Here is a 69,555-nt window from a genome sequence, read left to right on the forward strand (position 1 = left end):
TGTGTGTGTGTGTGTGTGTGTGTGTGTGTGTGTGTGTAAATAAGCCATATATCAGGAGTCAGCAAGGTTTACCTCGCCTGGGCCGGTTCACTCCAGCTGATTTCCGGTGCTATGGAAGCAAGTCGCCACGCTGCACTGTGCCGGTTTAGCAGTGTGCAGGGACTTGCTGAGCAGGCGGCTCAGTTTGGGGTCGCTTGTGGCCCATTGGCCTTAGGTTGCTGACCCCTGCCATATATCCTAAATAAACCGCTGTGCCTCATTTCCAAAGGAAACACTGGTGTCAGGGACAGGAACCCTCGGAATCTCAGCACTGCTGTGGAGATTGGGGTGGCAGAATATATAATATCCACTGAAGTTTCATCTTTAAGTAGATGAAGTTAAAGTTTCCTCTTTAACCATACTACAGTAGTACCTCGGGTTACAGACGCTTCAGGTTACAGACTCCACTAACCCAGAAATAGTACCTCGGGTTAAGAACTTTACCTCAGAATGAGAACAGAAATCGTGCGGCGGCAGCGGGAGGCCCCATTAGCTAAAGTGGTGCTTCAGGTTAAGAACAGTTTCAGGTTAAGAACGGACCTCCGGAACGAATTAAGTACTTAACCAGAGGTACCACTGTATTTACAGTTTTCAGAAGGGGTGGAACTTTCATAGATTGTGATTTTGGCAGCAAACCCTCCTTATGCATTCTTGATGGCTCAGTGTTGCCACCTTGTGTCCATTCTGCAACATGCCGGTTTGGTTGCCCCTCACTTGGTGATATTGAGGGACACATTCCTAGCTCGGATTCAGACAAAGTCTGTTCTGAAATGCTCATTCCCACGGACAACTAAGAGCTCCCCTTTCTCCTATACTTCTGCCACTCCAGTGTTAAATTAGGCCACGGCCTACAATTAATGACAGAATGCAAGTCAATGCCGTTTTATTTGTTCTCTCCTATTCTGCTCTTGTACCTCATTGTTTTGCTTTCTGCTAAACCTCTTGCGTGAGGGATGGAGAATGTGTGGTCCCAGCTAATGGTCAGGAATGATGGGAGTTGGGAGTCCAGTGATGTCTGGATGACCACAAGTCGTTGTTGCCCCCCCCCCCAATCTTAAAGACTGTCATGAGGGCTGGATACTAACCCTCAGGTTAAGCAAGCTGCAAAATGGGAACCTGGCTCAACAGTGGCTCAGAATGTGTGGACAAATAATTGAAAAGGGATCATGCTGCTTCAACTATTTTATTTGTGGTATGAAACTTGGGAGACAACAGCTAAATTTGCTAGACGGTCAAGGATGATGGCAGCTGAAGCCCAACATTTAGGCCACTGGTGTGGTACCTATGGCCCTCCACTAGCCATGCTGGCTGGGGCTGATGGCAGCTGGAGTCCAACACTATCTGAAGCCACAGGTTTGTCCCCTCACAATGATGTTCTTAAAGCATCGCCGTTATTATTGTTATTGTAATTATTATTATCTGACAATAAATACTTCCCACTGCACCACAGAGCCCCCTCATGAGCTTTTTGTAGACATCACCATCGTATCATAATCATTTGTTTAATAAAAGGCCCCTGCTTGTAGCAGGCTTAGAGTCTAAATTAGACAATTCTAGGACACAAGTATGGGGGAGCAGGGAGGGCAAAGACCAATAAATACATTTGTCATCTTACAGTACTGAGAAATTCCTAAAAAACCCCGACACCTTTCTCTGAAACAGGAAGAACATTTACCAGTGAAGAAAAGTTGACTTAACTGCCAGCCTGGGTTCCAGCCCCAATGTATACATTTCAACTATCTCCTCCCACAAGATGGCCGCCTTGTCTCCTGGTCGGAGTGTCCGTTTTGCCTTCCAAACCTCCTCCTTTCCCAAGAGCCCCAGCAGGAAGTTGGAGGTGGAACAGAGAACCAAGGCTTGAAGGTCTGGCCAGTCCACCTGCTGACCAGAAAATAAATGTCGGGCTGAATGAAAAGCGGCTTGAGGACACCTTAACGAGTTTTGGTTTTTGGGATGCCTAAATGGGGGGAAAACAACAACCACAGAGGACACGACTAAGATGGCAACCCATCTCCTCACACCTGTGCTACCTCCCATCTCCTAGCAACCAATCTGCCAATCTCCTCCCTTTCAAGCCACAAGACCTAGCAACCGAGTGGCTGGTCCCTAGCTCCTTAGCAACCAAAGTTCTGAAATCACCCAAGCTGCCCATTTCCTCACTTCCTAGCAACCAACTGCGATCAATGGGACTCTGCAAAACTCATCTGCACCTCTTTCAAATTGGATTTCCCTTCCCTTGAGAAGCTCCTTATCTCACACAGCTTACCCGATAAAGAAACACTGATGTTTTTGCTAACCCAACCCTGAAACTGTTGGGCCTTCTCCCTCCGCCAGCTGCCATGTTTGTGGGCTGCCCTTCCTCAGTCAAATCTCTTGGCCTCCGATTCCACTCATCATCGACCCAACCACCATTCTTTGGCTACCATGGAAACTGGCCGCTTATAACGAGGGCACAGCCAATCTTTACCATTCCCTTCTGACAACCAGTGATTTACTAAGATCTCCGCTGTCTTAAATTATCTGGATAACAACCCAGGATTCCCCATGATCTCAGCCTTTCTTTATAAGAATAAGTCAACAAAATAATCAACTTCATTGAGAACTAATTCTGCTTTCCTTCTTGCTTGTTTGAGAACCTGAATTGTATCTTCCTGAATCACCATCCAATTCACCTTTCTGTAGCAACTGATCGCCCATGGTTACCAAACTACCCAGCTCCGTTGCCCTGGTAACAGATGCATCGCCCTAGAATACCCTTCCAGGAATGGGATCGGGTTTGGTAAGCAAAGTATTAGTGTTGGGAACCCCACTCCCCTAACCCATTTCTCCCCCAACAACGAATTGCCCTCAGCAAAGAGCCCACGGCCAAACTCTTTACCTGGTGGTCAATAAACGCTCTGTGGTAAAATCTTCGGTCACCATGGCGACCGAGCAACCAGTCCCCCATCACCCGTTCTTTCCTCCCAAGGACCGATGTCCTCTTGGCCATCACATCCTGTGGCCGCATGCATTAATCATCTCGCTTTCCAGAAACTGGTTGCCACCAGTATCATTGTGTCTCATACGGACCAGACGCCCACCCTTTATTCAACGCCCCACTGCCACCCCATAATCCTCATGGAGCGCGGGTCGATCCGAGGGGAAGGTGGCAGGGGCAGCATTGAAGGAGTGAGGGAAGGCCCAGGTAATGTTGGCGACCTCTGAGGAGACAGGGTTTGTTCCGAGTCCCCGTCGCTCGGGCTGGGGCTGGGCAGGCGAGCGAAGGCCGTCCAGATTCCACGGGGTCGCGGTTTGTCTCCTGGGGCGGGCGCCGGGTCGCCGTGCACGCGCTGGTGGCGGATGAGCGTGGAGGAGCGGCCAAAGCTCTTGCCACAGCGGGCGCAGCGGTAGGGGCGGGCCCCCGTGTGCGCCCTCTGGTGGACGGTGAGGTAGGAGCTGTCGCCGTAGCGCTTGCCGCAGACGTTGCACTTGAAGGGCTTCTCGCCCGAGTGGATGATCTGGTGGCGGATGAGGTGGGAGCTCTCGGAGAAGGATTTGTCGCACTGCGTGCAGCGGTAGAGCTTGACGCCCGTGTGCGTGCGCTCGTGGCGCACCAAGTCCGAACGCTGAGAGAAGCTCTTGGCGCACGACCGGCACCCGAAGGGCCTCTCCCCCGTGTGCACCCGCTGGTGGCGGATCAGGTGAGAGCTCAGGGTGAAGCTCTTCCCGCAGTCCGTGCAGTCAAAGAAGCGGGTGGGAGGGGCCGCCACGCGGCGGTAGCTGCGGCGACAGGGGCGGCTACCCCAGGGGCGCCTCCCTCGGCCGGATTTGGCCCCTCTCGCCTTGGTGCTGCCGCCCCCCTCCCCGCTGCTGCTGTTGCCGCCCCCCTGCAGGACTTCACAGGCCTCCTCCCAGCCCAGGACCGGGGCGGAAACCACAGGGGGATCCTCGGAGTCGGGGTCCTCCGGCGCAACCGGGGTTTCTTCCTCTTCCCAGTCCTCATTCTCACTGGTTGTTCCCTCATCTGGCGAGAGAGAGAGAGAGAGAGAGAGAGAGAGAGAGAGAGAGAGGGAGTTGAGAAAAGAGAACAAAAGAGTTGTGATTTTTAAACTTCTTCTTATTTGCGGTTTCTGCATTTATTTACTTATTTTTTAAATCCATTTTATATTGCCACAGGCAATAGAAACAGAAACAGAGAGATGATGCTAGGCCTGGGGGGCGTGAGGAGCACCGTAATTGAAAATGGCCCCCCTACCTTGCTAGCATACCCATCAACTGCCCTGGAAAAAAACAGGACTTTCCTGCTTTTTCTCGCAAGAGGACAGCGGCCAAAGTGGCCACCGCGTTTTCTTTTTAAAATATTTTTATTAACAACTTCAACATAACAACTTATCAAAACATATCATATTCATTATTTCCCCCCCCCTTTTTCCCACCCACACCTCAACCCCTCCCCCAGAGACTTCCCTCAGCTCCTCTCTCTGATTTCTCAACACATATTATTCTCTGCATGTTATAAAATTATACAAATCCTTACATTATCTATCTACCATGTTATCAATCAATAAATTGGTGTATGTTTATTCAAAACCTGCCAAGGAGTCCAATTCATTTTGTTATGCTTTTAAGTAATTTGTATAAAGTTCCCATTCCTCCCTGAAGTCACAGTTGTCCTTGTCTCGCAATTTGTGTGTCAATTTAGCCAGTTCTGCATAATTCATCAGTTTCTCTTGCCACTGTTCTTTTGTCGGGATTTCCTCATTCTTCCATCCAATGGCCACCGCGTTTTCATGCAATTTCAGGCTGCGCTTTTTTCGAGCACGATGCCCCGAAAGCACACGTTTTGGGCGGTGTGTCTGGAAAAAAGCACTTTTGTGCGGACACAATCTCACATGGGTCATGTGACACGTGGAGGAGTGAAGACCCGAAAGACAATGTCCTGGATTTGGGCTACAGGTAGGTAGCCGTGTTGGTCTGCCTGCCGTAGTAAAAAATAATAAAAAAATAAAAAAAAAAACATTCCTTCCAGTAGCACCTTAGAGACCAACTAAGTTAGTTCTTGGTATGAGCTTTTGTGTGCATGCACTTCTTCAGATACACTGAAACAGAAGTCACCAGACCCTTATATATAGTGAGAGGATGGGGAGGGGTATTACTCAGAAGGGTGGTGGGAATGGGTGATTGGCTGATAGGTGTGGATTTGGGCATCACTGTGTTGGAAGATATGTGCCAGTCCAGGAATATAGGGAGCTGCCTTGCCCTGTGTCTTACCGTTGGGTCTACCTAGCTCAGTACAATGATTGGCAGCAGCTCTCCAGGAATTCAAGCTGGGTATCTGTCTCTGCCCTACCTAGCAAATGAACCTGGGACTATGTGCACACAGAGTAGGCGCTTCAACCACTGAGCTGCTACCCTGATTCCTCACCTGCCTGGGCATCTGAACTCACAAGGCTTCGGGATGCTAAGTTAAGGCAAAAGCCGAGCACCCTGCTGCTCTTCCCAAATTTGAACCACTTACTGTATTTTTCGCTCCATAAGACACACTTTTTTCCTCCTAAAAAGTAAGGGGAAATGTCTGTGCGTCTTATGGAGCGAATGTGTGGTCGATCGCTGGCTCCCTTTCCGGCCCCGGCCCCTTGCCCAGGTCTCCATAGTTGAATGTTCTGCAGACGGAGGCTGTTTGTTTCCCCAGCGACATGTGACTGGCTGATTCTGTCTGGAAACTGTAGAAACGGCTCCCTTTCCTTTCCTAAAGAAGCTGCAGAACTGTGAGTTGAACCCCATAAAAACAGGATTTTCCCCCTTTGCAAAGTAAGCTCAACAACTTTGAGCTGATCCTCAAAAAAAGGGGCTTTCCCCCTTTTCGCCTCTGAAAACTAGGTGCATCTTATGGTCAGGTGCGTCTTATGGAGTGAAAAATACGGTACAGTGGTGCCTCGCAAGACGAAATTAATTCATTTAGCGAGTTTTTTCGTCTTGTGATTTTTTTCGTTTTGCGAAGCACGGTTTCGGAAAAGTTTTGGAAAAGCTTCAAAAATCACCAAAGTCTTCAAAAACCTCAAAAAAGGCTACCACACCACTGTTGAATGGTTTCTTTAAATGTAAAGGTTCATCATTGTTCCACCCGATGTGTATGTCTTTAAGGGGCCAGAGCAAGGGTCAGAGCAAACTAACGAGACCCAGCTTTACAGCTGTGAAATACAGCAGGTGCTGCTGAGTTGTATTGATTGAGCTGTGTCAGCAATTGGGTGTAGTATATAAGGAGCAGCACCTAGCTCTCCCATTGCCCTGGGGGATGGGTTGGTGGTCGGGTCTGGTTTGGTTGTTAATGTATTTGGTGTAAAAGGAGTTTTTGTTTTTCTTATTAAAACCTTGTTTAAGTTATTTTTGAGTCCTTTTTTTTTTAATGCATGGTCTCCCCAGCAAGCTTTCCGCTGCGCTACCATACTGCAAACAGCCAACAACCGCGTTCTATGAGTTGCTCCTCGAAGTCAAGTCGCAACTGTATTAACGGTGTTAAGAAAAAGGAAACAAACTTGCAAGACGTTTCCGTCTTGCGAAGCAAGCCCATAGGGAAAATCGTCTTGCGAAGCAACTCAAAAAACCAAAAACCCTTTCGTCTTGCGAGTTTTTTGTCTTGCGAGGCATTCGTCTTGCGAGGTACCACTGTACATCCAAGTGACACCACGACACCATGATCCCCGCAGAACCTTCCCAGAGGCTTCTGGCCCCTTCTAGTCTTGCTCCCCTGTTCTGTGACAGTTTTGCCACTTCTCTCACCTGTGTGAGCATCCCTTGCGCTTTCCCTTTCCTCCGGCCGTCGCTCCAGGTCCTGGTTCAGGACTCGCGGCTCGTCCCTTTGCTCCATCCAGGAGATCATGTTGGGTTTAACGATGGGGAATCCTGCCCACGACAGGGTGGGAGAAAACAACAGCAGCAGACAGTGAAATCTGAACACTGCAGTCCCGTCGGGTCTCTTCCAAGCATCTCAAATTGAAACAGGAGGCAGAGAATGGATAGATCAGTGGTCCCCCAAAAAACATTTTCCCCACGGGCCGCTTTGAAATTGCTGAGGGTCTTAATGATTTTCCTGCCCGTCACAGCAATTGTAATGCATTGCACTGGAGGCTGTGGAAGATTTAATTGTGTTTTTATTGCCTCTTTCATTTCTCATATATTGCATCTGACTGTATTTCAATTTGGATTGCGCAGAATGCAAGGCGAACGGCAAGAATAAATAATAAGATGCAATATAGAGAAATGAAAGGAGCACTAAAAATACAATTAAAAAGCAGTATGAATATTTCATGGGCCGGCCCCGCCATTTCATAGCCGCTGCTCCCACTGGGTTCTCCACAGACATGGCGGACCAACTGGATGATGCCTGTGGGCCACTGTAGGTCTGGAAATCCTTGGGGCAGATAGTTATCCCAACCTAAGAGGGTAGGTCTCTTCTTCTTTTTAGTAAGCAAAAGTGATTTTTAGAAAGGAATTCAGTGAAGCACTATGGCAAGCATTTCCAATTTCCCCTCTCCTCCCCACACCTGGTGTTTGGGGGGGGAACGCTCTCCCCCCACCAAAAAAAACACCAAGCCAATTTGTGGGGATGCAAGGAGAGCACAGTTTGCTTTCCCTGGTTTGCTTTCTACTTTAGGCAAAAAGTAGGGTCCAACTCTACAATTCTATGACTCCTATGGTCTTGGAGTCTGTAAAAAGAAGAAGAAGAAGAAGAAGAAGAAGAAGAAGAAGAAGAAGAAGAAGAAGAAGAAGAAGAAAGTTATTCCACTCTTCTTTTTAACATACAATGGTACCTCGGGTTAAGTACTTAATTCGTTCCAGAGGTCCGTTCTTAACCTGAAACTGTTCTTAACCTGAAGCACCACTTTAGCTAATGGGGCCGCCTGCTGCCGCCACAGCACGATTTCTGTTCTCATCCTGAAGCAAAGTTCTTAACCTGAGGTACTATTTCTGGGTTAGCGGAGTCTGTAACCTGAAGTGTCTGTAACCTGAAGCGTATGTAACCCGAGGTACCACTGTGCAGTGGTACCTCGTGTTACGTACCATCCCCCTTACGAATGCTTTGGGTTACACGCTCCACTATCCCGGAAGTAGATGCCCCTTGTTGCAAACTTTGTCCCGGGATGCTAGCGGAAGTCGCGCTCTGGCGGCACGGCAGCAGCAGGAGGCGCCATTAGTGAAAGCACGCCTCATGTTACGAACAGTTTCCGGTTACGAGCGGACCTCCGGAACGGATTAAGTACATAACACGAAGTACCACTGTATATTTTGATATGAAACAGAATGTTACAAAGTACTCATTCCCGGGGAAATCTAGGTTGAAATCTCCACTCAGCCATAAAGCCCATTAGGTAACTTTTGGGGCATTCCTCGCCCTGCTCTCTCTAACCTACATCACAGGGTTGTTGTGAGGAAAAATGCAGGTCACAAAATGCAGTTCCCCCGGTTGCACCAGGAAGTGGTCCGTTGAATTCATTCCGCCATCTCATTCTCGTAGAATCATAGAATTTTAAGAGCTGGAAGAGCCCACAAAGGCCATCTAGCTCAACCCTGTGCAATGCAGGAATCATTTTGCCCAACGTGGAGCTCAAACCCACGACCTGAGATTAAGCTCCTCCCTAACCCCCACACTCTTTATTCTACTTTCTCTGAATAGCCAAAAAGAAAAGTCGCAGAACTGAGGTATACAGATCCAGATTCCTGGTCTATACAACACAAATAACACTATTTATTAAAAGACAAAGAAAAGTGTGTGTGTAGGGGGGGAGGGAGCGAAGGAGTTGCATTGCATGTAGAGATCCCAGGTTCAGTTCTGGGCATCTTCAGTTGGAAAATAATCACCTAGTACAGGTGTCTTAGGTGGTGATGGGGAAGACTTCTCTCTGGCTGAAACCCTGGAGTACAGCCTCCAATCAGCAGAGACGATAGTTCGCTAGATCAACCAATTGTCTGCTTTGATAGAAGACAGCTCCGTATATTCACATACTTTCCGTTGATGCTCACTGAATCCAACACTTCCCTCCCTCACCCATGTGGTTCAAGATGATAACACATTTTATTAAAAACGTGCATCCAAAATAAAACTTGCAAAGTCAATTATAAAAAGCGGTTCTCCTGAATGACAAGTCCCTGTCATTCCCCACTGTTCTAAATTGTATGCAAACACGATCCAAAGATAATAAATACGGTATGTAAATAGAAATGTTCACTTCATAGAACCATAGAATTGAAGAGTTGGGAGGGACCCTGAGAGTCATCTAGACTAACCCCGCTGCAACGCGGGAATCACCGCGAAAGCATCCATGACAGAAGGATCAAAGACAGAAAAAGCAGACTGGGAAGAGAAAGAGGGGAACTGACAGAAAAGCGGGGAAGGAGAAAGAGGAAAAAGATAAGACTTGAAGCTTAGGAGATCTGGGATCAAATTCCTGCTTGGCTAGAAAGCTCACTGCGTGGCCTGGGGCCAGCCACAATCCTTCAGCCTAATCTACCTCACAGGGTTGTTGTTATGATTATAATGTGTGTGTGTGCATGCATGTGCTTGTTCATGCAGGGGAACGGGCTTCTTGTGCCACCCTGAGCATCTTGAGGGAAAGGCAAGACAAAACTGCAAGGGAATACAGTAGTGAAATAAGCCCACTAAGAACAGGGTGTTTGGGGCAGGGCCGTAGCTAAGGGGAGGGAGGGGAGCCTAGCCAGTTTTATATGCCGAGGCGGGGGGAAGCCTCCAGAGGAGCACCGTCGAGGTTCCCAGGGGTGTGCCAAACTGAGTCTTGTGTGCGTGGAGGGGGGCGCAACCGACGTTTTACCCACCCCAACCCAGCGTGCCAATTTCATGGAAAGATTCGCCATGGATAACTGGCAGAGACTTTCAGAAATCAGGAGGCGGACAGGATTGGGTGAGAATGAAGGGATACCTGGATATATATGGAAAGGCGGTGACGGGGAACCAGCCAGAGAAGGAGCAGGAGCTCCCTTCCTTCCCCATTGGCACCAACCTCCGATGGCCATTGTCTCCGCGACAGCAGGTTGCGCCAGCCCTGATGCCCCTCTTGGGGACAGTGCGGGGTGGTCGTGCCAGGCTGCGCTCTGCCGGACTCCGCGGGCATAAGCGGCTGATGATCTTCTCCACACCCCTCGCCTCCCCCCAAACCCGGGTGGAGTTTATTCCCCAGCCGCCTCTTCCCTCCCGTGGCCAGGATCCTGCTCCTTCCTGCTCCCGTCCGCTGGCCACCCGCACCTCTCCGCGCCCAGGGAAGCGCACTCACCCAGCGCGCTCCTCCTCCTCCTCCGGGGCGCACGGCGGGCGCCGATCCCCTGCGCGCTTTCTCCCGGGAGGATGGGGCTGTGCGCTGGGGGGGCGGGGAGTGGAAGGGGGGCGCGACCTCGGGGGCCCAGCCCCTTTCTCCACCCCCTAAGCCGGTAGCAGGAGAGGCGCACAGCCAGGCGCGCGTGTGCGTCTGGGTTGCCTGCAGGAAGTTGCCGCCGCCATGTACCGTCCGTCCAGCTCTCCAGGTTCGCTGCGCTCCCGCTTCTCTCTAGGATGCGGAGGAAATCGCAGCTCGGTGCCTTTAACTCCTCGCGCAGGCGGCTTCCCCGCCCCAAACTCTTCTGCCTCCGATGCTGCACATGACGCCGGCAGCATTGCGAGCCTTCAGCTTTCTTTCAAAAGTCTCGCATGCACGCGCTATTCTGGGATGGGTGTTCCCCACGTTCTCCGCTTTGCATGAGAACCCTGCCGATTTCTTCTTCGTATTAACTTTATTAAGGTTTATGCTTCTCCCTTCTACGATTGGATTGAAGACTTCTACAGTATAAACTCGCAACATATGAACAAGGTGCATACAAACGCAGATTTTTGCCATGGACAAATTCAATGATATGTGGAATCCGTTCTTACAAATAATGTAATATGTTAAGATCTGGTGAAGTACAATAAAAACCTTGTAAAGTAAAAAAAAGAAGATTTATTCTGCATATTAATGAGCTGTTCGAGAGTGGAACGGCCTGCCCCTGGAGGTTAATAATAATAATAATAATAATAATAATAATAATAAATAATTATACTTGTACCCCGCCCATCTGGCTGGGTTTCCCCAGCTATTCTGGATGGCTTACAGCATACAGTATATAAAACATTGTAACATATCCAGCATTTAAAACTTCCATTTAAAACTTGCCTTCAGATGTCTTCTAAAAGTTACAGTTACAGGTAGGTAGCCGTGTTGGTCTGCCGTAGTCGAAACAAAATAAATTAAATAAAATAAAAATCTGAAGAAGTGTGCATGCACATGAAATCTCATACCAATAACAAATTTAGTTGGTCTCTAAGATGCTACTGGAAGGGATTTTTTTATTTTTTATTTTGTTTCTAAAAGTTATGTCGTTCTTGACAACTGAAGAGAGGGTGTTCCACAGGGAGGGCGCAACTATCAAGAAGGTTGTGGACTCTCCTTCCTGGGCGGTTTTTAAGCAGAGGTTGGATGGCTATCTGTCATGGATGCTTCAGTTGAGATTCCTGCATTGCAGGGGGTTGGACTAGATGACCCTCAGGGTCCCTTCCAGCCCTACAATTCTATGATTCTACGATTCTAACATAGCACCACCAGAGTGCTGTGTGGCTTTGTGGGGCAACTAACTGCACTGCAAGCTGAGTTGATGACACCTCGTTCCCATTGGAAGCATTGGCGTTTAAGTCCTTAAGACGAACACGTCCCCTGGATTTTAACTAAACCTAGGTAAAGGTAAAGGGACCCCTGACCATTAGGTCCAGTTGTGGCCAACTCTGGGGTTGTGGCACTCATCTCGCTTTATTGGCCAAGGGAGCCGGCGTACAGTTTCCGGGTCATGTGGCCAGCATGACTAAGCCGCTTCTGGCGAACCAGAGCAGCGCACGGAAACGCCGTTTACCTTCCCGCCGGAGCGGTACCTATTTATCTACTTGCAATTTGACATGCTTTCGAACTGCTAGGTGGGCAGGAGCAGGGACCGAGCAACGGGAGCTCACCCCATCACGGGGATTCGAACCACCGACCTTCTGACCAGCAAGTCCTAGGCTCTGTGGTTTAACCCACAGCGCCACCCACGTCCCTCCACAGCGCCATCCGTGTCTAGGACCTGGGAGACCAGGGTTCAAATCCCCACTTGGCCATGAAGCTCACTGGATGATCTTGGATCGGTTATTGCCTTTCAGCCTAGCCTTCCTCACAGGGTTGTTGTGGGGATTAAATTCGGGAGAGAATTATGTACACTACCCTGAGTTCCTTGGGGGGAAAGTAGGATTATTTATTTATTTAAATTCATTTATATACTGCCCTGTACCTGAAAGTCTCAGGGTCGTTCACATAAAAATATCACAGTATGTAAAATAAAAATAAAAGCAATCACCTGATAACCCCCCCCCCCAAAATGTCATATTTTAAAAGGGTATGGGGATGTTGATCAGGTCAACAAAAGGCCTGGTAAAAAAGGAACACCTAAAGGCGTATAATGAAGGCACTAGGCAAACTTCCCTGGGGAGAGCATTCCACAGATGGGGGGCCACTGCAGAGAAGGCCCGTTCTCATGTTGCCACCCTCCGGACCTTTTGAGGATGTAAAGGTAACACATGAAATAAAATAAATAATCTCTCTCTCTCTCTCCTCTCTCTCTCACACACACACACACACTGATTTAAATTAGTATACCACCCTCCATCCATAAATCTCAGGGTGGTTTGAGGTGGGGAGCAGGGACTTTTTGTGGGAGTTATTAGTCTTGTTTTTAATTATGTATTTTATTGTTTTTTATCTTCCCCTCCCCTTCCCACAAAAGGTTCCTGCTCCCCACCTCAAATTAGGCTGTTAGGACCACTTGTTTGTCATAACTCGAATGCAAATTCATATTTATATAGTCAGGTAATTCCAGCATATAGGCTCCCAGGTTCTAGTAGAGAATGGACTCTGCCCCATGAGCTGTCACCAATTTGTAGCTGATTCTGCCAAAACAAAACACACTCAGGCACTGTCTGGCGCCTCACTTTCTGATGAGACCTTGGTACTCCAACAAAAAAGATATCCTTCAGCCCTGAAGTTTTACCACATCTGACCTTGACAGAATCTAAAATGCGCTTGGCTTGATGTCTGCAAAAGCTGTACAGTCTCAGTCCAAAGATGGTCATTTGACTTTTATTGACATGGCGCCCTCGCTGTGCTTGGCACCTTATAGAGTGTGCAAGAGGGCAGGTCTCTGCCCCGAGAGGCTTGCAATTCAGCTTGGGGCAACGCCAGAGGAAGAGGAGGCAGCAAGAAGAAATGAACAGGCAATGAAGAACAGCAACAGTTGCAAAAATCCATCCCAGCTTAATTTTTTAATAACATTCTGCCTTTAGTCATTTGGTTCAGTGGTGCCACCTGCTGGATATTTACAGCCCCTCCATGTTTGAGAACAAAGTGGGGATGGTTGAGAGCGTGGATATGTGTTTGCAAGTTTTCACTGGACTTCTATAAAATAAAAAATTATAACAGTCCAGATTTCTTATAAATCTATAAAGTGGCGTATCCCTCCTATCTTTAAACAAACAAACAAAAATGTATAAAGGTAAAACTTTAAACGGATAAGCATTTCTTCTAAATGTTTTAAGTTATAACCTTGTTTTTCATCGCCAGATGTTTCTCAGAAATATGCTTCCTCCCCACCTGCTCCCACCACAAGGTTGTTGGAAGTGTGTTGCTGCTGCTCAAGGCCATTTAATAGGAATCCACCAATGGGGGGAAAGGCTGCAAGGATTATTACTGAGCAGTTTAATCTCCCTGCCTCCGCACCCCAGATTTTTTTCCATGGAGATCAGATCATCAAGGCCTTTTAGCCTCAGGAGAGCTCTGTGGGGAAGGTCAGGCTGAGAGAGAGTGAAGAGGCAAAGCTCAGCGCACCAAGGGAGCTGCTGCATGGCCTACTGGTGGTGATTTGAACCCGGGTCCCTCTGGTTTTAAATTTAATTAATCAGCCTAGCTATGGTTGCTATGCCTCCACAGCTGGAGACAAGGAGGCTTCTGAATACCAGTTCCTGGAAATCACAGGAGGGAGAAAGCTCCTGTCCAGCTTGGGTCCTGCCTTGTTGGTTTGCCACAAGCCTCTGGGCGGCCACTGTAGGAACAGGATGGACTAGGTGGCCTTGATCCAGCAGGCTCGTCTTATGTCCCTAAATTCCAATGTTCTTTATTTACAGGATTATTACGCTGCTAGCATTTTAAAGGTTTCGCCCATCCATTATGATATCCTCATTCAGGTAGGGGCTGCATGAGTCCAGAGGGGTATCTGTGTGGGATATTGCCTCTGATCTGATGGCACTTATCCCATACCCTCCAACACTTCTCTGATGAAAATAGGGACGTCCTAGTCCAGGGGCCTGCAACCTTTAAGACAAAAAGAGCCACTTGGACCCGTTTCCAAAGGGGGAAAAAACTGGGAGCCGCAAAACCATTGGGACATTTTAAACAAATATATTTTTTGCACCATAACACTCACTTTTTTCCTCCTAGAAAGTAAGGGGAAATGTCTGTGCGTGTTATGGAGGAAATGCCTACGGGTGGCATGCCTACGGATTTTCCTCCTCTAAAAACTACGTGCGTGTTATGGTCGGGTGCGTGTTATAGAGCGAAAAATACGGTATATCCTGAGCCGCGATCTGACAGCGGGCGGGAAGGTGACGTCGGGACGGTGCGTGACTAACGCACGCACCGCCCCCATGCAACGTCACAGCCAGTACAGCGCCCGCCACAGTGGGGAGTGTCGGGGCGCACAATGCGCCTCCTCCCCTCGCTAGTATCTGCCCCGGAGCCGCGGCAAAGGTGTAAAAGAGCCACATGCGGCTCCGGAGCCGCGGGTTGCAGACCCCTGTCCTAGTCCATAATAATGATAGTGATAACTTTATTATTATTATTTATATCCTGCCCATCTGACTGGGTTGTCCCAGCCACTCTGAGCGGCTTCCAACCAGTATAAAAAAATAATAATAAAACATTAAACTTTAAAAAAAAAACTTCCCTATGTTAGCCTTCAGATGTTGTCTAAATGTTGTATAGTTATTTCCTTGGCTCGGGGGTTACATAACTCCATGGCCCACGGACAGTCTGGGTATCAGTGTGTTTTTGCATGAGTAGAATGTGTGCTTTTATTTAAAATGCATCTCTGGGTTATTTGTGGGGCATAGGAATTCGTTCATCCCCCCCCAAAAAAAAATATAGTCCGGCCCCCCACAAAGTGTGAGGGACAGTGGACCGGCCCTCTGCTGAAAAAGTTTGCTGACCCGAGTCAACTCCATACCTCCCAACACTTCCCCAATGAAAATTGGGACATCCTAAGGGAAAGAGGGACATTCTGGGATCAAATCAGAAACCTGGACAGCTTCTGTAAATCCAGGACTGTCCCTGGAAGATAGGGACACTTGGAGGGTCTGTCATCCCAAGGGCTCGCAGATGGAGAAGGGAGCCCACAAGAAGGCCGAGGGCCCTCTGGCATTCTCCTTCTGTGGCCTTTTGAGACAGAAAGTCTTGGTTGCAGCAATGATGTTCTAATGAGTGTCAGGGGCAAGCCACCATTTAAATTTCCCACAATGCTTCAGACCACTCTGGTACTGGCCCTCGGCGGTCCGTCAGGGTTTCCAAGCGCCCAGCTTATTTAAAAGACTATGCTCACCGGACAAACTGCACATGTAAAGCTGTATGGTGAATAGGGTCAACTAATATGCTTATGTGCCCTACTGAAACCAATAAGGGTATTGCTGTATGTAATGGAACCACTATGGTTGTAACTACAGTCATACCTTGGGTTGAATGCGCTTCGGGTTGAGCGCATTTGAGTTGTGCTCCGCGGCAACCCGGAAGTAACGGAGTGTGTTACTTCCGGGTTTTGCTGCTTGCGCATGCGCAGAAGCGGCGAAAAGCGACACGTGCATGCGCAGCCGTGCCGTCGCTAGTTACGTTTGCTTCTGGATGCGAACGGGGCTCCAGAACAGATCCTGTTCATATCCAGAGGTATCACTGTAATGCCTTATCTCGGTGGGGAGGGGTGTTATGTATTGAAGTTCTCACCCTGGCCACCAGGGGTATTGTGTATACAGTATAGTTTTCACTCAGGTCCACGTCAGTTAATTTAGGCGGGAAACCCTGGGTTGTTGTTACAATGTTGACAGCCGGCTGCCTATAAAAGCAGGCCGGCTGAGCTGTTTGCTGTTCAGTTCAGTTGCAGCTTACTTATAAAGAACCACTTGGAGAAATCTCTGTGTCGTCTGCTATGTCCACCCACAACTTAACAGCTATGTCAGAGACATTGTGGGAAGTCAGCGAGACCAGTCCTCTGGGGATGATCTGAGATCTTTGGACGGGCGTCAGCAGGGGGGCCAACAGCCTGAGGAACATGGGACCCCAACTCCTGCCAGCACAGCCAGTGGTCAGGAGGAATGATGAGCACTGCGGTCAAACCTGGAGGACTACAGGTTGCCTAGCCTTCATGGCAGGAGAAGGAAGATCTTCAGCTGCCGCCATTTCAGAAATGCACTGCTGGGTGCGATTTCTGCACACAGCCCCAAATTGCAGAGGACCACAGGAAGCGACCAGACCATGGGTCCATCTTACTCACTGTTCCCTACACTGACTGGCATCAGCTCTCTGAGGTGTCCGGCAGAGTTCTCTCCCAGCCCTACCTAGGGATTCCAGGGATTGAACCCGGGACTTCAGCTGCTCTACCGCAGAATGATGACTCTGCATTCTGACCCCGGGCTTGATGGTCACCTTGGGGCAGGGAGTGGGGTACTGATGATAGTAGCCGAGAAGCAGGGCCTCTCTTGAGGCGAGCTCTGCTTGGGGTCTCAGCATGGCAGCATGTGGGGCCATCCTTGTCATTTAATGGTATGCGTCACCCGGGAACACTCGACTGTAGTGTGCCTTTCTGTCATTAGTATCTGATACTTCAAAAATCACCGAGAAATGTCAAAATGAGGAGGCTCTCCAAAATTAAGAGGAGGCACCTGCCTACCAAATCATGAATGTGCAAGTGCGGTGGTGAAGATGCAAGGGGGACATGTTTTAATCTCACTCTCTAGCTGTGGCTTTCAAAAATAAATAAACATTTTTAGGTCCCTGCCTCGGGTGTTTGTTTGTATTGTTTTAAAAACCCATCTTGAGTTCTTTCTTTCTTTCTGCCCGACTCTCTTCTTACATTTTCTTCTCACCTTTCCTCCAATGCGCAAGGCGGAAAACATGGTTAGTTGCTGTTTTCATTGTTTTCAAAGCAATTTTTAGCTGTTTGTATTGCATGTGTGAAAAACGCCTGGAGATTTACGATAAAGCCGTTCGTCATTTAATGCGACAACAATTTTAGCTATGTTATTCTGACTCCCAACGCTCTGTTTTTAAATGTATCGAGATATTATGGTTGTAATCCGCCTTGGGGGCCCTTGTTCAGGGCAGAAAGGCAGAATGCAAATGTTTTAATAAATCAGTACAAATATTGGGCAATACTTCAACTTCCTTACATATAAATATTGTTGCCCGCACCCTTATCTCTGAGCAGCGAGGGACTTCAGGGGTTCCTGCACTTACACAGGGTTTGCTTTCCTTTGAGTGAAGTCCATGGAGACTGTGGTGTCTTTAGGATATATGGTTTTATTTACACATATATACAACCTGAGCAAAGGATGAAAGCGCTCACAGCGTTAATACTCAAACAGATCTTGCTTCTCCATTAGGTTTTCATGGAAGCTCCAAAGTCCAGCTTTGGGCGCAGCACAGAGCAAGACATGTCATTGGGTTTTCAGTATCAGCCAAGAAATCTCTCTAGATGGAGAACATCATCTAGCAAGGGGAGGTGGGAACAAGCTCACCTCTTTGTCTCCATGGCAGCTTCTTGGGACATGTAAATGACAGTGCTGTACTTAACTGGACAGCCAAGGCCATTACCTTATCAAAGGAACAGATCTGGCTGCTTTCACCTCATAGATTCTAACTTCACATACACCGGATCAGAGGTTTGGAAGGGACCCAGAGGTATCATGCAGATATCATGCCGTATCTAAGAAGCTACACTTTTGGGAGAGATGCTTCTTGCTGTGTGAGATAAATTTATCGAAGGTTCTTTCTCCACTTCACTGATTATCAGTCTCATATGAACTGATCTGAAATGATTCAAGTCCCAAACAGATTAAAATCACTAAATTTGCTTTTGACCTCCCCTATATGTTGGCTTTCTGCTACCAACTAGAATAATTCCATAGTGGGCAAAATCATGTTCTTTATACATTTGAAATCGTAAACCTGAATCACCTTGTGGGTCATATAATATCAATTTTATGTGGCAAGATCCGTGGGCTTAGGCAGATTCCATACTTGTCCCACATTCACAACTAATTGCTGATTATAAAGTATTGTTTTGAGTACTGTACTTTGAAACCAAATGTCAAATGTGGTATGGATTGGTGCTTTTATTAAAGTTTCTTTAAATTGCAATATTTATAAATTTGTTTCTTTCAACCAGTTGGTTATTTGATTGATATAACTAGCTATACCACTGATATTCTTCCTCTTTCCTTTCATAAGTGAAGTGCAACAGCTTCTATTTTTGGTCTTTTATTATTCCAAAGAAACATAAGTGAAATCATCTGTCATCTCACGATCTGTTGTGCTTGCAGTTCTATAGCTGAAAACTGGAATAAAATATTTGCCTTTGGTAACAAGGTCATTTTAATTGCAGGAGTTCTCCCATAAGTTTTCTACATTTGTTTTAATTGTTTATTTCATTTTAAGGAGGGTAAAAAACAAACCACACGTGAATACCCTTGAGAGAAGAGGAACTCTGTACATGCTCAGAGGTAAAGTACTCAAACGGTGGCAATCCTATGTAGATGAAAAAAAATCTAACGTGGAATGTTGGCATATGGGAATTACTTAATAAAAACAGAACTCAATTAGCTTTGAGCTATATAACACCATCTCCCGCAATTCCGTTCGGCAGTATGCCCCTCCCCTCCTATTCCGCCATATTAGTTGTAGTCCAGGCATTCTCCTTGAGGACTTAGAGGCAAACGATAAAGGCACTGAGAAATACCCAGACACGGGCCTGGAGGATAGAACTACATTCCCATGATGCCTTTCGCCTCAGCGGCCATCTTAAATGGAGTCCAAACACCTCTCGGAGAACTTGGCTTACACAGGCCTGATCCGATGAGTGAGCAAAACTACCGTTCCCATGAGGCATTGGGGACGCAGCCGCCGCAAGCTGCCATCTTAGCTGTAGTCCAAACACCTCTTAGGGGGCTATAGCGACCAACGGACCCAAGGCGTAGAGGCGGGAAATAAAACTACAATCCCCACTCGCCATTGCGCGGAGGCATTGGCCGCCATCCCCATTGTAGTCCAAACTTCCCCCAGGTGCCCATAGAGGCGGATGCGTCTGAGGTGGCGGAGAAAACTACTTCTCCCATGATCTCCCGCGCGGCGAGTGTTCCCTTTTGGCCTTCCCGAGACCGCCATGACGGTTTTGTGTGTGTGTGTTATGCGTTGAGTGAGGTGTGTGTATCAGTATGTGTGAGTGAGTGAATGTGAAAGGGAAGGAGGAAGAGGAGAGGATGAGAGAGGCTGGGGGAGGAGGAGGAGGAGGCTCCACCAGCACCGTGGGGCCTAGCTCTGTCCCTTCCGAGGAGCTGTGGGGGCGACTGAACCCCACTCCCCGACCTGCCCCTTTGGAGGGGGGTGGGTGGGTTTAAAGGCCCTCCCTTATGTGGGGGGAGGGACAGCTGGGCAGCGCAGAGCCCCCTTGAGGAAAAGGGTGGGGTGGGGGGCACCAGGTTCCCACTCCCCCCTTGGATTGCAGGGCGGGGGGGGCTGGCAGTGGGGAGCGCCTAGAGGGCCCCACCCCGTTGCAGGAGCAAGGGTTTTGCAAGGTTAACAACCCCCACCCTTTCATTGCTTCGGAGGGGGGCAGAAAGCTGAGAGATCGCCAAGGCAGGCACTCGGCCTTTTCCATCTGGGCTCTGTGTGTGAGAGTGAGGCCAGAGCTATGTCCCTGATTTAAAGGGAAAGGCTGATCATCATCATCATCTTAAATAACATTTGGGGACAGCTTTCACCTAGCCCCCACCCCCTGCTCTCCAAAGTGCATGGAGATGTTGTTGGAGTAACAAGCCAAGGGGCAAGTCCCCCTTCTCCTCCTCCTCCTCTTCTCCCACCTCCAGTAAGCCCAAGGAGTGGGGAGTGGGCTTAGAGAGGGGAGTGGTCTGCCTACATTTGAAAAGGGGAGGGTGGGTGTTCTGGCAACTAAGGAAAATCTCAGTGGTGGGCAGAAGAGGAGGAGGAGTCAGGAGGAAGCAAGGAGGGTTGGAGGGGGGGGTTACTGGAGGTTGCACCGCGCATAGGCAATGCCCAAGGCTCCATCCAAAATTAGGGGTGCAGGGGGTCCCTGAGTAGATGTGTGCTACAGCGGGAGCTTTCCTTGTTATTTTTTAGATGTTCGGGGGAAGGGAAGCCTCCTCACACATCACCCCCTTGTTTTCTCCCAAGGGCAAGGAAGGAAACCGTGGAGGGTAGAATAGGAGAGAGGGGGTGAGAGGACTGGGGGGAACTGCTGCTATGAATCTGTAATCGCCTCTTTGGGGAGATCGACCCGCCCCTCAGACTCTTCTCCACCCCCCTATTTTTGTGGGGGGGACTGAGGGAGAGACGCACGCACACACAAATCCTTCAACAACTGGCTGGATCTCTTCTCTCTCCCCCCCTCCACTGCCCACCATGACAACAAACCCAGCATCAGAATCGCCATCCGCCCCATGGCCACACAGCAGGTGAGTAGCCCATCTCTCCTTCGCTCCCCGCTCCCAAACCCTTCATGGATTTTAAAGGGGGGGCTGCTCCCCATCTCCAATCTCCTCCCATCCTAAGGCACATTTGGCTGGTGCCTGTCTGTGATATGTGAGTGTTTGTGTAGATATATGTGTGTGTGTGTGTGGTGTGTGTAGCGATTGTAAGACGTACAGCATCTTTTCTCTTTCGGAGGCTGCTGATGGATGAGGAAGAATCTTTGGTGCCTGGATGCGCTTCCCAAAGGTAAGTCCCTCCGCCGCCCCCCATCTCTCTTGGCTTTGCGAAAGAATGCTTTTCAAGGAATAGAGACCCTTGTCCCTTTTTTCCAGAAGCCAACACTTTCTCCCTCCCCCCTCCCCATTCAAAATTTATTCGCTCTCCCTCTCCGACCTCCAACGTGATGCTTTTGAGGAGGACCCCCAGTCGCTTTGCAAAATAACCCCTTTCCCCCCAAATTAGCTGTATATGCAGGGCAGGTCGTGTGAACGCACACAGCATGTGAAAACATCACAACAACTCATATGCAGGGAAGGAGGATTGGGGGGGGGGGAGAGTGCTGTTAAGCTACCAGGCGGGTTGCATGAATGTATCTGTCGGAGGTGGGATCTGGAGCTTCTAAGCCTCCCCCTCCCCCGGCCCCCCCTCAAATGCAAGGTACACTATTGTGCTTTCCTCAGTTTCCCCATTCCTTTCGGGATCTCCTTTGTTGTTTTTGTTTTCTTGGGCATTCTCCCTCTTTCCCACCCTTACGTGCTGTCACCTTGGGCTGGATTGTTTTGAGTGGGGGCGGGGGCGTCGCTATTTATTTATTTTTTTGTACCCAAAAGGAAAGCAGGCGTGCGAGCGAGCGGATACCGGGGTGCATCCTTTTTTTTGGCCGGGTTGCGTTTTTTTTAACTGGGAAGAGGGGTTCCTCTCCTGGGTGGGCAGCAGCATCTGACGGGCACCAGGGGGAAGCGGAGGAGAGGAGCGGAGTGGCTCCGGGGCGCGCGCGCGTGTCCTGCGCCTGTGTGTGTGGATGTGTGTGCGCGGGGGCAAGCGTGGAACCAAAGTTTCTCCTCTCCGATTTCCAGGGGAAGGAATTGCCGGCCGTAAAGCGCTCCTGCCTCCCTCTCTCTCTCTCTCTGTGTTTCTCATGTTTTAAGCCCTGGGGGAGGGAGGGGAGGGGAAGGGAAGCGGAGGAGAGGAGGGGATGGGCCGTGTCTGCCGATTTCAGGGGGCCCTGGATCCGGGATGGCTCCGCTCTCCCGCCTCGAGGAGCTGCGGGATCCGGAGGGATCTGCCGGAGGAGGCTCGCCCCCGAGAGCTGCCTGGACTTAGAGGCTTTTAAAGGGGCGGCGAGAGCGGAGATGTGTCAAGCAGGTTGCAGATGGCGGAGAGGAGCCGAGGGGAGCCAGCAGCCGGCACCGTGCAGGGCCGGGCTGAGGTGTTCGGGATCCCTTGCCAGGACCGGGCCTGTCAGCTCTGAGGCCATGCTGGGGCGTGATGAGGTATCGCAGCCAAGTTCCCATAGACACCACGGCCCTCTCGACTGCCTGCCTGCCTCCCACCTGATCCCACATGCGAGGGGGCGGCTGGCGGGCGGGCGGCCTTAGGAAGTCGGGGGTGCTGCTTGTGGGATGTGTTTGGTGACCATTTTGCAAGGGGGGCACTGTGGTATGTGTGAAGGGGGGGGGGGAGAGAGCGCAGCAAGATCAAGTGGCTTAATTCAGGTTCACCGAGGCCTTCTGCCACCTAACCTGTTCCTCCCCCTTTACCAGCTCATCCCTAATAGCATCCCCCCGCCCTAATTTACAAAATATATATCTATCAAAAGATGAAGTGATGGTGTTTTGCAGTAAAGAACATCAAAAGGTTATGGGCATGCCCAGGTCTGTCCCTCCCCCTCCAGTTTGGGGAACTGAATTGTTCTGCTGTCTAAACAGTAAGTTCATTGCAGGCAGAGGTCATTCAGTGTGGTGCCACCACTTTCTCTTCTCTAATTCCTCCTTGAATCTTTTGGTTTGATGCTTTAGACCTTGCTCCCCAACTGGGACAGATCCTCTCCCCGAAATACGTGTTAACTCCCTTTGATTGTATTTGTCCCCTGTTTCCTTTCCTTCTCCCCGCCGTGAGAATTTAGGGCAAAATTGGACGTTCCTCGCAAAACAGCACTTGCTCAGAAAACACCAGTTCTGCTTCCCTTCCCCCTCCTCTGTGTAATGCCTGGAAGAACTTGCCTCTGCTCTAACAACTCAGTGGCTCTGTCACATCATTCACTGCCAATGGAGGGATGTGGTGACGTCATGGCGCAAGGGAAGTTCAACTGGACATTATGTAGAAAGAGCAGAGAAGTATATCTGAACCAGCTGTGGTTTTGTGGTTTTTAAAACTTTTCTCATAGGCTTTGGGATCTAAGTAGTGATGGTGGAGGAGACAATGGGGTCTCTGAGTTTGGTTCTTCAGTTGCAAGCACCTCAGGTCAGGGACCTGCTTTTTTTTGGTTGCATTACTGTGCCATGTACCTGTTGATGGTGTTATATTAACGATTGCCATCTGCAACAGTTGCTAATGATGCAAATGTAGCCCTTTCCTTTTTGGGTTTCCCTTTCTGCTTCTGATATGAAATCTGTTCTCTGAGTTTCCCATCTCCTCTAGCCAATATCCTCATCCTTTGCCATCTTTCCCCTGTTCCATCTCTCCCTGCTTCAAGAAAGGCCCTGTGAAAATGGTTGCTCTTAGATTAGGCATGTAGTTTTATTTCAGTGGGACTAATAATGTTTTGGGAAGTGCTACCCATAGAAAAGCTTTCTACAGCCTTGCTTTCATTTTCTGTTTATTACTGTGCGATTTCTCTCCTTCTCTGTATCCTAGTAAAGGTAAAGGTACCCCTGCCCGTACGGGCCAGTCTTGACAGACTCTAGGGTTGTCTCACTCTATAGGCCGGGAGCCAGCGCTGTCCGCAGACACTTCCGGGTCACATGGCCAGCGTGAAAAGCTGCATCTGGCGAGCCAGCGCAGCACACGGAACGCCTTTTAACTTCCCGCTAGTAAGCGGTCCCTATTTATCTACTTGCACCCGGGAGTGCTTTCGAACTGCTAGGTTGGCAGGCGCTGGGACCGAGCGACGGGAGCGCACTCCACCGCGGGGATTCAAACCGCCGACCTTTCGATTGGCAAGTCCTAGGCGCTGAGGCTTTTACCCACAGCGCCACCCGCGTCCCTTCTCTGTATCCTACCCCCCCCCAAATCCACTTCCAATCCATATTGATAAGCAGCTCCTTGTACATCACAGTAGTTCTTCCCTTTGTTTTATGAAGGTAGAACTCAAATATCCTATGCCCTTGTATCAATTCCACATCTGAGCCGCCAGCTTGGCAAGCAGGCCTCCAGACTGGGAAATTTCTTTTGAGATACCATGTTGGTTCCCAGGAATTTGACTTGCTCCTCCACCCGCAATCAGTGACTTGTTGGCGTTTCCTTCTTTTCTCTTTTTTTTCTAAACCAGATACTGGCTTCTAGAAGCATGAAATATTTTTCATGCCCTGCCTGCAGTATTTCCTCGTGAAGGTTCACCTTTCAGGATAGCGACATGAAACCTGCAAATGCCTCATTCTAAACCAGAGGTGGGCAACCTATGGCCTTCCAGATGTTGTTGGATACCAACATGGCCAATGGCCAGGGATGATGGGAGTTGTAGTCCAGCAGCATCTGGAGGGCCACAGGACCCCCTTCCTTGTCGTAAACTGCATTAAAGCAGTGCAACCTTGGCAGCCGCATGTTAACAAGCAACACAGAGAAGCGCTCTTTCTTTTTCTTTTTTTTAAAGGTGCTGCCCATAGCTAGGGTGCTTCTGCTGTCCTTCCCATTTGCTGATCTCCCTGTCTCTTTAGGAGGGGGAACTCACCTGTTTTCTTTCAGCCCCTTCTATAAAACAGTAGTTGGGTAAGAACCTGCATCCCAGCACCATGGGCACCTGTAACTAAAGCAGCTATAAATCGCAGTGTCTTTTGTGACTTTGGTGTAAGCAGGCAGAAGAGTGAGAGCAGTGAAGTCCATCCCTTGATTTATCCTAAAAGGTCCCCATTGAGCTGCCGCATTATTAGAATCCAGCTTCTTTTTATTCCGCTACAGCTTTGTCATTAATATTGGGCTTGTAACCTGTACAGGGTTCTCTGTTTCTCAGCACTCTTGCAACTTCCTTGTGAGGTGGTTCAGTGTTGCCCTTATTTTAGAGAGAGAGAGGCCCGTGGTTGAGCCGAAGTGATGCGTCAAAGGATATATGATGAATCTCTGACAGAGGTAGGATCTGAGTCCATCTTTCTTACCATTGCAGTAGCTCGATCAGCAAGGCATTTCCTTGGATGCCCCTTACTCCTCTGCCGACAGAATAAGACTAAGTAGATTTTATCAGCTGGGGACAACTACATTTTTCCAAGTATTTCAGAAGAGTTACCCTTTTTAAAAAATGGACCCTCCAACCGCTGTAAAAAAATAATTAATTGGGCGCTTTTCCTTCAATAACACAAAAAAACCCACTGCAAAGGTTCTTAGATTTGTTCTTCTTTATTGGCTATTGCTGTATAATTGCATTCAGACCCATGCGTATTCTGTGATTGTATTGGGCATGTGCAAAAGTTGACGTTTAGACAGTGCAGTCAGCATCAGGACCGTGTTTCTAGGTTTGAAAGATTGCGGCTCAGTGGGGATGAAGGAGCTGTGCTGGATTTTCAGTGATGGGGTGGAGGGGTAGAGAGAAAATCTTAGGGAAATATTTGCTCTCTGTCATAAGCATAAACAGAATAAATAATGTGGAAAGGGGGGAAACTTCTCAATTTTGCGTCATTTACTCAGGCTGCCATGCAGCTCAGTTTTTATTGGGGATGAAAATGGAAGCTTTGGTGCTGAACCTTTTTGTTTTGGAGCACAAATATGCTCAAGGTTTCTTCTTGCAATTTTTGCCCTCCCTCCTTGATATTTCCCCCTTCCAAACATTGTTGTGGGTTTCTGATATTTTGACTCCTAACCCATTTTTGTGTGATAACTGCTACAGGGGAGGGAAGTTTGTTTTCCTTGAGAACTCTCCGGAGGCTGAGGCAAACCAGAAGAGTCTCTGTTGGATGGGGACCCCTTTTATCGCTTAAATTTACTCCCCATATATCCTGCATTTCTCCCACGATGGACCTGAAGACAGCTTATAAAAAGGTGTTGCTGCACAGTCTGCTTAGTGTTAGCAAGGTTGCTGCTTCATGTACCTGAAGATCATGTCTTGGAACAAGTAACCCAGGGAAGGAAATAAAGAAACTAGAGCCCTAGCTTCCTTTCTGTATTTTTTCATATAGATCAGGGTGCAAACAGACAGAAACAGCAAACCTCATCCCATAACACCAGCTGCTTTGGAAAGAAAGATAAAGAGGATTCAAAAGTGGCTCCTCTGTGGGATTGGGAGCTTGGTCCGGAAATGCAGGTGTCCCAAAGCCCTTTTAAGCACGTAGAATTAATTGTGTGAGAAGGATCGGGCTTGTTGGCTTTGTTTGTTTTTGGATCCTAGTCGTAGTTTTGCAACTATCAATATTGGGTTTTATTAAGTTTGGACAGGATGGTAGAAGATTTAAGACTTTTCAGATGCTGGGAAGCAGAGGTTCTAAAATCGCCAATGAGTTTATTTTCTCTTTTTAAAACTTCTGTTTCTGAACTTTGCTGTGCGGTTATATTCAGCAAAGGCTGATTTGCTCTGCATTCTTGGTGCTGATATTGTAATCTCTCTTGGTTCCTTACTCTGCTGTGCGATGTTTCTGAGAGAGCTGTAGGGTGTTATGTCTGTGTATATGTGTAGTTTGTTCAACAGGAGAACATTTTTAGAAAATTAGTTTTTGTGGCAGTTGGGGCCTGCAATCACATATACATTTTTCTCCCTGCTCCAGTAAAGTGGTTTGCTCCTAAAGGGTGTGAAGTGTTCCTCCCCTCCCAGTTCTGTTTCGGACAAAATCTAAAGCCATCGCCATATACACAGGCTTCCTGTTTATAACAAGAAGCATGTCAAGAGCTCTCTGTCGCGTGTCCGGAGCATTTCCCTGATCTTGGAGAAGAATGAAAATCCTGTGTGTGTGTGTGTGTGTGCGCGCGCACACACACACACACACACACACACACACAGAGCGATAGCACGGAATGAGCTGCTGTAGGTGAAGTTGAGCAATGCAGTCTGTGGCAAAATGAGAGCTGCAAAATGAGGCTCTTGAGTGCTCGCAGCAAAGAACCAGGCCTGACTGAAAAGTTCTGCAAGACGTCCGGGTTTGTCGCGTGACCTGTCCTAGCCTAGATGGCGATGGGATGCACTGCTTTGCTGTTCCACCCTCTGTGGGGCACTAAGGTTCTTCACAGGCTTAGAGTTGTGGGCCTACTGCAGACCCCAAGTTCCCTGAATCTGCCAAACTGCAGGTGCATATTGACGCTGGACCCCTTGTCCCTTCACCCTTCCCAAAGCTGGGAGGGACACCAAGGCGTCCTGATGTAGTGGGTTTCCCCAATTTCACTTTGAATGGGTGCAATATTTCTTGACCTGAACTGTTCATTCCATGATGCCTTGATGATGGGGACGTCTGCTCTCTGCATCTGCCCTGTTGCGCAGGGCTGATCAGCTTTGTCTGCACCCTCCTTTTCATCTGAGCCACATCTTTGCTTGGCCCTTACATGACATCAGATGTAGGGCAGGTGGCCTTGGTGCATCCATCATGACCTTGCAGGCCGCATTGGAAATCTTGGCAGTCTTAGCTAGGCCTGTGAGCAAAGGGTTTCCACCGCTCCAGTTTCTTCTTCCAGCGCATTGCATGTTTAACAGTTTCCTCCCCTTGACGATTATGCCAGGATCTCGGTTCACTTGTTTTTGCGTTTCAGTTTGCCTCTCTCCTCTTCATTCACCTCGGCGGCTGCCACTTTCCTTGCCCACCTGCCTGCCCGCCTTGGAAAGCGGTGGCTCGCTCATCACTTGCGCACCTCTCTCTCTCTTTCTCTCCCCTTGCAGCCCAGAGAGTAGCTGAAGCGGGACGTAGCCAATGTCGTCCAGCAAAGGGGCGGGGGCTGGAGCTCGCCGGCGGCGGACGCGGTGCCGGAAGTGCAAAGCTTGCCTGCGGTCGGAGTGTGGGGAGTGCCACTTCTGCAAGGACATGAAGAAGTTCGGGGGGCCAGGGCGCATGAAGCAGTCCTGCCTCCAGCGGCAGTGCACGGCGGTGAGTGGGGAAGTGGGAGGGAGGGTGGTTTGCAGGGTGGGTTTCTGTCCAGGGTTTGGGGCTGCTGGTCCTCCGACTCCACCGTGGCAAATAGAGGGGCAGTTTGGCGCAGATTGGTAACGGAGGTGCAAAAAAAACCCCCCATTGGTTTCATTAAAGTTTTCACGGAAAAACTAATATGCCCAACGGCAAAGTGGTAAGGCACTGACTATCCAATAGCGGCATTCAAAGCAGCATTCACTATTCGCTCCAAAATGAACTGGACTGCCATGCCTTATGAGAGTCCAGAGTCACCTCTGTTAACTTATAGGAGAGGACACTAAAGTTCAGTAAAGGTATCTTCTTAGATCAGTGATGGCCACACTTGGCCTTCCTGGTGTTTTTGGACCTACAACTCCCATCATCCCTAGCTAACAGGACCAGTGGTCAGGGATGATGGGAATTGTAGTCCCAAAACACCTGGAGGGCCAAGTTTGGTCATCACTGCTCTTAGATGATTCCTCAATGTCTCTTTTGTTGTGTCAATTTCTCTAAAAGAGCCAAAGACCATACCTTTCATCGCCAACCATCCAATGTGGAATATGAACTGTGTTTCCAATTATGTCCATTTTCTAACTTGCCTACCCATGAAAGAAACATGACAAGTGATTTCTGGGTTAATTGCTTGAGATGTGCTGTGATTTTAAATTAGCTAAGAAAATTTGAACGTGATTTTAAATGCGGCATAAGTTTCTGGTCCTTAGGATTGTGAAGGTAAATGCCGTCAAGCCTGCATTGCGGGAGTCTTCATAAACTCTCATGCGCTCCTGGTTCTCTCAAGGGTTGAGGCAGGTCATTAAAAATGCCGGCCGCATCTCTTTTCAAAGTCCTCATTCTTGCCGCATGTTCCTGTCTCTGCGTGTGACTTTGCGTGTGACTCTCAGATATGTCAGACGTGTAGAAAAAAAGTGTGGGGTACAGTTCTAACCGGGGTTTAATAATTCAGGATGCAGGTGGAGGGCTTGGCATGGGGGAATTCTCCATGTTTACAAATATATCTCCGTCTGTGCAAGACCACACTCCTCCCTACATATAGAAAGCTAGTATGTTAGGAAGGGAGACTTGAAAAGTGAAAGTGTCCTGCCTGACATGCTGACTTACTACCTTCTGCATGCAGGATTTGTTGTATTATTATTATTATTATTATTATTATTATTAATTATTTCTACATGGGAGGGCTTTCACATATTCAGTTTGCCTCACATGCTCTCTGATGTGTCAGCACTGTCCCTCGAGCTATTTTACTGCATGTTGGAACCTGCTGAGCATTGCATGTAAAACCAGATCACATCATGTGAGCGAGTGAGGAACTTTGCAAAGGAACTCTCTGCATTTAAACAGCTGCCATGTCAGGCAGAAGAGCTGCAGGTTCTTCTTGCAAGCCGGCTTTTGCTTGCAGGGATGGAATATGTTGTTTGTATATGTGAGCATTCAAAGATGCCTCCGTCTCCCAATCCTGGAATTGTGCAGCCCGGAGTTTATCACATGATTTGGGTTTCTTTTCTTTTTTCGCATGTTTTGGAACTGCTTTCTATAGGCTGCAGGAGACTTGTTTGATTTGAAGCAAAAGTAATCTTTGATCTGTTTAGATCCTGCAAGCCGCAGTTATTCTAGGAGCCTCCCACCCGATCATTTCCCCCCAGTCTCTTAGAAGGTCCCATAGCAATTGCTGAGTGCTGTTGTTTTCCTGAAATATCTGTAGAGTGGCTTGTCTTGTGTTTCAAAGTCTTACATCAGTGATTGCCCCTCTTATGAAAGCTCAGGAACCGAGCACTCTGTGTATGCGTGTGGGGTGTGTGTTCCTTGTGAAAGAATTATAGAATCATAGAATTGCCGGGTTGGAAGGGACCACGAGGGAGCCTTTGAGGCAAAGTAGGAGCCTTTTACCCAACGTGAGTCTCGAATCTGCAACCCTGAGACTAAGAGCCTCATGCTCTATGAACTGAGCTACCCCAGTTCGCATAGAACGCGTTTTAACCAATACTTCTGATGCAAAGTTTAGAGCCGGGCGTTGCATTCAGCGGCGAAAAAATGCAGTGCGTTCCCACGAGCAGTGGCTCACCGGATTGGGAAATATGTTTCTTCAGACATCTTGGTTAGCTGCATGGGAGAGCCGCTGCACGCATCTAATGTACTGTCGATTTGTTGACTTTTCCCGCAGTTCCTCGTTATAACCTGTTTCTGCGGGGTGGGAAGGAGCCTCACATGAGTGAACCCCCATCCCTGCCCCCGACCCTCCACCCCTGCCCCTCACTTCCCACCCCTCTCTCGTTGCAGCCAGTTCTACCTCACACGGCCGTGTGCCTGGTGTGTGGGGAGGCCGGGAAAGAGGACACAGTGGAGGGCGAAGAGGAGAAGTTCAACCTGTCGCTCATGGAGTGCACCATTTGCAACGAGATTGTGCATCCGGGCTGCTTGAAGGTGAGGGAGTGAACGAGAGAGAGAGAGAGAGAGAGAGAGAGAGAGAGAGAGAAACTGGCCCTTGCAAACAACAACAGCAACAACCCCACCTTGGGGCCTAACAGATGCTGTCACCCCTTTTTCTCTTTTGCAGATGGGGAAAGCCGAAGGGGTCATCAACAACGAGATTCCAAACTGTTGGGAATGCCCCAAGTGCAAGAGAGAAGGCAAATCGATGAAAGTACGTCAATGGGTCTGCTGGGCAGTGCGGTGGGGGCAATGGAATAATAATAATAATAATAATAATAATAATAATAATAATAATAATAATAAATTTATTATTTGTACCCCGCCCATCTGGCTGGGTTTCCCCAGCCACTCTGGGCGGCTTCCATAGAAACCAAAGATACAGTAAAATATCACAGATTAAAAACTTCCCTGAACAGGGCTGCCTTAAGATGTCTTCTGAATATCAGGTAGTTATTTATCGATTTGACATCTGCTGGAAGGGCGTTCCACAGGGAGGGCGCCACTACCGAGAAGGCCCTCTGCCTGGTTCCCTGTAGCTTTGCTTCTCGCAATGAGGGAACCGCCAGAAGGCCCTCGGCGCTGGACCTCAGCGTCCGGGCAGAACGATGGGGGTGGAGATGCTCCTTCAGGTACATGGAAGACCTTTGCACGGCCAGCCCAGTGTGGGCTGGGCGGCCATCCGTGCCCTGCCAGGCCAGTCTTGCTTTGGGAGGCTCTGTGTGTATGTGCTGGGGAGGGTGGGCGTAATGGAGCCAGGTTTGTGTGTGTATCCTTTGATTTTGCCCTTTGGGCTCCTTGCCCGAATTAGCTGCTTCCACATCCAGGTTAGGCTCCCTGGTTCTGTGCTTTTCCCTCGCCCCTTCCCACCCAGCGCTGTGGGGAGTGATGGATGGTTGTGGGGCCCTGAGCGCAGGGAATACGCGGCCTGAAATTCTGCATGCCCGTTCCTCAGCTAATCCGCTCCTGCTCAGTATTTCCTGTTGTCATGTGGAAATAAACTCTTTGCGAGGCCTCCTGGCCCACCATCCTCAAAGAGAGCGGAGCTGCTTGTTGCCTTGGTAGAGTCATGCTTCCAGACCTCATGAGGCAAAGGGGGTGCTGAACCACTGGGCCCTCAGATTTCTCCCCAGTGAATCGTCACCTGTATGCAACCGGGTCTCTCCTCCCCAACCAGGGTCTTGTGTATCTAGATATGTATTTATAAAATGGCGTTCCCCCAAAATGGGGTCCTAACAGGTTGCCTGAAGCTTCAAGTGGAGAGATCCACTCAAACCTCCTGAGGAGGAAGTTACGTACAGCAAGGCCCTGTCCCAATTCGGAGCAAGTTTTATTTTTTCAGCTTCCAAATTCCAAAAATGAGGGGTGCTAAAAAGTCGCAACGTGACTTGGGAATTCAAAAGTTATTCTGGTTTAATTACCGTATTTACTCAAATTGCGTCGTGAAAATTAGGGCGTGCATTAGATTTGATGGCGCATTTACATTCGCCAGCAAATACTTTTTTGGCTCCAGGGTTTTGAAAATTGAGGTGTGCATTAGATTCGATGGCACGTTAGATTTGCGTAAATATGGTAATATTTATTTTACTTACCAAACAAAACTAAATTGTGTGTAAATGACATAGAAATCATATACTGTAAATGTATTATATATTAATGTTTTATATATTAGTGTTGTATATAAATACTATTATTATTATTATTATTATTATTTATTTATTTTTATTTAGCATTAGCTGACACATTCAGAAGATAAAATTGAAATTATTTGATTCTCAGAAACAACTTATATGCTTCTTCACCAAACATAGACTTGCCAAGCTAAATGTTATCCAGTCACAAAAATAAATAGCAGATTTGAATTCCTCACGCTCAGAAATGTATTAAGACCCCTCACTGAAATTTAGTTTGGTCCTCTAAATTGACACTCCCTACATGTCCCAGCCAACTGTGTACCTCCAGGAGGCAAAGGAATGTTGTGGTTGACGTTCTGCTGATGATAAATATAAAAGGGCACATTTCCCATTTTGGAAACTGCCCATGAGGAGCAACGTTTTGAAAAGGCTGCCATGCTTTGAGGGGAGAATCTATGTGTGACAGTGGTGATGTCTCCCCTGCCTGCCTTCCACCAGTTCTTTCCTGCGAGTGCCTCAGCACAAAAAGATTTCAAGAAATCAGGGTGGATTTGATTTAAATCACTTGTCAGTAAGACTTGATTTAAATCATTTTCTTACAGAAAGACTCATTCTTGCTGGTATAATCTTAATATTTACAACCAGATGGAGGTTTCGTTTTTGGAATAATAATTTTTCAGAGTACTTTTTACAGTTATATCAAAAATTGCTGATTTGGTTATATTATTAGAAACACTTATACAGATAATTATGAAATTATTGTGAGGTTTAATAAGTTAACTGTTTATATTTGGACAATGTTTTCTGCTGTACTTTATTGGAAGGAGAAAAATAATCATTTCCTTAATAATAATTTAAACAATTTATTTAACTAAAGCAATAACATAGCATACATATACAAGTTTGTTAACTGATGTGATTAAACAATTAAAAAAAAACTTAGAATGAGTTTTAGCACACATGAAAAACTTAAAACAAATGACTATAATTAATTTAAATAGAAAACTATCTTTGGAAAGATTTTTCCTCCAAAAGCACTTCATTTTAAAAACCCGATTTAAATTTTTAAAAATCAGATTTTAAAATTTTTTAAAATGAAAAAACCATTGATTTTTATCCTCCCTGCAAGAAATGCAAGAACCTTATTCTTCCCGCCTTCCTTTTTTATCCTCCTTTGGAGTCCCTGAGCAAAACCAGTGTCTGGCTCTTTCTCTGCCATCTGGAAAACATGTTTACGTTTGTCCACACTCAAGGACAACGTGCCGTGTTTAAAATAAAACTCCCCACGTGTGTTGAGCCGTCTTGCGAGTGGCCGCATCCTGCTGCTGTCGGGTCTGTGCCCCGTGTAGGTGACCCCTATCCTGCTGCTCTTGAGAGTCCTCTCGCTTTTGCCGAAGCCCGTCCCACCGTCCTCCTGTTCTCTTCGGGCAGCAGGAAGCGGCTGGCAGGCTGCTTGCCCCCCTCTGCTTGCTCCATCTTGCACGTAGGTGAATTGTGGCTGCCTGCTAACTCCCCCTGCCCCTCTGCCCTCCTTGCGCCCGCAGGACTCGGGTGACGGCACGGGGAAGCGGCGTTCCGACAACGGCGAGGACGGCGTCCGGTGGAAGCTGACGGACGAGCCTGCTCAGAACAAGAAGAAGTTGGCGCCGGCGCCGCCTTTGCCCCCGCCACCCACGGAGGAAAGCCCAGTTCAGGCCGGGGCCCACAAGCGGAAGAAGGAGAAGGAGCTGCCACCCCCAGACACAGGGCCCAAGAAAAAGGTCAGAGGCTGCCGCTCTGTCTGACGGATGTTGCGTGGCTGGCCAGGGACCCAGGGTCCTCCCTTCCTCTCCTGGGGTCTCCAATGTGGTTCTGGGCACCACAGCACCCCCCTGAGACCCTCCTTCAGTGCCAACCAAGCCCCTCTAGCTTCCTGCCCCCTTTTTTACAATGTCTTTCAGGATCTCCCCCCCCCCCCTTTGACGGGGGATGGGTTGATTTCAAATCAAGGTGATTTAAATTGGCAAGGTGTCAAAGGGCGATTTAAATCATGGAGCCTGTTCCTCAGATTTCCAAATGTGTCTCTGAGTCCACTAAACGCGGAGGACCCCTCGCCTCCTAGGATCACCCCACTAGAAGACACCAGCCAATGGTCCATTTTGGCCAAGCATCCCGTTTCCTCGCAGTGGCAGACAGCTGCTTCTAGGAAGGCTGTGAGCAATGTGCGAAGGCAATAGCCCTTTTTGCATTTTGTCTCAGAGCAGCTGAGATTCTGTGCCATAGCTTCCTCCGAGGCGGGAGGTTCTTTCTGGCACCCCTTCTTTCTTTTGACCCAATGGGGTGGGGGCCAGAGGAGGGACAAACGGCTGTTCCTAGAGATCTGAACTGATGGCTTGCAGAGGCTTTTTGAAATTAGGCCTGAGATTGCATAACATGAGGCTGAGCTCTGTTATTCCTTCCTACTGAGAGTGAGATCCAGGAGTTCCAGTTCCCTCCTGGCATATTAGAGCAGGAATGGGGCATGTGTTTCAGCTCCAGAGCCAGATCAAGAACTGGCCTGCCCTCAGCACACTCTTTGGGGCAGGTGTATGGGGCTGCCCACCTATCAGTCACTGGGCATCGGGTGGCAGCTTCTCAGACCTGATGATTGGTGCTGACAGTCAACTCTGCTTTATCCATTTGCAAGTGTGGTTTACATTGGACCCCGCAAATGGGCATTTTTACTCCTCCTTCCTGAGTTGTTGATCAAGCTTATGGTTTTGGTCTTCTGCACTGACCACACTAAGAGGGATGGGCAGAGGGGAGAGCTATCTCCTTCCTCCAGAACATCCCATCGCACCTTTTTTCTTTGTTTCTTTACACCCAGTAACTTGCTGCAGCTCCTTCCCTCTCAGAGATGGGACAGCCTCCCAGCTTGCCCTCATTCCCAAAGGCCTTCCTTTGCCCTCAAAATCCTTATTGGGTCTTCTGAATTAGAGACACTGCAGCCCAGAATTCCAACAGTCTTCTCTTCTCTCTTGCAGTTAAAAGGCACGCGGGAAAAGCATTTGAAGAAGGTGAGTGCTTGTGAATTTTCTCGCCCAGCTTGATTTCATGGAGCAAGGCCAGGATAAGATAACGGGGGGATAGCAGGGGGAACCAGGACACGGAGGCTGTGCAGAGAGAAGTGGAAAGGGAGTGACCTGCTTGCCAGCATGTGAGTGCACCTTGTATTTCTCTAGCACATTTGAGCAAGATGTGCGCCTGTTCCGTTCATCAGCATAGCTCTTGCACAACATCCGGTCGCAGAACCTCCATTCCATCCTCCTCCGTACAGGATCAACACAGGAAGCTGCCTCATGCCAACTCAGACCATTGGCCTGCCTAGTTCAGTCTTAATCTGCACTAACTGGCAGCGGTGCTTTCTAGGATTCGAGGCAGGGAGTATCTCCCAGTCTTACTGGGAGAAGTTGGGACTTTCTGCATGCTAAGCAGATGTCTGACTGCTCAGCTTTAGCTCATCTGCTACCTGGTCTCAAAAACACCCCCAGCGAAGAAGAGTCCACCCCCCACCTCCTGGGGCAGTTGTCTTTCTGCTTTCAAACAGCTTGTGCTGTTAAGGAAGTTTCTCCTAACATTTAGCCACAATCGGTTTCCCTGACGTTTCCTTCTCCGTCCTCTAGAGTGGCAGAGGCCGAGCCTGCTGCATTTTCACTGGGCAGAATGCCGAGCCATCTCCCAGGCCCCCGTCCCATTCATATAAACCCAGGGGGCTGCTGTTGTCAGATTCCAAATGGAGGTTCACACAATTCAGGGCACGTTTTTCTCAAGTCGCTTGCATGCCCTAAGACGCATCTCTCTCTCTCTAGCTCACTTGAACTTTTGTGTGTGTCTCTTTCTCTCTCTCTCTCTCTTCTCTGCCCGCACCTTTCCTTTCCAGGCCACTGAGCAGCAGCCCGATGGGAACAAGTTGCAATCCATGCAGACCTGGAGCCGCATGGGCAGCGGGGACTTTGAGGTGAAGGGCACCATCTCCCACCCCTCCATCCACTTGAATCAGATCACCGCCAGCGACTTAGAGGTGAGAGGTGGGGTTTAGCTGGGGCGTCTGTGAGTGGCTGGCAGCCTTCGGGCACGTAGGAAGAGCCTTGCCCAATCAGACGTAGGGGAGGCCCTTTTGGGAGGCCCGAAAAACATGGATGTGAAGACAGTGGGTTTCTGCAATGCCTGGTACCGAGAGAGGCATCCGGCAGAAGCAGTTTCATATGGTGAAAGGAGAAGAACAAGTCCTTGGTTCTGGCTGAGGCAGGAGATAGGAGGTAGCTGGGCAGCAGCAGCAGCAGCCTTCTCCTGTTTCAAGGCTGAATTTTATTTGTTTATTCTATCCCACCTTTTCCCATGGAAACAGACGGCAGCAATACGTGGCTCGTCTCCGTTTTTGATCCCCGCAGCAGCCCTTTGACGTAGATTAGGCTGAGAGACGGCACCGTTCCCAAGGTCATCCAGTGAGCTTCAGGGCTGAGCAGGGACCCTTTTCTTTTTTTTCATACAAAATATGTTCTCACTGAGCTACAATCCCACAAAGAGGGGGGGGGGAACGCCTTCAGGAAAAGTGGGCTGGGATTCTCTGCTAAGCACATTCTCAGTTTATTCATTGCCTTCATTGGTCTCTCATCCAGGCACTGGCCAGAGCAGGACATGCTGAGCTCCCCAGGTACCTTCACACTGTAGTCTGATGCTGTCACTAAGTGGCCACTCCCCCCCCCCCAATTCTTGCTGGTCCAGCTGGCTTCAGGGGCGCCCCAAGTGATGCATCCTCCTTTTCATGTGCGTCGCCAGCAATCTCACAGACTGCGGCAACGGCTGCCAACTTGGGAGGCTTTAAAAGGAGTTTAGTGGAACGGATGAAGGATGAGGCTCCGGAATCGGAGGCAGTATGCCTTTGAATACCAGTCGTTGGGGATCAGGAATGAGAGAGTTGCCCTGCTCATAGAGTCATCTGGTTGGTCAATGTGAGAACAGAACGCTGTGGTGTGATTGATCTGGTCCAGAAGGACCGCGCTTGTGTTCCCTTTGGCCACTAGGTGGGGCTGCAATCATATGACAGGGAATATTATACCACCTGACCATTTGGGGAGGGGGGTACCCTGCGAACTGACAGCTCCACAGCGGCACCCTCCTAGCGAGATGTCAAATATGCATAAGCGAAGAGCACTGAGATACAGCTGCGAATACAGGCATTTTCGATTTTCACAAACGTGACGTGGTTACTTGATCCTTTACAACTATTTGATTTATAACCTGTCCATCTCAAAGCCACAAGGCAGGTAATGTCATATTGAAAACACTAAAACGCTCCTTTAAAAAATTACTGACCCTTAACATCAATGGCTTTTGGTTTTTCCAAACTTTCCCGCTTTGTCCAGAAGATGCCCCAACTTGGGCTTTGGTGAGTCTCCAGGCAATGTTGTTGATTAAAAAACAACCACATTTCTGTCTTGTCTTCCAGCAACAAGGTTCGCCAAAGTGCCCTGCAAGCAACTGTTTGAAACAGTCCCGTTACAGAAACATTCCAAAGCAGGGCATGGCAGAAAAGCAGCATCCAGTCAAAAGCTGCTAAATGCTTGGTCAGAGATGCTGCTATGGCAGCAAAGTAGATTCCTTGCCCACCCCCATGGTTAGATTTGTGGAGAAAGTGGTATCAGCCTCCTGTCCAGGTGCAGCTGGACCTGAAGTTTTGTCTAGACCGAGACCTTAAATAATCACCCACCTTTGTAGGTGCATTCCCCATCATCTAATCTGGACGTTACGAAGGCAGCCGGATCACGTAGAGGCCAGACTTAAAGGGCTTGCTCTCCGTTGATCTTGGGAGATGGTTGGTGGAATGCTTTATTCAGTCCGCTTGCATCCCACCTTGTCTTCAGTTGTGGAATTCCAAGCAGGCTGTACGTGGGAGCCCTGAGCCCAGACTGTGTCTCTTGAGCATTGAGAGTTGCATTTCATATATATCTAGGGTAGCAGGATGCTGGGATCTTCCCTCCTGGCAAGAATCTGTTGTTTTGAAACGAGTATGTCAACCCTACCATTGGTAAGCGCCAGGTCTGGATTGACCATAAAGCAAAATAAGCACATGTTTAGGACATTAAGGGAAGGGGGGGCACCACAGGAATTTGCCATTGCTGGATTTACCATGGGCCAGCAATTCCACTTTTCAGTTCACAAATTCTGACACAAAAATCTATCTACATTAATTCAGCTGTAAGATAGTAATTAAATTGTGTGTTTCATGGAATAAAGTGGAAGTGTACAAAAAAAAAAGACATTTTCCATCTTACTGTATGTTTTATTTCATTTCAAACAAGAACAATTTATTACACGGTTTCCATTTTGAATTAGATATATATATATGGGGGTACCAAAATCTTTTAAAGTGCTTAGCTTTAGGGCCTCTAAAGGTCTTAATCCAGTCCTGGTAAACACCCTCTGGAAGGGAGATCCTAGAATCATAGAATCATATGGGACTATGAGGGTCATTTAGTCCAACCCCCTGCAATGCAGGAATCTTTTGCCCAACATGGGACTTGAACCCCTAATCCAGAGATCAAGAGTCTCATACCAACTGAGCTACCCCAGCTTCTTTTTCAAGACAACCTGATGAAAAGATCCAGGCAGGGTGGGATTGTGGTGCCCTCCAGAGAGTGGATTCCCAAGACACATCTGCCCCCAGCCAGCATGGTCAGGGATGATGGGAGTTGTAGTCCTGCAAACAGGGAGGGTCCCCGGATGAAAGCCAAACCGAGCTAGCAACCCAGGGCACGAACCCTCTTGACTACCGGTCTTTCCTTTTCCCCCAGAAGCCGAAGGGTCCTCCGGGCCCCCTGGAGCCCTCCACGCAATCGGACAAGTCCCACCAGCGGGAAAAGCTGGAGCGCTTCAAGCAGATGTGCCAGATGTTGGAGCGGGTGAAGAACAGCAGCAGCTCGAGCTCCAGTTCGGACTCTGACTCCGACACGGACTCTCGGGGCTCGGACGGCTCCAGCGGGGGGGTGTCGAGCCGAGCCGCCTCCCCAGCCACCCGCTCCCAGCGCCTGGCCGCCCTGGGCTTCAGCGCCAGCGAGGACGACGAGGAAGAGGAAGAGGAGGAAGAGGAGGAGGCGTCGGAGGGCGGGCGGCGCAACGGCAGCTCGGAGACGGCGCGCAACGGCAAGCAGCCGAAAGCTCGGGGGAACTCTCAGGAGAAAGAGAACAATCACCGCCCGACCAGCCGGGGCAGCGAGCGGGCCAAGCAGCAGGCGGGCGGGCGCAAGGCGGGCCGGCCCGCCGGGCAGACGGGCCTGCGCATGGTGGCACGGACTCAGTTCCTCAACTGGCCCCTGGTGCCCTCGCCGCCCAAGCCTCTGCTGCAGCTGGAGCGGCACGTGGTGCGTCCGCCGCCCGACAGCCCCGAGCCCGACTCCCTGCCTTTGGACAGCGGATCCGACCATATCATGCAGCGGGACGTTTGGTTGGCCGTCTTCCAATACCTCAGCTATCGGGAGCTGTGCGTCTGCATGAGGGTGTGCCGGACATGGAGCCGCTGGTGAGTGCCAGGGTGGCCAGGGGCTTGCCTGGAGGAGCAGCGCGGGGAGTGCCAGAGAGGTCCTGGGGTGGGGGAGCAGGTTTTAGGTCGCGCTCGTGCAGCTGCTTCCGCGTTCCCTGAACTGCCTGGAGCCATATTGTTTGGCAGATCCAGGATGGGGGACTGGGCCTATTCAGCAGCTGCGTAACCTGTGAATGGAGATGACGGGGAGGCAGGAGTGCAAATGCCACAAGCGCTGATGGTGACACCGACGATCTCAGGATGGGGACTAGAGCTGGGCGACAATCTGGTTTTCAGCATTGTGATGTATCACCAGCGAAACATCACGATATGCTGATATATCACGATGTCTGAAATAAGGGTGTAGAGGTATTGGCTGACTTCACGGTTTTTCCTGCATTGTGATTTTTGCCGCGCCTGCTCTTGTGATTCTTGTGGGTTGAGCCAGCAGAGATAACAGGGGGTGCAGAAACCGAGAGACTCGCTGGCTGGCTTCACGGTTTCCCCTGCATTGTGATTTTTTGCATGGCACACATACACGCATAACGTGCTTTGTGATATGTTGCCAGTTCAAAAGTTATGAAACGGATATCACGATACGTACTTCAAAACCGGTTTTGGATGATGTATTGATATATCGCCCAGCCCTAATGGGGACTGCTGTGTCTGGAGGGAAGACTGGTCTGCGTCAGGGAGCCTTGTAATGTTCTGGTGGAGATTTCCCGCTGAGCTCATGCGTGGGATTTCTCTTGGCGAGAGCTGCCCGTGTCATGAGTGGGGGGCTTATTTCTCCTTGCACTGAGCTGTGCACGGCACGGAATGAACCGGGGGGAGCTCTCAGGGCCGCTATATTGGAGATGTCCCTTTCTTGAAATCCTGGACAGCTGCTGCCAGTTAGTGTTGCCAGCACTGAGCTAGATAAGTGCAGTAGTGCGACTTTATGGCAGGCAGGTTCCCAGTTGCAGGGGCCAGCCTCTTCACACGCGTGCTCCTTGTTTCCTGGGTTACACTCACTGTTTCTCTTTATTTGCTCAGTATCCTAAGAAGCTCTAATATCCAAGGAGCTCTGTGTGGCTGGTTTCATTTCTCTTCCTCCCTCTACTGTCACCCTCACAAGAGCGACTGGGTCAAGGTCAGTTATGACCCAGGATCTCGCTGGTCTCAAGGAATGCTGGGAAGTCCTCTCCCCCTAGATAGGCAGAGCGCCCTTGCTGGACATGGTCCTTTCGAGCAGTTTCCACCAGCCTCGGCATGCTTTGTAAAAGCAAGGCAAGCAGCAAAAGATGAGCTTGATCGTTGGAAGTTTCAGCTGTGGGAAGGAAGAGGCCAAGGTCAATGAGACAGAAATCAGAACAAACGCAGTGATACGCCCTTGAGGTTTCTCTGTACGTGATCATGAAGGCTTCAGGGGTTTAAGAAATTACCTTATCCTTCTGCTTTCAAGCCCTATTCATCTTCAAGGTTTCTACGCATATCTATGTCAACAATCCAATTATTATTATTATCATCCATTTTTGGCAAAGCAAGTAGTAAGAATCAGGAGTCAGGGGTGGGGAAGGCAGAAGAGTCTTGCACAGGAGGGGTTCAAAACTCAATCACCAAGGACAGTTGCCATGTTCCCCCCTGTGCTTGCCATCTTAGCCTGCTTTGGTGTCATTTACCAGCAGCGGCTTGCCATGTGGATTGGGGGCAGGGAGGTGTTTTCTTCATGCCATTACAGAAAATCCCCACCGTCTTGTAGGTCATCCTGCTGTGCTCTGGCAAATGGAGCGGCTCCTTCTATGTGGCAGACCTCTTCTGTCTGAACATGGGGTCTTCAGCTATGTAGCTGTCAGAACCTAAAAGTGGGCTTTAAAAAAACCAAAACACTTCCTTTTTTAAAAAACCCAACAACTTCCACCTTGCTAGTTTCACTTTCTGATGGGCAGGAAACATGCCCAGCCCATGCATTTCAGGGCTATGGGGGTGGAGGAAAAGGGGTGGGCTGGGAGCATTCATTTGTATATTCATTGCCTTAGCGCAGAATGTGATGCTCCCTTTTGACTTCTCAAGAGTCGTGTTGGCATAACTTAGGGTTGCAGCTTGTCCTTGGCATGCAGAGGTCCAGCTGTTGAACTCCCAGCTTCTCTATTTAAAAGGATCTCTAGCAGCCAGGTTTGGGAATCACGCCTTTTGGAGACTTTGGGTTTAAGACAGAAAGAGAAATATTAGCAAAGATATCCAAAGATTTCACACAGCAGAGGGGAAGTTTGTATTGGGGAGGTCCAGCTCTCCTTCTGGAAAGCTAGTCTGCCATTTCTGATGGTTCTCATTGAGGAGCCCCATCTCTCCTGGCAACTTCTGGGTCGATTGATTACACACCAATACAGACACTTTCATTTAACTGAGCAACACAGAATTTTTAAAAAGTTTTTTCTTAATGCAGTTATGAAAGCAACAAGTGGCAGATGCAATATTCACTCTCACTCTAGGCAGGAGTGGGAAGGCTGTTTTTGCACAGTGTTTGTTGTGAGAGATGTGTTCACCATCAAAGACCAATGGAAGGATGCCTTTGCCCCTCCAGAAATGTTTTCCCCCCTTCTCGTTGTTGCATGCAGATGTAGGCAATTGACTTGATATGACGGGTCATTTAAAAACTCATTGGCTTGACTTAAGAATTTTTTTTAATTGTGTGGCTGTCCTGCTTCTGAGACACAGTTTGGAAGCAAATGAATGAAAGCTTTAGCTCAGGAATGAAGACCCTGTGACCTTTCACATGTCTTGTGAATGAACCCCACCCCACGCCCTTAATAGCCTGTAATGGGTTTTTGGGGACGCGGGTGGCGCTGTGGGTAAAAACCTCAGTGCCTAGGGCTTGCCGATCGAAAGGTCGGCGGTTCGAATCCCCGCGGCGCTCCCGTTGCTCGGTCCCAGCGCCTGCCAACCTAGCATTTCGAAAGCACTCCCGGGTGCAAGTAGATAAATAGGGACCGCTTACTAGCGGGAAGGTAAACGGCGTTTCCGTGTGCGGCTCTGGCTCGCCAGAGCAGCGATGTCACGCTGGCCACGTGACCCGGAAGTGTCTCCGGACAGCGCTGGCCCCCGGCCTCTTGAGTGAGATGGGCGCACAACCCTAGAGTCTGGCAAGACTGGCCCGTACGGGCAGGGGTACCTTTACCTTTACCTTTAATGGGTTTTTACCAGCCAGCTAAGAGGCTGGTCTCTTGTGTTTCCATGCTGGATGCAGAAGAGGAAAACCCCTTTCTTCACAGCCAATGCACAAAGGCAGGATAGTAGCCTTAAATCACCCTCTACCAAACAGGATGGCAGAGCTGAGAGAGAGAGAGAGGGGCTTCTCTTCCTTCGCACAGGGCAGAAACCCAAACGTCCTTGGGAAGGAAGGGTAAGATTTGCCCCTCCACCAGCCCACTGAATTTTTGGTCGCCTGTGGCTACTAGCCAAGTTAGCATCAGTGTTTGTGTGAATGTCAGTTTCCTGGGAATCCCAATTGGGAAGAGTTGCTGTGGCACTCAGGTCCTACCTGCCACCTTCTTGTAGGCACCTGGTTGGCCACTGTGAGAGCAGAGTGCTGGACTTGGGCCTGATGCAGCAAGACTCCTCCTACATTAAGTACAATCCTGGATGCGGGTGGCGCTGTGGTCTAAACCACTAAGCCTCTTGGGCTTGCCGATCAGGTCGGCAGTTTAAATCCCTGTGATTGGGTGAGCTCCCGTTGCTCTGCCCCAGCTTCTGGCAACCTAGCATTTCGAAAGCATACCAGTGCAAGTAGATAAATAGGTACCATTGCAGTGGAAAGGTAAACAGCATTTCCGTGCACTCTGGTTTCCGTCATGGTGTTCCGTTGAGCTAGATTCAGTTTAGTCATGCTGGCCACAGGACTCGGAAAGCTGTCTGCGGACAAACACTGGCTCCCTCGGCCTGAAAGCGAGATGAGCGCCACAACCTCATAGTCACCTTTGACTGGTCTTAACAGGCCAGGGGTCCTTTACCCATTTATATATATGCAATCCTGGATCAACCCGCCAGTTCTAAACCTTTTAGCCCTGTTAATGAACGATCGTTCACAGATGTGTTTTTGCACCCCCGCCATCTCCTGGGCTGAGTTCTCCCCTTCTGCCGCTCTTCCCCTCGCCCCAGGTGCTGTGACAAGCGGCTATGGACGCACATTGACCTGAGCCGTCGGAAATCCATCACTCCCTCCATGCTGAGCGGCATCATCCGCCGGCAGCCGGCCAGCCTTGACCTTAGCTGGACCAACATCTCCAAGAAGCAGCTAATGTGGCTTCTCAACAGGTTGCAAGGTATTGTGGGTGTTTTGTGGGGTGTGTGGGGTGTGTGGAGGAGCACTTACACCCCCTTTGCTAATCAAAAGTCCCAAGGTGGTGCACAATGATTTAAAGTTAGGCAGTGGTTTCTAGTGAGCGCCAAAAGCGGCTATATGAGCACAAAGCCCAGTTGCAATGCTGCTGCTGGATCTCTGGGCCATGGCAGGTTGGTGGAAATCACCCCAGCCTGCAAACACCTGATGTAGCAGCTGGATGTTGTGGCTCAGAGGGAGCGTCTCTTTCAGCTTCTGTTTCCCAGCAGCCAGAGGCTCTGGAAGGAGCAAAAGGGCTTACAGACCTACACCCCGCTCCTGGTCTTCAGATATTCCAGTTACTGTTGTTAACTGAATAAGTAGCTCAGTTGGTTAGAGCGTGGTGCTGATAACACTGAGGTTGCAGGTTCGATCCCCATAAGGGACAGCTGCATATTCCCATATTGCAAGGAGCTGGACAAGATGATCCTCGGGGTCCCTTCCAACTCTATGATTCCATGATTATTATTTATTAAATAATTGCAAGGAACCAGGCAGAGGGGCTTCTCAGTAGTGGCACCCACCCTGTGGAATGCCCTCCCGTCAGATGTCAAGGGAAAAAACAACTATCTGACTTTTAGAAGACATCTGAAGGCAGCCCTGTTTAGGGAAGTTTTTAATGTTTGATGTTTTATTGTGTTTTTAATATTATGCTGGGAGCCAGCCCGAGTGGCTGGGGAGACCAGCCAGATGGGCAGGGTATAACTAACTAACTAACCAACTAACTAACTAACTAACTAAATCACTAAATCCCAGGGCAGTTCACACACACACACAAAACATACAAAATGAGAACAGGAAATACATAATACATAAACAAAAACAAACCAATAACACCCCCCTCCCACAAGCACATTTAAAAGGCCATAGAATGTTTGGTCAGCCAAAGGCCTGATTATAAAGAAAAGATTTTGCCTGGCACCTAAAAGGCAAGGCAAACTTCCCTGGGAAGAGCATTCCACAAATGGGGAACTACCACAGAAAAGGCCCGTTCTCGTGTTGCCACCCTCCAGACCTCTCACGTAGGGGACACACAAAGTAGTGGCTCCCTGTCGCTAACTATCTGGGCATCAGCAAAGTCATTGAGAAAATAAGCCCAGCCAGAAGTAGACTGGAGTTGTCAGGGTTTGGCATATGACTTTCAGGAGTGAGTAGTAAAGAAGTTTTTGGGGCCTCGTTTGTTAGAAGGTGGGAGATAATTGGCTAAAGGGAATGTCTGGCGTCCAGAAGGGGGGCTGTGCCTAGGCTGTACCACTTTATTTTACTTCTTTAAGGCATTTGCATCCTGTTGCAGCACAGAGAGGCTTTCAATGCACCTTACAAAAATTATTGCAGTCAAAATGATATCCATGTTTGGTATCGGGATCCGAAACGTCCCCATGGCGACAGGGTTGTCCAGGTGGCATTTCCTGCCTTCGGCCTTGGTTTCCTTGGCGATGTCTTGGGAGGGGGGCCTGATTGATTCAGGGGCAGACACTTCCGATAGAGGCAGGACCTCACTTTATGGAGTGGTCCCTCCCCATGTGTGTGGGGGGGAACCACCAATCCTTCTGCATGGAAAACCTGTGTGGTCATGAAATTGGGATGAAAAGAAGAGAGTGGGGATGTTTTGGAGAAATATATATATATATGGAAAAACTGCATGACCAGGAAAGGGGTTCCCTCTTAATCTTCTCCTAGACACCTTCATGCCCACCCAAGTGGACTTTGTTTTGAGCAAAGGCACCCACTGGATGGGGTGGGGGGAGTCCCCATACCCTGGAATGAACCATGGTGTCAAATCCCTGGGTTTTGTATAATTATTTTTTAAAGAGTTAAGTTCCTAGCACTTGAAGAACCTGCGATACAAGGCAAAATATTTCCTTGCTTTTTCAAAATGAGAAACGAGCCTGCTTCCTCTTTCAGCATTTTACTTTGCAAACATGCGCCCCAGGAAAAAAAAAATTCTGCTTCTGGAGAGGAGCATTGAATCAGGAGAGCCAACCCTCCCCCCCCCACCCCAGAGTCTCACATGGAACAACCCAGCCACAGGTGTTCCACTTCAGTGAGCCACTCTGCCTTGAAGCAGGAGGTGGTTTGGTTGGGTGGGCAGCAGGTGGAGGAGATGGGGAGCCAGGGTCACGACCCAGGAGCAATTCCCTATATAGGTGCAAGTCTCCTACGCTCTAGCCTCTGCTCTCTGGGTGCGCACAAGTCAGTGCACCCCCCCAGTCCTTTGCCCTCCAGGCTTCCTGCCCTCTTGACGGTGGGTGCGAGGGTATTTTTTTTAGTGGGGGGAGACTCTGAGCTGCGAGGCAGCACTCGTCACTTCTCAAAGGAAGTGGGGGCAGGACCAGCTGGAGGTGCGGAGGAGAACCTCAGTGACAAAGTGTCATCTCCTCATTCCCCCCCCCCCCAGGCCTCAAGGAACTCATCCTGACAGGCTGCTCTTGGTGCTCCGTGTCGGCGCTCAGCACAGCCAACTTCCCCTCCCTGCGACTCCTGGATTTGCGTTGGATCGAGGACGTCAAGGACTCTCACCTCCGCGAACTGCTGTTGCCTGCCCCGGATGCCAAGCCGGGTAAAACGGGGCGCGCAATGGGGTGGAGAGGCCCTTTGGGGAAGGGCCCGCAGCCGACTCTGTTCCTTTCCTTCATCAAACTACAGGCATAAAATAATGGATTGTGTTCCTTGCTCTCCCTGCAAAATTCTTCCAGGACATTAGACATCATTAACTGTATATTACTGACCTGCACCTTTCAAACAATTGCTTAAAACTTGCAACCAATCATGTTCCATCCTGATGAGTTTTTTAGGTACCAGGGGATTTTTTGTTTCATGCAGTATAGACAACAGTCATAGCTAACTTCCTCTGGAAATACTTGCTAAGAGAAGGGGATTTGTCTGTACTTAAGGTGATCCGTAAAAGTGGGCCCCTTGCTCATCAACCTGGAATCTTACTTCTTTATTTAAAAAAAATACCACACCGTCAAGTCCATTGCCTTGTTTCTGGATGTGTGGGTGGGTGTGGGTGGGTGGGTGCTTCTGTTTCAGGGGCAGCCAAGGCGACGCCCTCTCAAAACTGGACTACAACTCCCATCAATTCTTGCCATTGGCTCAGCCGGCTGGAACCGATGGGAGTTGGAGTGCAGCAGCTTCCGGAGGGCTTCCTCTTATACAAAATCTGCAAATGCTGTTGGAACAAACCTCAAACTGCCACCCTTTAACAGCAGCTTGAACTGGCCGCCTCCGAAAGGGGTTGCGCCCTCTGGCCCGGCTGCCCCACCTAACTCGTCTGCTTCCTTCCCCCTGCGACCGCCAGGCCAGACCGACAGTCGGGGTCGGCTCCAGAATGTTTCTGAGCTGCGGCTCTCTGGGCTGGACATCACGGACTCCTCGCTGCGCTTAGTGATCCGGCACACGCCCCAGCTTGCCAAACTGGACCTGAGCCACTGCAACCACGTGGGCGACCAGTCTGTTAACCTGCTGACTGCTGCTAACTCCCCACTCCGAGAGACCCTTGCTGAGCTCAACCTCGCCGGTGAGTGTTGGGGATTTCCTTCCTCTCCCCGAATGCCGTTCCTCAATCTTCTCTCTTACCAATTTTGGTTTGTCGCATTTCTATTCCACCTTTCCTCCAAAGAGCTCAAGGTGGCAAATGTGGTTCTCCCCCAGCCCATTTTGATTCTCACAACAGCCCTGCAAGGCTGGTTAGGTTTTTGGTTTTTGGATTTGATATCCAGCTTTATCACTACCCGAAGGAGGCTCAAAGCGGCTAACAAGCTCCTTTCCCTTCCTGCCCCGCAATAAACACTCTGTGAGGTGAGCGAGGCTGAGAAACTTCAGAGAAGTGTGACTGGCCCAAGGTCACCCAGCAGCTGCATGTGGAGGAGTGGGGAATCGAACCTGGTTCACCAGATTACGAGTCCACCGCTCTTAACCACTACACCACATTGGTTGACTGTCATATGGTCAGCTTTGTTGGCGGGTGGGGATTTGAACCCCGGTCTCACCCAGGCCATAGTCTGACACTCACTACACCATGTTGACTCTCTCCTGGTTGCTCTGGTACCAATCCTTTCCTGCTCTTTAGGCAAGTCTTATCGTAGGTCTACACCACTTAGGACGTCCCTACTGGACCCTTTTGGGTCTTGTGCTGCCTATGCAAGCCTCAGTCGTCTGCCCCCTTCTTTTTCCCTAGCCAGATCTGAATGTTGCAGGGAATAGGTAAAGGTACCCCTGCCCGTACGGGCCAGTCTTGACAGACTCTAGGGTTGTGCGCTCATCTCACTCTAGAGGCCGGGAGCCGGCGCCGTCCGAAGACACTTCCGGGTCACGTTGCAGGGAATGGTTGTCCTTAAACAACGACAACAACACAGATGTAATTTTTATTGTTACCTCCACCTAGTCCCAAGCACAGCCTCAGAACTTCCAAGTGTGGCTCAGGAAAGAGACAAGAACGACTGTTTCTCGTCAGGAGACAACGCAAAGAGCAGCTAGACAACTGTGCAGGGCAGATCAGCCTTATAAGTGTGTGCTGGTTTTACAAATCTTAAACTGTCATGGCTCCCAGCCATCCCCCCAAATCCTGGGAATTGTAGTATGTTAATTCTATGCTGAGAATCTAATTAAAGAGATCAGTTCCCATAGTTTCCTTAGCTGATGAAATTATTATTAGGCCTGTTAAATATGTAGTGAAGATGTGCCTTCCACCCTTAGAATAAGTGAACTTAGATATTTCCTATGCATGCCACCTTAAAAAACCCAAAAACTTACATACCACAGGCATGTTTGGTGGGTCTTTGGCTTGAAAAACTCCATCCCTGAGACCTGATTTTTTGCATCCCCACTTTCAAATTTCCCTGGATTCTAGTGAGCTGCAAATTTAGCCTATGGTTTGCTTCTCCATGCTGAGATAGTAATCTTGCCTTGTTGGAGGGCGGAGGCCCGGTCCCTGTTCCTTTGAGAACGAACCTGTTTTCCCCAAACCAGGGGGGTTCTGAAGCAAAACCTTTATTCCTGACTTTTGACCTGCCTGTTCTCCCTTTCCCTACCCCCACTCTGCAGGGTGCAACCGGCTGACGGATCAGTGTCTGCCCCTTTTCCGCCGCTGCCCGCGCCTCTCCCGCATCGACCTGCGCACCTGCCACCACGTCACGCCCGAGGCTTGCGCCCGCTTTGCCGAGGACTCTGTCTCCAACAGCACCTCCGTCCCCCCGGCCCCTGGCTCGGCGCCTCCCGGGCCCCCTTTCCGTTGCCCCGAGGAGAAATTGCTGCTGAAGGACAGCTAATACCCGCCCTGGGGTGGAGGCGCAAGGGAGACTCTGCCTCGCCAGTCGGACAAACCGGACGCGGACTCTGAGAGAACCTTTTTACTTAAAGCCATGCACTGAACCGGAGTGGCGTCTCCACCCCTCTCGACGTGCGCAGCTAAAGAAGAGGGGTGGAGGGTTGTGCTCCCCCCACCCCACCCCACTCCCCACCCCTGCCAGGGTGGGGGTCGGTCGCCGCTTGCTCCACCCCCCCTTGTTCCAGGACAGAGCCACGGAGTAAGTGGGGCCTGGGGTAGCCTTGTTGCTTTACAATGCTGGGAAAAGGCGTTTTCCTCCTCCTCCCATCATGCACTGCGTCGTACTCTCCGCCCCCCCCAAACCCCAACCTGTCTGTGCCGCAGTCGGTACCACGCTCTCTTTCTCTCGGGGTGAGGGGGGTTGACACACAGCCTTGAAATGCTGGCTCAGGAGGAAGGCAGCTTATTTTATGGTGTCAGGTTATTTTTCTCACTCCGGCCCCCTCCCCGATACATATGTGCACTCCAACCTCCTCCATCCCGCCCCCCACATGCTGCCTTTATGATTTTGAAAGTGTGCGTGCCTGCCTGCCTGCCTTTCCCCCCATCCCTCCCTCCCCAAGCACTCATTTTTTCAGTGCGGTTTTTACAAAGGGTGGGGCGGGGGAGCCAGGCAGCTGATACTTCGATCCCTCCCGCCCCCCCTCACTACATACCCACTGAAATTCCGTCCGCCCCACATCCACTGGGAGGGCACAGGCTATGGGTCGTCACGCACTGAATGTGCAGGCGGTCTCCCGCGGCCCAAATCTGGACTCCGTGTTCCTGGCCCTGCAAGCCAAAACGATAACACATGCGCACATGGCAATCCGTACACATGCCGTCTCCGCTGCTGTATTGTTTACACACGCACACACAATCGACATACACACATGTGCACATAAGCTGTGTGCGTGGAGAGACTCCCCGAAGAACGTCCGTCCCACAACACTTGCCTCCCCGTCTTTCGTCCCCAGCCGCCCCCCCTCCCCCGCTCACTGGTAGACCGTGCAGAGATTCAGAAGCTTGGGATATCCTTCCCAGAAATGCTTCAGATCCACCTTGTACGTCCCTGTGCGGAAACGCACATCAGAAGGCCCCAAGGGAGAACGCGAGGCCACGTGTGATGTGAAACGTCCTGTGTCTCTCAGCGCTACCCCTTGCGCATGCAAGGAGCTTGTAAGGAGGGAGCGCCTCGAAAGTGCCACGGCCCTTCACATGTGCGCAGGCAGGCACAGTGCCTCTTCTGCTGCCCTCAGTCTGCATAGCACAGCTCCTAAGGCCTCCCCCTCCGGACACCGTTCCCTACCGCGAAGGTAATGCTGGAGGAGCCGCGTTGTGAAATTAACACGGGGAGCATCCTCTCTCCCCCTCCAGACAACTTTGGGGGTGTCGATACCAGGAGCACCATAAAAAGGTGGCCGCTTGCACCCGTACATGTGAACCATGCACCAGTTCTCCACCCTCAACCCCCCCCAAGCACATATACCTGTTAATCCAAACAGCCCTGCCTGCTGCCACCCCCCCCCCTTGTGTATTCCTCTTCCATCCCATTCTGGCACCTCCGCCTACCATTCCACTCCAGCAGTATTTCCAACTTGGAAGTCATGATCTTTCTTTTCTATCTGCCCCCCCCCCCCTTCTCGGCCAGTAATATGTGTCTGTGTCAGCCCCTGGGGGGGGGGGCTGGGGGGCAAGCAAGATGAACGGCTTGAGCCTCCTGTCTTGCTCTGCTTGATTTTTACTTTAGAAAACCCCTCCCGGGAGAGGAGATGCCGCTGTCTGCCCTGACGCCCCCCCCTTCTCTGCCAGCCCCTCCAACCCTTGTCCCACCCCACTTTCCTTCTTTGGTCCATAAGCTTTAATAACCACTTTTAAGGGAGGGGGGAGAGCAGAGAGCTGTGTTTTCTTTCCCACAGCACCACGCATGTTGGGCTTGGGTAGCCTTGTCTTAATTCTGGTCGCCCTCCTCCCGGCTGCGGAGTTGTCAAACTTGAACACACACGTTTCCCCCCTCCCCACCTCGGTTGCGTTTTCTTCCCACCCCCGTGGTCGTTTTTCCCCTTTTCTAAAGAGCGTGGTGGCAGGAGGAGGAGGAGGAGCGGGGGGGGGGGGAATATTGTAGAAAAAGGCACGAAAAAGAATGTTCCGGACCGAAGACGTGCCTCTTTGTCAGCCATTTCTTGGCTCCCTTCTGCGGCGGAGGTGGGATTGATGCGGCTAACGGGAGCTCTTCTTCCCTTCCGCCACGCTGGCCCGTCCCGGGAAGGGAGGCTGGTTGCAGCCGTCCAAGGTGCCCAGCTCTGCTCACTGAGCCATTTTTGCTTCTTTAGGTTTCCTCCCAACGGGGATGGGACTCGGCTGGGTTTTGGGAGGGAGAGGCGGTCAGTTGCCAGCGGGGGGGCATCATCGCAGGTCACCCGGATTCCCACAGCTGGGGGGGGGGCTCCCTGCTGCCCCCCAACCCAACTTTCTCGTTACAAAGATTTCCCGGAGCCCCTTCTCTTCCTCGGCCCCCTTCCCCTCCACCTCCGCCTGGGTCCTCAGAGGGTGCCGCCATCATATGGGGAGGAAGAGGAGAAATGGCTTGAGGCTGGGTTGGGTGGTGGTTTTTCTTATTTTATTTTATTTTTGGTCAAATCGGTAACCATAACTACTTCTTTTTTGTTGTTGTTTTTTTTGTTAATATATACTTGAACGTTCATTTATTACTAAAGCATTACTTGAAAAAAAACACACGCAGCGATAGGTTGTGGAATCGGAGGCGAGGTTTTTGGTGTCTTTTTGTTTTTTTTTAAGGTTCTGTTGGGTGCTTTTATATTGTTTTAAGAAAATTGGTTTTCGTCGTTGCTTTTTTAAAATTTTCATTTGTCCGTGGTGGTGTTTTTTTGTTTTTTGTTATTACTAAAATCCTTCCCTCTCACTTGATTAGCCAAAGAGGGCCAAGGTATCTTACTTTCTCCCCTTGCCCTGCTCCCTTCTTTTCTGGATTTGCCCTTCCCCATAGAAGAATTTCCCTCCTTCCACAGTCGCCTCTTAGAAGCTCCTAAAACAAAAAGAGTATTAAAGATGGTGAGGAGCTGTGGGGAAGGGAGGGGGGCTAGGATACAACAGTGGCAAGTGTGGGGCAAGGAAGGGAGGTCAGTATTGTGCATTTATGGGGGGGAGGGAGAAGATCAAACAGTCCTCTCTCCCCCCCCAACATCCTCAAAAAACGCTAACTCCCCTTTGGACACAGCATAAATGCGTACTACTTGATTCCAGAGCTCACCCTCCTTGGCGCAAATGAGGCCTGCTCTCACCACAGCAGCCTTTGATCTGTTGCTTGTCTCCTCCATCTCAATTCCTCCTCCGACCAAAGGAGACCCGTACACTAAGAAATGGCAATTTATGGGTCTGGGTTTCACTGTGTGCTTTATGGATTGTGGAGGATGAGGAGAGGCAAAAACACGTAATGTAAAAGGAGTGGGGGGGGGGTCACACTCCCCGTGCCATGTGGTGACCCCCACCCCAACCCCTCGGATTCCCTTGTCCAGACGAGGGGGAGGGAGGTGCTGTTTTCAGACATATCATTTAGGGTTTTTTGTTTTTTGGGTTGTTTTTTTTTAAGAAAAGAAAATATTTGTTTTTAATGGATGTTTTAACTAAGAAAAGAAAAATACCTCAGGTTTTAAAAGAAATGGTGAAGAGAGCGAGCGAGAGAGAGAAAAGCGAGAATTATCATCTTAAGGGTGCGTTACTATGCTACAGACTGCTGCTTTGGGCGGGGGGCTGCGAGGGGTGGGAAGTCAGATGAACCCCAGAGAGGGGCAAAAATGCTCCCTTTGGACAGGGAGGGGGGCTGTAGGTGATAAGCCCACCCCTCCGCTCCCCCTTCCCCAACCACCCTTATTTTCTCCCACCCACAATCACTTTAAAAGGCAAATGAGCATTAATATACAGGCAGCTGTCTCTCAAGCCTAAACGGTTTGCTCCTGGAATGATAGAAGAATATGGGGGATGCATTTGCTAACCCCCCCCCCCCGCAAAATGAAACAAAAAACCCTTTCCTCCCACCCCACGGATGTAGCCTCCCACAAAATGTTCCAAGGGATTTGCCCCCCAAGAGGTATAATACGGAACGTTTTCCGGTCACTGGCGTATTGCATACACAAAACCCCTTCCCCCAGTTTAGCGGACCAAAGCTATATTCCAGCTCCTCCTCGTTTCCTCCCCTCCAAGGCGATTTTCTCCATCTTTGGCTACAACTTTTAAACCGCACACACAGCCACGTTTTTTCTCCTCCTCCTCCTCCTCCTCACCTGTATCCACCGAGACAAAGATAAGCCCCAGGGAGGGGAGGTGGAGGGGAGATGGGAGAGAAAGAAAGAAAAAAACGAAAACTTTAAAGAATCCACTTTGGAGCAATGTGTCTTTCGCAATGTTTGACCTGCACATCTCTGTCCCAGACCCCCCACCCTTTGGGAACTGCTCAGATGCCGGGGAGGGGCGGGCGCGAGACCAGGTTCCAATCTGAATTTCAGGGGTTCTATTATTGTACAATAACTGTTTGCTATATAAACGAAAACTGAAAAAAAAAAATCAAAAAAAGGAAGTATGTTTTGGTCTTAAAAAGCCTGTTTTTCATTATTTTCCCCCTCCCCTGGTTTTATTTTCCTTCCGAAAGAAATGTTGCGAATAAAAAAATGTTGGGGTTTTTAATTAATTTTTATTATTATTATTATTTTCATTGGGTTCTGTTTTATGGTTTCTGGAAATATTTTTTTATAAACTCTCCTTTTGTTTTTTTTAAAGGTTTTAATTTGTTTTTATTTTGCGTTGGTCTGATAGCCGAGTGTTCTGGGGTTATTTTGGAGGCGGGGGGTTGTCAGTGGAGAGAAAGGGGATTTGCATTGTACAGTGTCTTTATTAAGACGGATGCATATCTGACACCTCGAGACGCCATTTTCCAGGACTGAAACTGGCGGCACCTTTCAGCTTTGAATCAGAAACTATTTCATTTTAGAGTGTGTGACTGCGAACTTCGGATGAGCTCACCTGTTGTGTTTCTGTGTGAATCGCTGTTCTGAATGTGCCCCTGCCTGACGGTCAACAGGCCTTTGTCTCTATACCTGCAGCAAAATTAGGTGGTAGAAAGTCTGTACAAGGTGAGATGGGGGGGTCGAGGGTAGAAATTCTGAATGCACTCATTATTTTTTTAAAAAAGAATTCTCTGCAAGTAGAAAAACTGGCAGGGAAAGGAACTCCCTTTCTGAGATGCTAGTTCTTTACTTGCAGGGATTGATTTAATGCAAGGAACATTAGAAAAACAGTGGTTCAGTCCATCCGACCACCCCTCTCTTTCTGCATTTGTAGTATGGCACAGAGAGGCTCAAAAAGGCACCCAAGATGCTCCTCATTGTTTCTTTCCCCTTAGTAGATGAATCCTAATTCTGTCTGGTCTGTCTACACTGAGGGTGATCCTGCTCTGGTTCAGTCCCTTGGGAAGCTTCAAAGGGGGAGGGTGCACAGTTCGGACCGTGACTCATTGAAAGATGCAGTGAGCAGCTTCCAGGGGGCGGGAAGCGTACTTTGGGTTCACAGGTAGTTTAAATTTCCCAAGGTCACCCGCTGATCTTCATGGCTAAGTAGAGATTTGAGCTTGGATTCAGCATTCGAACCCAGTACTGGCCCAGAACCTTTGAGAATTGCAGGCCAATACATCTGGAGGGCAGCAGGCTGATAAAGGTTGCTGTAGCCGCCAGACCACACCAGTTCTTGTTATTTATGTAATCAACTGATTTATATACCACTCAATGCGAAAACGAGGGACGCGGGTGGCGCTGTGGGTAAAAGCCTCAGCGCCTAGGGCTTGCCGATCGAAAGGTCGGCGGTTCGAATCCCCGCGGCGGGGTGCGCTCCCGTTGTTCGGTCCCAGCGCCTGCCAACCTAGCAGTTCGAAAGCACCCCCGGGTGCAAGTAGATAAATAGGGACCGCTTTATAGCGGGAAGGTAAACGGCGTTTCCGTGTGCGGCTCTGGCTTGCCAGAGCAGCGATGTCACGCTGGCCACGTGACCCGGAAGTGTCTCCGGACAGCGCTGGCCCCCGGCCTCTTGAGTGAGATGGGCGCACAACCCTAGAGTCTGTCAAGACTGGCCCGTACGGGCAGGGGTACCTTTACCTTTACTTTTACAATGCGAAAACAGGCTTCCACCCGGTATCAAAACCCGCTATAAAAACATAGAACCATCTTTAAAATACACAATAAAGCAATACCATTTGTTTTATTGAAACAGGAGTCTCTGGTCGAGAAATTCTTGTATAAACCTATGATGCATAGGTAAAATCAAACCTATAAAACATGTGTTTATTTTGCAGACAGGCTTTATTTTGTCATTGAATCACTCACATACATAAATAAAATATTTAAGCATAGGGCCCAAACTGCTGATCAGAATGTCAAAAGGAAAATCCTAATGAAATGATTACTTTTTATTCTTGTAGGCCAGCTAATTTCTTCTACCCACCCCCACGTCTTATCGCAAATGCTGTGTTTGAGACCCCCCCGCCCCCCGTTTCCAAAACAGTTTGTTACACGGCTGAAGGGGGAAGGCACTGGTTATGGTTGAGAACAAGGTTTGAACGTTACGGCTGGCACAAAAGGAGAAGGAACTGCAAACACTCCAGAAGACCCAGTTCCAATCCCCGATACTTTTGATAAATAGGAAGGAGAAAGTAAGTAAGTTGTGTGTGAGCCTGACGGGACCAGGGTTTCGCTCCATCTTTCTTGATGCTGTTCTGCTTTTTTTTTTTAGCCCCCTCAGGTCTCCATAGCTAGGGTTGCCATATTTCAAAAAGTAAAAAACCAGGACGCCCCAAAATTTGTTGGAGGTTGAGCCGGACGTAGGGCAGCCCTACCACAGATGTATTCCAGGGCACAAGACTAGTGTGTGAAGATGGTCTGACGGTAACCTCAAGTCTCTTTGCTCTGACCTGGAAGTTTTTAGCCAGGTACCTTCTTCACCTGACCTGCTCTAAGGCTATTGATGAAAAGAGATTCCTTTTCTCCACTGAATTCTCTGCAGTTCCGGCTTTCAACCACCACTGGGCAGTGGCACACAGGGCCAATTTCCCCACATCAATTCCCTCCTTCCACTGGTTTGAATCCTCTCGCTGCTCAATATCCCTTCCCTTCAAGGGGTTTTGTGTGTTACACCCTCGATGGATCTCATTCTGTTCCACGTTTCTTCCCCTTTCATTTTTTTCTCCCCTTTTATTACAGTGGTACCTTGGTTCTCAAACTTAATCCGTTCCAGAAGTCTGTTCCAAAACCAAAGCGTTCCAAAACCAAGGTGCACTTTCCCACAGAAAGTAATGCAAAATGGATTAATCCGTTCCAGACTTAATAAAACAATCCCTAAAACAGCAATTTAACATGAATTTTACTATCTAACGATACCATTGATCCATAAAATGAAAGCAATAAACAATGTACTGCAGTCACACAATCCATCAGTAGCTGAACTGGGTTCCACGCAATCACACAAAAAGAGCCGCAAAAACAAAAACGCAAAATAAATAGCAAAGCCAGACAGACCTCAGCGTAACACTCAAAACGGAACACGTTCGGCTTCCAAAAAAAAGTTTGCAAACCGTGTTCCAAGTTGTTTGAGTACCGAAGTGTTTGAGAACCAAGTTGCCACTGTGTTTGTAAAATTAAAATAGAAAGTTCTCCTTGGCTGTTTGTAAGGGTGTTGAAAATTGCAGCTCTATGAGATGTAAATGACAGTTCCCGTTATTTTAAATGCAATGGCGTGCATGCAGCCTCATGGGTGGACAAATTATTCTGAAGCTGCCGCTGTGTGTGGCCAGCCCATCTGGCGGTCCCCAGGAAAAGTCTGGCCAGTGGTCTGGTCTCCATATCTAGCAGAATTACCACTGCCCAACTTCCCCTTGATGGGATGCAGTCCATTCAATTGTCTCAGGATTTTGCCATCTCCTTCTGCCCCACACCCTCCCTTCGCTGTGGGGCAGAGATGTAGCATCTCCCAACTGACCCCCTTGGCCTTTCCACCTACTTTGTGCCCCATCCGAAATGACTGCGCATGAGGGTGGCTTGTGACTGGCCGCAGGTCAGCCTTGCCGGCTTGCAGCAGGCCCAACACAGCACATCTGTGGTCAGATCTCTCGGTTTTAAGACCAAACAATGCGACTTTAAAGCAAAAGTTGGCAACTCTGATTTTTAATTGGGACAGCAGTGCTGGGAGTGGGGGTGGTTGACAAACAGACAGAGAAAATAATAAATTTATCCCAATAGCAATCTCTGTGTGCTGAGGTATAAACATCAGGGTAATTATTGTTTTTTAAAACCACATGTACAACAAGCGTACAAACATTGACTCAAATGCTAATCTAATCGTAGGAAATTATCTGGGTAATGTATAAATATGACATTGTACTGCCATAAAAGTACAATGCTCATAATAAAAAACCAATGGTCTGTCCCTGTGACATTAAAAGCAATAGCTTAACGTTTCGGTGTACCTGTTTCAGAGCAAATATTTTGATCGGCATTTGGGTGACAAACACAGTGTTTGTAACACAGCCAACAGGGCACCCCAAAATATGGAAAAACGGTTAAGTTTAAGGCTGAACTCCTATACAGTGGTACCTCAGGTTACATACACTTCAGGTTACAGACTCTGCTAACCCAGAAATATTACCTCGGTTTAAGAACTTTGCTTCAGGATGAGAACAGAAATTGTGCTCTGGTGGTGCGGCGGCAGCAGGAGGCCCCATTAGTTAAAGTGGTGCTTCAGGTTAAGAACAGTTTCAGGTTAAGTACGGACCTCCGGAACAAATTAAGTACTTAACCTGAGGTACCACTGTATGCCAGTTTTTCCCAGCCTGGTGCCCACAAATATTTTGACTGGCAGCCATTCCTCAGCAAGTGAGTCAAATCATGAAAAGATTTGGTTCAGTTCCTGTTTAAGGTTCAGCTACAAATGAAGTTCTTCCAGGCCAGTTAATGTTCAGCAACTCCTTCAAGCACACTTGACCATCCAGTTCAGGTCAGGTTCACCTGCTCAAATGTAAATATAAGTCATGTTATTTATAATGATTGTTTTTTGGCACAGTCATAAAAACCAAACATGCCCTGTGTTGCTGGTGTGGCACTGCTGTGTCGCCTCACGTATGTCTTGTATGCTGACCAAACCTCTGCCCTAATTGAGAAGCCAGCCTCCTGCTCAAGTCTCTGTTTAATGCTTCCCCTCCCAGAGAACTGGTTTCATCTGACGTGCCTTTTCTGGTGGAGCCAAGGAGCGTCCCCCATACAGTGGCGTAGCGTGGGTTGTCAGCACCCGGGGCAAGGCAAGTAATTTGCGCCCCCTAACCCGTGGATTTGCCCTAACCCCAGATGTTGCGCCCGGTGCGGCCGGCCCCCCCTGCACCCCCCACGCTACGCCACTGCCCCCATAGAATCATAGTTGGATGGGACCCTGAGGATCCACTAATGCAGGCATAAGCAAACTCGGCACACTAGATGTTTTGGGACTACAACTCCCATCATCCCTAGCTAACAGGACCAGTGGTTAGGGATGATGGGAACTGTAGTCCCAAAACATCTGGAGGGCTGAATTTGCCTATGCCTCACCTAATGCAACCCTATGCAGAATAGGCAGCTGTCCCATCCAGGGATCAAACCTGCAACCTCAGCACTCTAGCCATCTGGGCTATCCAGGCTGCTCATATACATCAGGTCCTTTTATTATTATTTGTTAGATTTATATACTGCCCTTCATCAAAAGATCTCAGGGCGGGTATGAGGGGGTTTTCTCAGGGTGTGAAGATGAAGAAGCAAAGCTCTTGGCAAGATTCACTTCTCTGCACGTGGCTTGAAAATTAAAATATAATGGAGATACACAACTTTGTGCTTTATTATATTATCTCTCTTTTTTATTCTCTTTTTTTCTCCTGTCTTTTTTTCCTCATTCCCTCATTTATTTTTCTTCTTCTGTATCTTTAATTTTATTTAGTTTGGTTTTTATTGTATCGCACGTTGAAAACTCTTAATGAAACTGATTAACAGAAAGATCTCAGGGCAGTTCACGAGATAAAAAAAATACAAGATAAAAGCACGAACAGTTAAAACAGAAACAACAAAACAATAACCCACCCAAACACATTTAAAATGCTGTAGTAGAATATTAATCGGCCAACGGTTGTACTCTCATATTCTGAATCAGAAAGCTCTTTTCTTTCATTCTTTCCCTGGTTTATTATGTTCATATCGCAACCTTCCTCCCAAAGGGGCCCAAGGTAGCAAACAACAAGTGATAAAACATCTTAAAAGGTATTTTTAAGTTCCAATACAGACGCAGCCGGATCTCCAAAGGCATGTTGAGAAAAAAGGAAGGTCTTTGGGAGCCTGTGGATCCCGGCTTGAGCAGGTTCCCTGGATCCCTTTTACTCCCCGCCTGCCCCTTCAGAGATGCGAGTTGCACGAAGCTTCAGGGCCTTACTTCTGAGTAATCCTGCACAGGGCCTGCGCCGTAACCATCTCCGCCCCGGACGGTCCCGCTTCCTGCAGACCAGGCTCCGCTTCGCAATGCGGAGTCTCACCGCGCCTCTCCTACCTCGCAGGGCTGTTGGGAGGGTAAAATCGAGCCACGATAGCGAAAAGGAAGCGGATCTTTGCCGCGTCGCTACTTCCCCTTTAAACGCCGCCCGCGGCCAGAGCAAACTCCTCTGTTTCTCTTTCTGCCTCCCTCCCTCTCTCTCCCCGCCCTCCTTCCCTCCCTCCCTCCTTCCTTCCTTCCCGCCCGCCTTCTCTCGCCCAGCCCCGCCGCCCGAGCGAAGCGCAACTTTCTTCGCCCCGGCGCGGCGTCGGATCCGCGCGCTCTCCCGCCAACGGGGCTTCCCCTCCTCTGCTCCCCGACGCCCCTCGACGCCCTTCTTTTCCGCCCTCCTTCCCACCCACCCCACTTCCTCCCCGCCTCCTCCTCTGGATCTTCGCGGGTCTCGCCGCGCTCCCGCTGCCCCCTCTCCCCAATTTGAGGAGGGCGCCTCCCCCACAACACTTTCCTCTCCGGGCGCCCCCTCCAACCTATGACCGGCTAAACACCTGACGGCTACTTTCTCCCCGCTTATCCCATCTCCTCCGGGGGTTCCGCCCCCCCAATCCCTATTTGCGCCCCCTCTGTTCCCTCCTCGCAGCCCCTCGGAGTTTGCCCGCCCCTTCCAGCCCCCCAACTTCTGCCCCCTCGGCCGGCGTTGCTGCTGCTGCTGCTGCGGCCGCTTGTCCCTCCGCGCCGCGCCCGGCCCCGCTGCCCTCCTCCTCCGGGACTGATGAAGGCGGCCGGCGGCTCCGAGGGGGCGGACGGCGACGGGGCGGACGGCGAGCGGGAGCCGTTGAACCCCGAGGCCTCGGAGACGCTGGGCGTCTCGGCCACGTACCGCGAGTTCGTCCGTCGGAGCTACCTGGAGCTCATGAGCGCCAACCAGCACTCGCTGCATGCGCTCAACTGGCGCCGCCTCTACCTCAGCCGGGCCAAGCTCAAGGCGTCCAGCCGCACCTCGGCGCTGCTCTCCGGCTTCGCCATGGTAAGGAGAGACCCCGCGGTTTGGGAAGGATGGAGCCCGACCGGGGGGGTTCCCGCCAGGCCCCCCGGGGCGCCCTCCCCCTACACACACGAGGTTTTGGTCTCGCAGCGCCCGTCCCGTCCAGGGCTGGTGGGAGCCGCAGTCCAGAGCGCATGGAGGGCGCCAGGTTGGCGAAGGCTACTCTGACATTCCTTGGCGCGGGTTGGACTAGATGACCCTCCGGGTTCCCTTCCAACTCTACACTGCTGTGATTCTAACCCCAAACTTGGCTGTTTTTTGGACTATGACTCCCACCATCCCTAGTCAGCAGGAGCTGTGGTCAGGGATGATGGGAATTGTAGTCCCCAAAGAGCTGGAGACCCAGGTTTGGGAAAACTGTTGTAACTGTACTTCCCCACTCCACCCCAGCCCAGCCAAGAAATAACCCAGACCTGCTGATCCCCTGGCCATATAATGCTTCCTAACTGGGTGCATCCCTCACATTGCCCAGAGAACACAGAAGCAACAGCACTTGTTCCAGGGATGTAACCACTAGGCACTGTGCTCACTTTCTGAAGAACTTATGGGCCCTGCTTCCTTTTCACACCCTGCTAAGCCTGCTTACGGTTTTCTCCTCCAAGGAGAACCTGGACATCTCCCTGCACTAACCACTGGTCATTGCTTCCCTTGTCCCAGATAATCCTAGTACATTAACTATTGCAGACTTTGATCTCCTGTCTCACTCCCTGGCTTGTGGTTCAAGGAGGGGGTGCTTCCCAGAGTTATGAAAAGAGCCTGGGAGTTTTGACCAAAATCTACTCTTTTTGTAAAACAGGATCAGGTCTTTCCAGAGCGGTTCTATGCAGGACACTTGAGGACTGGCATAGGAGTTGGTGGGTTGGAGCAGAGAAGTCAGGTGTGGTCCCCCCATTATGGTAGATTCTTCTTTCTCTCTCTCATCCTCGCTTATCCTTTCCAAAATAGGGTGGAAAGCTTGAGATGCTTTCAGCCTAGTGGCCCTTCTGTGCGGCTGCTGTTCAGCTGCAGTGAGCATGTAGGAACAGGGCCCGATCCTTGCAAGAGAAGACAGATTCCGGAGTGCTGACTTGCTGCTGAGCTAAAAAACTAAGCCACCAGCTGGGGAATGGATGTCGATTTGGAGAGAGAACTCAAATCCCTCCGGCCTCTTCTCCTTCCAAAAAGATCTGCAAACAACCCCAAAGAGTCTTGCGGCATTTTAAAGGCAAGACCTTTTGTTGTGGCACATGTTTCTGTGGACCTCCAAATATTGGGCTGGTTTTTTGTTTTGCAAGCGCAAATATGCCCTGGATGTAATGATGGCACTTTAGTGATGGGTTTAAACTGTAACGCCCACGCTTCTTCCTTCTTCATTATTGCCATCTGGAGGTGCATTTCTGATGCTATAGTACAAAAAATCCACCCCAGAACATTTTTGGAATAAAAAAAGAAGAAAATACAGGATTTCATCAGGAAGTCGTGGGACATTTACTGACTCAAAACAAAGCCCTGAAATGCACCCCTAATGTTCGAAGGGGCCCTAAGTGTATCTGATTGTGTCCACAAAAGCTTATGCCACAATAAGGCAGTCTTTTGATGTGCTTAAGAATTTGGTGTGTGCTGGAAAGTGACTGGAATTCAGATCCTGGGTTATCTTGGAAAGGGATCTGTCTTTCCCACATAGTTTGAAAATACTCTCTGGACTTAGATTTATGTTCCTTGTCATGTGACTTTGCATTTTGGAGCCATCTCAAACCTCCCTCTCTCAGTTCTTCTCCACAACTCTCTTTGCTCGTAGGCCTTAACCTCAGAACGCCAGGGAGTCTGCCACACGTCAGAAGTAGAGAGGGTGTCTGAGCATGCACAGAGAACCCCTCAATCCAAGTTAAGCACTAAATTGTGGCTCCCCCGCATTTCATTGAATGCTTAGAATTGCCACCTTTGGCCCCAGCATATCGTGTAAAATAATTCCCATTACAGTTGTAGCTCGGTTTTCAAACATCTCCATTGACGAACTTTTCAGAACTCGAATGGCCTTCCGGAACAGATCATGTTCGAAAACCAAGGTACCACTGTACTTTAAAAAAATTAAAAAAATTAGAACCCCACATTTTCTTCCAAGATGCAGGGTTTTCCTTCCCAACCCATTTTATGTTCACAACAACCCTGTGAGGTGGGTTAGACTTCGAGAGAGTGTTTGGCTTAGAGTCGCCCTGCAGGACTGAGTGGGGAATTGAACCCTGCTCTCCTAAGAAGACCCTGTGGCAGGATCAGGCCAGAGGCCCTTCTAAATCCAGCATCCTGTTCACACAGTGGCCAACCAGACATTGCCTATGTGAAACCCACAAGTAGGAGACACGACTCCAATTCTCAGGCCGGCCCTACCATTAGGCAGAGTAAAGCAGCTGATTTTTGGGTGCTGTGGAAGGTTTCTTGTTACTGTATTTTGCAGCCAAGAAAGAAGAGAACCACTTGTGGGCTTTTTCTGTCTCCGACGACAAGCCTGACCAGCTGTGTGCCTGAATCTGTGTGTGGGTGCCACCCTACATCAAACTGTCTTGGGCCCATAGCCCGTTTGCCAGTCCACATTGCCAGTGCCTCAAAAATCAGATGCAGAGCTGGGTTCAAAACCTGCTCTGCAATTCCTAACGGTCATTATACAGCCCTTCTTGTTTTTATTACGTATAAGCACCTACAGATTGGCTCCAAATGAGCATACGCAGTGAATTCAGTGAACTGGAGAGTGGAGTGCTGTGCGTTGCATTTTCTCAAAGCATCCTTCTTTGATTTTTTTTAACCTTGCCCCTGCCCGCCTCCCGCTGCCACCAGAATAATATATATATGTTTAACTGAGAACAGGATTGCTTGGAAGCTTCTTAAGAGACACACTGAGTGTGTAACAAATGTCTTACTAATTCCAGACAGAACTCCCAGATACGAAAAATGCACAACTGGGTGAAGGCAGCCTGGGGATATTTGCTTACAGGCAAATGAGTGCCTTGGCCAATATTTCAGCCTGTTGATTGCCAAAAGCATCTAGAAAAGAGGCAGGCAAGGTTGGTGGGAGAGGGAAATGGGACAGGAAATAAAAATGAAATTATACAGATGGACAACTGTTCGGGGGCGGGGGGGACATCTAAAGCAAGATGCCCATGTACGGTAATTTGGCGCCTCTGGTTTTTAAATGTGCAAGTTCAGGCTACTCTTAATAATAATAATAATAATAATAATAATAATAATAATAATAATTTATTATTTATACCCCACCCATCTGGCTGGGCTTCCATCTGGCTGGTTGATCTTTGCAACCCAAACATTTACAGACTTTTTTTTTTTACTTTCTGGTGACCCAAAACTCTCGTTTTGCTTCCCCTTTTCTCCCTTTCACATGGGTTCTCCTGGAATTAAGCATCTCGAATGTGGTTTAAACTTCCACTTTGGGGTGTTTCGTAAGTGGGGCGTACGAAAGGACTCAGCCATGTGGAAAGTGAGCAAAACAGCAACACCATTTGGATAGAGTTTAACTTTCTGGTTTTACCAGAAAGAAGGATGCAAAGTTGGACAAAATATTTTGTGTGTGTGTGTGTGTTTGTGTGTGTGTGTGTGTATGTATTTAGTGTTTGTGTTTAAAAAACAAAAACAGCATGCAGTTCAAAGATCCTCCTTTCATTGACATGCTGGCCTTACGAAAATAATTGCTCCTGGTCAGAAGGGAATTACACTGTGCGTATACTTAGAAGCAATGTGTTTTTAGGTCCCTTAGGGGGGGGAAATGCAACAACAACCTTCTTAAACTCCTTTTCCAAAGGAAAGGCACTCTGCACATGCTCATGGACGTGTTGCCTTGAGGTATTTTGCAGGGTGAGAGAAAGGCATTCTACCTAGGATCGGAAGTGCTTTGCTTAAGATGCCGCCATTCTTCAATAGTTGTAAATACAGTCTGTATAGTTGGGGGCTCGCAACAAAATGTTGCAGCGTGAAGTGCTTCTGATCCAAAGCCACTCGCACACAGTTAGCATTCTGTATCTACTTGGCATGGTCAGCCCTCACAGCGTTCACCCTCTCAAGGTCCCCACCCCAACTGATTTTCTTAGAAAGCTGCTGATGTCTCGCTCTTGTGGGTGGGTGGAGAAGCAGTGACACACACACAGCCTGAACATCAGAAATAGAAGGACTGAAAACAGGATGGTGGTGATATGGGGATGATTACACACACATGCGCTGTATCTGATTGAAGTTTCCACTCTTAAAACCATGCTGTTGGCTTTAGCGGTTCTTGCATGGACCCAGCCTTCGGTTCCGGGCTCCGGATGATTTTCCTCTGCTTTCTTTTCTTCCTGTGATCCCGGGCCGCCCATCCCATCCAGCAGATTCTGGCCTTCTCCCACCTTAGGTAAACTTCCTTTGAAGAACGCCGCACCCTATATCCTGTAGGCACCTGCTTGCAATTCAAAACCCAGCAGCATCTGCAAAAAAAAAAAAAAAAAGGGGGGGGGGAGACCAACTACCTCCTTTTAAAGAAATCATCACTAGAACATCAATGCACAAAATGCTTGCATATGCATCTGTGCTTGAGGGTGTGTGCTTATTCATTCCTTGTCCTTCCGTGTTGAGCCCGGGTCCCTGTGTGACCATCAGTCCTTTCAACCATCGCCAAATACTTCCACCCCCAGCAGAGCTCGCTATCTCTTGCCTTTTTCAGTTGTCGTTAATAATAATAATAATAATAATAATAATAATAATAACAATAACAATAATAACAATATTTATTTATACATACATACATACATACATACATAAGGGACGCGGGTGGCGCTGTGAGTTAAACCACAGAGTCTAGGGCTTGCCGATCAGAAGGTTGGCAGTTCGAATCCCCGCGACGGGGTGAGCTCCCATTGCTTGGTCCCTGCTCCTTCCAATCTAGCAGTTCGAAAGCGCGTCAAAGTGCAAGTAGATAAATAGGTACCGATCTGGCGGGAAGGTAAACGGCGTTTCCGTGGGCTGCTCTGTTTTGCCAGAAGTGGCTTAGTCATGCTGGCCACATGACCCGGAAGCTGTACGCCAGCTCCCTCGGCCAGTAAAGCGAGATGAGCACCGCAACCCCAGAGTCTGCCACGATTGGACCTAATGGTCAGGGGTCCCTTTACCTTTACTTTACATACATACATACCCCACCCATCTGGCTGGGTTTCCCCAGCCACTCTGGGCGGCTTCCAACAAAATATTAAAATACAATAGTCCGTCAAACATTAAAAGCTTCCCTAAACAGGGCTGCCTTCAGATGTCTTCTAAAAGTCAGATAGTTGTTCTCTTTGACATCTGATGGGAGGGCGTTCCACAGGGTGGGTGCCACTACCAAAAAGGCCCTCTGTCTGGTTCCCTGTAACTTGGCTTCTCGCAGCGAGGGAAGCACCAGAAGGCCCTCGGCGCTGGAACTCCGTTTCTGGGCAGAAGGATGGGGGTGGAGACGCTCCTTCAGGTATAAGGCTATTGCACATACGGAGCACATCGTGTGTACTTTCTCCTTTACAACAACCCTGTGAGGTGGCAGGGCAGCATGATGACCACTGTGTAAAGAACCCCACAAAAGTCTGTTGCTTTGGGGGGGGGGGGAGAAGCCATGGGTGAAGGGCAGAGCCTCTTGCTCTGCATGCAGAACCTCCAGCATCTCCAGGGAGCTTCCTTATGCCGGCCCATCTGCCTCAGTGCTGTCTACACTGACTGGCAGCTTCTCTCCAGAGATTCTGGCTGACGTTTTCCCCAGTCCTATCTGGAGCAGCCAGGGATTGAACGCAGTGCCTCCTTACATGCTCTACCACTGAGCTGCAGTCCTACTGCTTCGCTATATGGCTGTAATTTGACCCCCATATTTTGCCTGAATGAATGGGCATATCGCACAGATGGCTTGAACTGAGGTAGTTAACTGATGCCCACGGCGAAATTGGCTGCATGGATTTTTAACACAGCCGGATCCTAGGCGTGTCTACTTGGAAATACAATCCTGAGTCCCATGGGGCTTATTTCCCCATTATCCGTTGCAAGCGTAGATGTGAAGGCTGCTCCCATGTCTCCTCCATCTGTTCCTTCCTATTGTGGTTGCCTTGGCTCGTTGTCCTTTGCCCTGGCCCCAAATTGGCCCGTTTTAAAAGGCGCTTTCTCTACCTGCATTAAGGTGCCGGACTTTATAAACTGTGGAGTTTTGGACTTTTCTCATCCCCACTTAGGCGCAAAGCTGACCTCCAGATGGTCGTTCCAGGCCCAACCCACCTCGCAGGGTTGTCGCAGGAGCATAGCAGCAGGGGTGTGGGGCCTGCGTACCCGAACCGCCCCAGGTTCCCTTGAAAGGAGGGTGGGCTTGAAAGGGAGAAAGCGCAGCGCAGGCCTGGCGCATTTAGATTCCCTGCCTCTTTGGCCAGCCAGGTCCCAAGGCAAGACTGCATTCCGCACGGCGTGATCTCATTTGCTTGTAACCAAAGCAACAGGGGGAGCTTAGTCAGGGAAGGGAGGATCTGAGAAGGGAGACTGGCTGCAAGGCCTATTTCAGGACCAGTTTTTTGGGGTGGGGGAGCTTGTGAAACGCAACGCCAAGAAGGCTCTTCTCTGACGCGAGCGCCATTTGGTTTGGGGGTGGCGGCGTGGGGTGGGTGGATTGGAAATGGAAGGCTGGTGGCTAAGATGCCTGGGCTTTGAGGTGGAGAAGTCTTGAGTTCGAATCTCGCCTCTGCTTAGGCAAGCTGCCACAGTCTCTCACCACCTGCCCTGTAATATGATTGGCCGGGTGGAGAGCGGGGAAGGTCACTGGATTACCTCGCAAGGTTGTTGTAAGGACCCCTGTGAGGTCCTCTGAGTGCACCCAGAGCTTCTTCTGTCCTGCTTTGTTTATGAACGGGGACTTTCTCCCATAGGGGGCTGAATCGCCGGTTTAAGGTCACCTGGAAATTGTGGGCCATGGCAGAACCCTAGAAAGTCTGTTTTCAAGCCTCGGTCCTGCAGCAGGCGAAATCGTTTGGGAGCGGAGTGCCTCTGGGCACATGCAGAGAGGAGTTCTCCTTCAATGGACAAGGTGCAGCCAGTTCCCACATACTTCCAGGCGTGCCTGTGGCCTGCACTTCTCATTTTTCGAAGCAATTTGGGGGGCTTCTAGCCTAGTCTTGCTTGGGAGATGATGTATGACCCTGGTGAGTGTGCCTTGCACACATAATTTGCCTCAGAGGTGCACAAACACTTTTGGCTTTGGCTTCCCAGGAACGATGGCAAGGCAAATGTGCGTTGGGGGCTCTTTGCTTTTTTGCTTGTGAGTTTCCTAGAGCTTGTGAACAGGGCGGCTGCTGGCAGGAGGCCCTCGCTGGGCTGCAGGAGCCAAGAGTTGAACGCTTGGTCAAAATCCCTCAGTGACCCTGTGTGCCTGACTGAGCCGATATTCTGGGTTTCTCGGCCAGTCGCTCTCAAAAGGGACCTCCCAACGAGGCTCAGAGCGGGTGTGGGGAACTCTGGCCATGAGCTTTGTCATTTGGCTCACTCTTAAAGCGGGAAATCCTGGGGGCCAAAGGGCAGCAGGAGTGTAGTGTGGTGGTTAGAGCAGGGAGCTGCGTGAGGGCGCCTCCTTTCCTCCCCTCCTCCAAGCAATGCACAACATTTGCTGCAGATCCAGCCGTAGCTTTCTTCTGGGCCTAGGGCAGCGGTAGCCCATGGTGTTGGACTACAATTCCCATCACCCCCCGACTTTGTGCGGATGGGAGTTGGGCGAGGGCCCAATGACATCTGGAGGTTGCCATGTTGGCTATCCCTTAGCCATACCTCTCCTGTCGGTCTTCCTCACTCTGCACGTGGGAGGCACTCTGCATATGCTCAGAGGCACTTGTTAGGTTGCAAGGCTGAGTAGGCTACAGCTGCTGCCACCTAGCCAGCAGTCCTGCCCCCGAAGCTAACATGAGGCTATCAGGGTTTTCTCAGGTTTGCACAGTTGTTAATACTCAATTATTAAGACGTCATAATGTGTTTCCAGTAGGTGTGGGGAGGCTCCCTTTCCTTAGTCAGTGGTTCTCAAAAGAGAGGGTGGCAAGTGCGGGGGGGGGGAAGATTCAAGGACAATCAAAGAAACATTTCAGTGCAGTATAGTATCAAAATAAATTTTTTTGCGGGGGGGATAGACAGTTGTACCTTGGATCCCGAACTCCCTGGAACGTGGATGTTTTGGCTCCCAAATGCCGCAAACCGTGAAGCGATTGTTCTTGTTTGCGAATTTTTTTTGGAACCCAAACGTCTGATGGGGCTTCCGTGGCTTCTGACTGGCTACAGGAGCTTCCTGCAGCCAATCAGAAGCCACGATTTGGTTTTCGAACGTTTTGGAAGTTTGACTTCCAGGGTACGACTGTACAACCAGAAACTACCCACGCGCCTCTTCAAGAGCAATTGGCTATTCTTCTACAGTTCTCCACTGCATATTGCTGTGAACAGGGATTTTCAAGTCTGACAAATATGAAAGATCAGAAAAGAGAAAGGCTTCTTTGTGCTGATGAGGAAACGAGAATGGGAGTCTCATATTAAACCTAATATAAATGAGATTACCCGGCAAAAGCAAGCTCACACCTCTCACT

At 49.4% G+C, this 69,555-nt stretch overlaps 3 protein-coding genes across 9 annotated transcripts in view; 2 read left to right on the top strand and 1 right to left on the bottom strand.

The window, feature by feature from the left end:
- Positions 1-1,206: 1,206 nt before the first annotated feature.
- LOC114582842 (uncharacterized) lies at positions 1,207-10,436 on the bottom strand. Of its 3 annotated transcripts, none has more exons than XM_028704167.2 (3): positions 10,305-10,436; positions 6,799-6,921; positions 1,207-4,042 (listed from the first exon to the last, which is right to left on the bottom strand). In XM_028704167.2, exons 2-3 carry the CDS (start codon positions 6,896-6,898, stop codon positions 3,123-3,125), a joined length of 1,020 nt encoding a protein of 339 aa, XP_028560000.2. In that variant the 5' UTR covers positions 6,899-6,921; positions 10,305-10,436; the 3' UTR covers positions 1,207-3,122. The 3 variants fall into 3 exon arrangements, with proteins under 3 accessions (XP_028560000.2, XP_028560001.2, XP_028559999.2); XM_028704168.2 differs by having other exon boundaries at positions 6,799-7,005; positions 10,305-10,386; XM_028704166.2 differs by lacking the exon at positions 10,305-10,436 and adding an exon at positions 9,954-10,293.
- A 9,031-nt stretch (positions 10,437-19,467) lies between these two features.
- On the top strand, positions 19,468-54,078 carry FBXL19 (F-box and leucine rich repeat protein 19). Of its 5 annotated transcripts, none has more exons than XM_077917934.1 (13): positions 19,468-20,848; positions 21,060-21,110; positions 27,871-28,075; positions 30,311-30,535; positions 30,669-30,755; positions 33,720-33,935; positions 35,178-35,210; positions 36,074-36,214; positions 38,988-39,712; positions 43,850-44,013; positions 46,468-46,629; positions 47,371-47,589; positions 49,116-54,078. In XM_077917934.1, exons 3-13 carry the CDS (start codon positions 27,902-27,904, stop codon positions 49,337-49,339), a joined length of 2,370 nt encoding a protein of 789 aa, XP_077774060.1. In that variant the 5' UTR covers positions 19,468-20,848; positions 21,060-21,110; positions 27,871-27,901; the 3' UTR covers positions 49,340-54,078. The 5 variants fall into 5 exon arrangements, with proteins under 5 accessions (XP_077774060.1, XP_077774062.1, XP_028559975.1 ...); XM_028704142.2 differs by having other exon boundaries at positions 19,474-20,848; positions 30,392-30,535; XM_077917936.1 differs by lacking the exon at positions 21,060-21,110.
- Positions 54,079-59,879: 5,801 nt separating this feature from the next.
- ORAI3 (ORAI calcium release-activated calcium modulator 3) overlaps positions 59,880-69,555 on the top strand; it is a 17,270-nt gene continuing 7,594 nt past the window's right edge. The window contains exon 1 of the mRNA XM_028704185.2: positions 59,880-60,961. Coding sequence (XP_028560018.2) covers positions 60,707-60,961 — 255 coding nt within the window. The 5' untranslated portion in view covers positions 59,880-60,706. The remainder of the gene's footprint in view (positions 60,962-69,555) is intronic.

The sequence above is a fragment of the Podarcis muralis genome, chromosome 13 (assembly GCF_964188315.1).
Source record: "Podarcis muralis chromosome 13, rPodMur119.hap1.1, whole genome shotgun sequence".
Taxonomy (NCBI): domain Eukaryota; kingdom Metazoa; phylum Chordata; class Lepidosauria; order Squamata; family Lacertidae; genus Podarcis; species Podarcis muralis.

Bases quoted from the DNA above. Each gene is read 5' to 3' on its own strand.
- LOC114582842 (XM_028704166.2), bottom strand. From the start codon at position 10,047: ATGGCCATCGGAGGTTGGTGCCAATGGGGAAGGAAGGGAGCTCCTGCT. The intron at 6,922-9,953 runs GTATCCCTTCAT...TGTCGTGGGCAG, and splicing joins GCCTTTCCATATATATCCAG to GATTCCCCATCGTTAAACCC. The intron at 4,043-6,798 runs GTGAGAGAAGTG...CTCTCTCGCCAG, and splicing joins CGCAAGGGATGCTCACACAG to ATGAGGGAACAACCAGTGAG.
- FBXL19 (XM_077917934.1), top strand. From the start codon at position 27,902: ATGTCGTCCAGCAAAGGGGCGGGGGCTGGAGCTCGCCGGCGGCGGACG. The intron at 30,756-33,719 runs GTACGTCAATGG...TTGCGCCCGCAG, and splicing joins GAGAAGGCAAATCGATGAAA to GACTCGGGTGACGGCACGGG. The intron at 33,936-35,177 runs GTCAGAGGCTGC...TCTCTCTTGCAG, and splicing joins ACACAGGGCCCAAGAAAAAG to TTAAAAGGCACGCGGGAAAA.